General features: G+C 58.0%; 2 protein-coding genes across 13 annotated transcripts in view; both read left to right on the top strand.

Moving 5' to 3' along the window:
• The window catches only part of SPOCD1 (SPOC domain containing 1), a 23,565-nt gene extending 20,862 nt beyond the window's left edge, over positions 1-2,703 (top strand). For all 4 annotated transcript variants that reach the window (XM_045476487.1, XM_045476485.1, XM_045476486.1 and 1 more), the window contains 3 exons: positions 317-406; positions 693-879; positions 1,871-2,703. In XM_045476487.1, coding sequence (XP_045332443.1) covers positions 317-406; positions 693-879; positions 1,871-2,535 — 942 coding nt within the window. In that variant the 3' untranslated portion in view covers positions 2,536-2,703. The remainder of the gene's footprint in view (positions 1-316; positions 407-692; positions 880-1,870) is intronic.
• Positions 2,704-28,296: 25,593 nt separating this feature from the next.
• ADGRB2 (adhesion G protein-coupled receptor B2) lies at positions 28,297-64,696 on the top strand. 9 transcript variants are annotated; one of them, XM_045476482.1, is made up of 32 exons: positions 28,297-28,517; positions 28,663-28,726; positions 35,568-36,378; positions 47,063-47,146; positions 47,399-47,563; positions 48,760-48,924; positions 49,549-49,713; positions 49,797-49,964; positions 50,042-50,143; positions 50,303-50,409; positions 51,199-51,393; positions 51,554-51,622; positions 51,700-51,808; positions 52,129-52,459; positions 52,788-52,893; positions 53,077-53,120; positions 53,386-53,512; positions 54,020-54,123; positions 54,225-54,327; positions 55,049-55,199; positions 55,392-55,461; positions 55,853-55,919; positions 56,060-56,145; positions 56,438-56,536; positions 58,587-58,758; positions 59,047-59,142; positions 59,516-59,555; positions 60,194-60,813; positions 63,154-63,189; positions 63,560-63,655; positions 63,755-63,811; positions 64,222-64,696. In XM_045476482.1, the coding sequence occupies exons 3-32, from the start codon at positions 35,583-35,585 to the stop codon at positions 64,405-64,407; spliced, it is 4,716 nt and encodes a 1,571-aa protein (XP_045332438.1). In that variant the 5' UTR covers positions 28,297-28,517; positions 28,663-28,726; positions 35,568-35,582; the 3' UTR covers positions 64,408-64,696. The 9 variants fall into 9 exon arrangements, with proteins under 9 accessions (XP_045332438.1, XP_045332436.1, XP_045332439.1 ...); XM_045476480.1 differs by having other exon boundaries at positions 63,557-63,655; XM_045476483.1 differs by lacking the exon at positions 56,438-56,536.
• Positions 64,697-68,447: the final 3,751 nt, after the last annotated feature.

Raw genomic sequence — 68,447 nt, 5'->3', positions numbered from 1 at the left:
TGCCTCCCTGATCCAGGGGAGAGCTTTAGGAGTGATTGTTGAGTGACTGAATGATCAGCTGAACCACTGGATGTGGGTGGGAGGTTCAAGAAGGGAGGAAGGGGCTTCTGAGGAGCTGTAGGAGCCTGGCCAGGATAGGCTGTAGGCCTCCAGGGGCAATCGGGCTTCCTGGGCAGTCACTGACCTTCTTGGGGTCCTGGTGTACTGCCTGTCCGTCCTCTTCACTGAAGGCTGTGGCTTCGTGGTGGCTGGTGTTGAGTGCACTCTAAGTGGGTGGGAAGCTAGGGGGCTGACTGGCCATCCTACCTGCCCCCAGGCCCTGCCCGAAGTGATCCGTTCAGCAGGCTGCATTCCCTCCCATACTGTCTGGGATCTTTTGGCCAACATCTGCCCAGCCGAGGCCAAGGTAACTGCCATCCTTGGGCACCCCCTTGCCTTCTGGCCCGGGACCTTTAGCCCTGTGCTTCCCCTCTCTCCTCCTCTAGGGCAGGGGTCTGGTTTGGGGTGTCTGGGTCTAGTTCCCACTATAACTGTAGATGCTCTGTGACCCTGGGCAAGTCTCTCTGGCTCCTCCTCTGGAAAGTGGGGACACACATCCTCACGGGGTTCTCAGGGGCTTGGATGAGACCAGGGGTGTTCTCAGGGGGAAAAGATGGCAGCTGCAAAAGCCACTCCCCTTCCTTCAACTACAGGACATCTGCGTGGTCAGGCTGTGCCCACACGGGGCTCGGGACACCCAGAACTGCCGCCTGCTCTACTCCTACCTCAACAATAGGCAGCGCCATGGCCTGGCAGCCGTGGAACACGTGGGGATGGTCCTGCTGCCCTTGCCTGCCTTCCAGCCCCTGCCCGCCAGACTGCGCTCTCTGGGAGGCCCCGGTGAGTGCCCTGATGCCCGTGCCGGTCCCTGCCTCCCCTCATCTGGGACCAGATGGGGCATTGTTGACAGTCACCTCTGTGGCCATGGAGGCAGGGCACATCTCAGAAGGGAACTCCTGAGACGGGCACGCGGGGCAACAATGATAGGTATATATTGCTTACTGTGTGGCAAACAGTGTTCTAAAAGCTTTACTTACACTAGTTCATTTAGTCCTCAAAATAACCCCATCAGAACGGTAACTGTCAGTTTCTTGATTTCACACCTGAGGAAACTGAGGTAGGGAGAAAGCAAATGACTTGTCCAGAGTCACTCAGCCAGTCAGGAGCAGAGCCAGGCTTCACACCCAGGCAGCCTGGCTGCAGAAACAGGGCTCTTGAACACAACACATACTGACCCTTCAACTAGGCGTCCTGAATAGAAACTCATGGGACAGCCACTTTCATGCAGACACAGCGGGACAGAGGCAGGACCCACAAACAATCGACTGAAAGCATCGTCTAAGGACAGGAAGGAAGGATGTTTTCACCACCAAAACATCACCTAAGACTGGAAGGAGGGATGTTTTCACCACCACTACCCTAGGCCAAGGTTGGCCTTTGTGCCCAGGAGGGTATCTCCAGGGCATGGCTCCAGTAAAGCACCTCGGGTGGGGGTGGGGTGTCAATGGGTACGCTGTACCCATTCCCAGGCAGAGCACTTGGCCTTTCTGGGCTGCCTGTCCTGGTGACAGTGTGGTAGGTTCTGAATCCATACAGTCTTGAGGTCAAACCATTCACTGCCCCACTCTCAGGCAGGTGAGCCCTTTCCCGTGCTGAAAGTGACTCTCGTGAGACGGGCTCAGCCTCCTCCTCACTGGACCCCCATCTCGCTGCTGGAAAGCTCTTCCTGGCACCTAACCATAGACCTACTGCTGCACTCACAATGCAGCTTCTAGGGATGGTGTGTTCTCTCCTATCAGGCCTTGAGTCTCTCTGCTTCCTCTTTCCCCAGGCCTGGAAGCTGCTCACTCAAGCCTGGTGCTGGCTGTGCTGCTCCCCAAGGCAGGGCTTCCAGACACAGCAGAGTCCAGACCTCTGTGGCGGAAGGTTCAAAAGATGGTCTCCTTCAACAGGAAAGTGGAGATGAGATGCTACCAGTCCGAGCACAGGAGTCCCGATGTGGCCCCAAAGGGGTCCCATCCCCCAAGGGATACTCTGCAGCAGAACCAGGGCAATAGCAGCCTGGCTCCAAGGGGAATTTGTGCTTGGGAGAGGCCACCCAGAGGCAGGGGGAGACTGTGGGAAGAGCCTGAGACCTGGCAGAGTCCTGGGCGAGGGCAGTGGCCCCCCAAGCCAGGCCGGTGCCAATCCAGGCACCCCTATTCAGCAGTACCATCTGGCCGTGGCCGGCGCCTCCACAGAGCCTCCTGTCCCCACCAGGCCCTGCTCCAACATCTTGAATCCCTGGTGTCCATGAGCTGTCAGCTCCAAGCCTCACTGAGGTCCCCAGGCCAGGAGATCCTTCCCCCAACTCCTGCCCTGTCCCCTGCAGCCCCTGGAATTCTCGGCCTACTCGGTCAGCCCCCTGCAGCTCCAGAGCCCCGAAGCCCAGCTCCTGACTCTTTGGGTCCTACAGATGGAGCTGGCTCCGAGTGTTCCTTCCCCAGAGAGACCTGACCCTCATTACCCACCAGAAGAGAGTCTTTGATTCCTTCCCGGGTGCTGAATCCGGAGCTGTTCCAGGGAGAGGGGCAGAAGAAGGGGAGGGTCAGCTGTTTGGAGTTTTCTGTTCTGCAGTCCGCTTGGTGTTGATTTTTGGTTCAATAAAGAGTTTGGCAAAGGTCAGATTGTATCTTCTGGCTGGTCAGGAGGGACCCTGGGCCTGACCTGGTATGGGTCGGGGCAGGTGTGTCTGAGTTTCTGTACCCAGATGTAGCAGAGCTAAAGTGCTGGGGAGGGAGAGGGCAGCCTTGTTAGCTGCTTGAGATCCTGAACCATCACTGTGCCCCTGGGCACAGCGGTTGCCATGGTGGGTTCTGGGAAGTATCCCGAACTAGGAGGAAGAAGTGATGGGAGAGAAGGCAGGACTAGGATGGGGGAGAGAGAAATGAGGCTTTTGAAGGGGCATAGGCATTTAGAGATAGGAAGAAAAAGGAGAGCAAGTTGCAATGTAAATTTTGTAGTTACCAAAAAAAAAAAAAATATATTTTTTTCAGTTACCAGGATTTTTTTTCATTTGGATAGTCGGGTACCATCATATTCCCCATGTGTCTGTGTCTGTGTGCATCTGTGAGTGTCTCTATGTGTGCATGTGCCTGTGAGCATGTGGGTGCACCTGCGTGTATGTATGTCTGATTGCATGTCTGTGTGTCTCTGTTGGGTAAGTTGGGAGATCCATATACATATAGGATGACTCTTCTCTGTGCCTCTTGCCAACCCCCCCCCCCCCCCCCCGAGACTGGTACAGGAGAAAGAGGGTCTTGGCCTGGGGGTGGAGGGGGTTGGGCATTCAGGGTGGGGTTGGAAGCTGGTGTGAGGGCTGGATGGTGCTGCTTTGCCTGGGGCCTGGAATGAGCTCCTAACAGCAGCTACAATTGTAACGCATCTCTGGGAGAACAGAGTCTGGGGACCTATCTGGAAACTAGCTGCCCTCTGGCTGCTTAGCCCAGTGCAAAGAGGCAGGGCCTGGCTTTGGGGAGAGAACTTCTGGGAGGACCCCTCCGTCTTCCTCGACGCCTTCCCCAGTCCTTAAGGGGTGTACCCCGTCCATCCCTCTGAAAGTCTAGTCATGCATCAGCCTCGCTCAGGGCCGGGCTGGACTGGGAAGGATGGGGGCGTTGGTTGTTCGGGGCTCCCCTCTTCTCTGGCCCCATGAGCTCGCTGCTGCCCTACCCGCGGCCGACAGCAGAGGGGGCCCTCGGCCTAGGGATGGAGGTCGGGGCTAGCCGGACCGGAGGACGAGCTGGGGGCGGGGCGAGGTATGGAATTTTAGCCGGAGGGACTGGAAGAGGGTGCGGGGCAGGGGAGGAGAGGGAGGTGCGGAGAGAGGAGAGGAGACCGGACTTGTGAACCGGGGGAGGGGGCGGGGCTCCTTCGGTAACTTTACGGGCTCCGACGGGCTTGTGAGCGCCACAGCCTCCGGGCTATATGTAAATGACACAAATTACTATGCAACCTGCAGCTTGATTCTGAGTCGGGAACTTAGGTCATCTTCCTAACACAGTTGGGGCAGGTCAAGGGGAAGATGGCTGTGAACTCCTTCCCCCCAGGCCCACGGCTTCCTTCCAGGGGGACAGGAGAGCATTTGCTGCCTTCTCAGGTCACTCAGGGAAGAATAACCTCTGCACTGTCGGCTGGAACTTCCTTTCGGAGAGTCAGTTTTGCCCCCTGCAAATGGGCATGATGACGCGGCCCTACAGCACCTCACCCAGCGAAGAGGGCTAGAGGTGGACAGCGAAATCCTGCAGGCTGCTTTGAGGCCGGGGACCGGACAACACGACCTCCACCCACGTTTTGGCCCTAGTCCACAAGCCCCTTCCCTCGCCTTTCTTTTGGCCGAGGCGGCCAGGAGCAAGGATTAGGCTAGCTGTTGCTAGGGGGCGTGGTCGGCGGTTGCTGGGCTCAAGGGACGTTGCTGAGCAACGCTGGGCGGGGCTCACGTTGCTAGGCCCGAGTAGGAGTCCTCAGGGACCGGAATGGCCACCCAGCTCCCCTCGGCTTCAGTGGAGGGCGCCCCACGAAGCTGCTCTCTCGCGACTTTCTCCGGGTCTCAGCTTCCCTCAGGCTGGACGCAGTTTCTGAGGGTCCTTCCGGTTCACACCCTCCGAGACTCCGTGATCCTCTGGGCTATGGAGCGAGGAACCCTGGGTCTTTGTGCACGTGTCTGTACGCTCGCTTGTGCGGTAGGGGGGAGAGGGGGGTCGCATTTGGGTTTCCATAGCAACTGCTCCTGTGTCATCCCATTTCTTCCAAAGGTTTGAGCGGTAGCGTCTACAAATTTACATATATCTGCATGTCATTAACATAGAGGCGGGGCCGGAACTTGTTTGGGCAACTATCCCTGGACAGTTCCCTTTGCTTCCTCTCTCATCCCGCCTGAAGGGCACGTGGGCAGCGCATGCGTGAGTGTTTTTCTTGTTAATGTTCCCAGAATCGGGGTGGGTGGGTGAACTGTAATGCTGACTCCTGGTTCTGGCCCCCGGTCACCTTACCGAACCATTAGTATGAATTCATCCAGGTACTCTTGACCAAAGACCTGTACCAGCACCCCCAGGCAATGCCAGGCCCTGGTTGGAATCCCAGTCTGCCCTTTCCTGTCTGTGTGGCCTTGGGCAAGTTTAGTTCCCCTCTCTATGGCTCAGTTTCTTTCTTTGTAAATAGGATCTTAATCCCTAATTTATCAGGTGATGTGATTCTTCAATGAGATGTCACTTTTCACATACACTTATGCTGCTTCTGGCACACAGCAAGCCCTTAATGGTAGCTTCCACCCTCCTTCCATAGAGCCCAGCTCCTCTCAGGACCCAACCAAAGCAAATCAACATCCTCTGCAGCTCAAGACTTGACAACTAAACACCAGGAAGAACTTCCAGATGTCAGGATTCGAGGCAAAGGATGAGGACTATTGGTTTGCCTGTTTGTCCTTGGAGGCTGGAGGCCAGGTTAGTGAAGCATGGGACCCCTATCCCCCACCCATCACCAACACCACACACTCATGCACATCCTTACACCCCTTTCCCTCTCAGGGACCAGTTGTTTCCAGACACCTTGCATTTCTGTCTCAAAGGTGCTGGAGCCCAGGACCTCTGCAGCAGTGGCAGCTGAGTTTGAGAGGCTTAAAAACCGGAGCTAGGGAGGTGGTGACCAAGAAGGTCCCTTATAGGACTGAGATGTCTAGGGTGGATCAGGGTCTGGCCAGAGGCTGACGGCAGAAACTTTGGAGAGTCAAACATCTGAGCCTTTACAAGGGAGGACTGGGAAACCCTGGAGTCACTCCCTTGCCCTTTCTGGGGCTCAGGGTCCCCACTGTGGACAATTGGGACTCCTCTGCTGAGACATGGGGCAAAAAAAAAAAAAAAAAAAAAAAAAGGCAGAGGTCAGTTCAGGGTGAAGAACCCTCACTGCTGTAGTTGTGTAGTCGTGCCATGGAGGTAGTGAGTTCCTTGTTGTTGGGGCTTTGAAAGCAGGGGCTGAGCAGGACTGAGAGCATGGCTGGGAGGGAGCAGCAGATCTCCTTCTGGAATTTCTTGTTCTTGTTTGGACGCTAGTTGCTCCGTATAGCCTCTTCGAAAGCTGGAAAGTCCTCCCCGGGTCTATATTCAGCCTTTCCTCCTCTGGCCTTCTTGCCTTCCTTTCTCCCAGAGTCTCTGTGACCTTCACAGCCTCGACTGCCAGGGTCAGAGGGGAGGCAGAGGCGGTGTTAAAGGAGGAGAACCAGTTCCACTCTGTGTTGGTCTCTTAGTTCTCAATTAGGTTCGGATAATTAAGATAAATGAGGCTGGCTCCTCTCCTGGGTAGATGAAGTTTGTTGGTGTTGGAGAGGGAGTGTAGGAGTTGGATTCTGATTGGTTGTTTGGCTTTCTGGAGGAGTTAGGATTACATGGGGGCTAATACCCTACAGTTGTCACTCTGACCACTGTATACAAGACTGCTGTCCGCCTGCGCATGGCAGCGGGCCAACTCCTTCCCTTGTAGCCACCTGCGCTCCACAGGTAAGGGTTCCAGGGACGGGCTGAGAGCCTGGCAGTGCCCGGCTGGCCCGCTTGTGTCCCACTCTGGGGGCCAATTAAGTCTCCATCCCTAGCCGTGCCGATTAACAGTTAATAAGGCAGCAAACACCTGCAGCTACGGAGGCGAATTAAGAGCAACAGTCGGCATAATACACAACCCGATAAGTGAGCAATTAACAACCAGAGAAAGATTAATAGAACCAATTACGTCCTACTCGGAGCTCTGTAAATACGACTGTCAATGGCTGAGGGATTCAGAGCAGTCCTGCCCAGCCCCACCCCAGGCCACAGCTTCGGAAGGGAGGGGAGCCAGCCCAGCCAGCCTGTGAACTCCAGACCCCAGAGCCATATACACATGAGAAATGCACATATATGCAAACACGCACGCGGACATATACAGGTATACATCTGTGGAGAGATGGTCCACAAGATGCAGGCACATGATACACAAGTCCCCTACTGTCATCCACACTCACAAAAATGTGTACACAGAGGTACACATAAGTTCTGCCAGAAATACGCAGAGATCCAGAAAAATACCCGCAAAGGGACACTTGCGTGTTTTGCACAGAGCTAGAGCCACATAGACTACAAGACACACAGTGACACGTGTACAAATTTGCACACGTAGATACACACAGCTATCTACTCATGGAGTCCCCTATACATGTGGCCCTCCTTGGATGCCCACCTTGCAAAGGGTCATCTCCAAGAGAGCTGCAGCAGGGAATCGGAATGAGCACGGAACAAGGGCGGGAAGGGACAGAATGTGTGTGCACACACACATGCAAGCATGTCTGCAAGCATGTGTGTCCTTGCAGCTCACGGGCATGTTCTCGTGTGTAAATAGGCATGCACCTTACATCTGTGTGCCTGTGTGAATGTTTGTGTGTCAAAATGTACGCATGGGTGTATGTACATGTGCTTGTGTCCAGTGGATCTGTGACTATCATGTGGGCTTCTGGTTCACAAGTGACCCTGTGCCAGTGTTCATGTCTGGGTCGCCGTGTGTCACTACTTGAGAGTGGCTTTACGTGTGTCCTGCCTCTGTGCTGTGGCAGGTGAGGGGGGTCCCCATGGGATGCTCCCCAGGGAGCCTGGGAGCTCTGATGGCACCTGAAACTGGGGCCCACCTCTAGGAAACAGGGCTTTAGGACTCCTAGGGCCCACTTGGTTTTCCCGAGAGGGACTTCCAGCCCATCTAGTGGGATTCAGCACCACTGGGCCACCCAGGTCGAGGAAGAGAAATGAGAATCGTTTCTAAAGAAATGGACCTGGAGGTTAATTTCTCTGAACTGAAAGCTAAGAATGGGTACCTTTCTCTCAAGGCCATTGCGCCTGTCCCCACCAGACCTGACCCTCCCCTCTCCCATCTCTGCCTGGGAACTTCCAATGGAAAACCTACGGAGCCAAGACCCAAACGCTTTGCCCATATTCTGGGACATACGTCGTCATACACAGAAACCCCAGCCCCCAAGGATCCAATCATGTGGCCATACAAACATAGACAGTCACGAATGCAAACGTAAAATTCTACCCACGGTCAACCTAGCCGCCCACACACAGTGTCACCACACAGGAAATCACATACATACACACACACACGCACACACCTGCACTCCCACATGCCCCTATGCCCATTACTCTCTGCGATGAGCCCAGTGCCAAGCTGGAGGGCCCAGGGGGCGTCCTGTGACAGGTCCCCCCATCTCCTTCAATACCAGCCTGGCCAGATGGTGGAGGCTGCCGGGGGGCCCCAGGAGAGCTCTCTATCACTGCTAACCCGCCAGTTGACAGGCGGGCGCGCTGAGGCCTGGCCCGGCCAGAGAGGGGCAGGGGTGGAAATAAGGAGGTAATGAAGCTCGCCAGCACCCTCCACACCCCGCACCCCAGACCTGGATGGTGCCTGCCCCAGGGCCTTTCGTTGTTGGGCAGGGAGGAACTTCTGAGCAGGGACGCACAGACACAGAGATGCGTGGATTCATACAGAGCCACTCCCACACACTCAGGCTTCCACAGGGCACAGAAGGACCCGGACGCAGGCAGGCACCTCCTCTAGCACCCACAGGTACAGCTACCCCGTCCCCAGGCAGCAGCCACTCACCAACGCCAGGGCTGACTTTGCAGAAAGCCTGGCCAGGCCCCTAGCCCCCCTCTGCCTCCTACCATCTAATGAAAGCAAACAAGAAACGGATCTGTGGGCCCCCAAAGCCAAAACATCTGCTGTAGCTCTGTCCTTCTGTCAGTGAATCCAGCCTTCTTTTGACGATTAGTCATTCGATTTTTGTTTTTCATTCATTCACTCAACCAGTGTTCACTCATTCATTCGGCCCATAAGGACATTAAACAAACCATTATATTCAGTCCAGTGACCTGGCTGTCCTCCTAGCATCTGGCATCCTGGCATCCTGGCCTGGGGGTATGGTAGCTGGGGAGGGAAACAAGGGGGGAGTCTGGGCTCAGAGGGATGGGGGCGGGGAGTGGAAGGGATGTCCCCATCCCTTACTTTCTCAGTCTCTCAAAGTGAAAGAAAAGGTGCTTCTTTTGCAGCTGGAGGGAAAAAAGCCAAATCCCGGGATAATATAGATAATAATAGTGAACACTTACAAGCCCTTACTCTGTGCCAGGCGCTGCTCTAAGTGCTTTACATGAATTAACTCAGTTCTTCCTCCTAACAGCTGCATGAGGCAAGTACTATTATTAACCCCACTTGGGAGTGTAGGGAGGTTAAGTAACTTGCCCAAGATCAGACAGCTTCTCAGAGCCACCCCGAATGTTTACAAAGCCTAGGGCAAGAGTGTAACAGGAGACCCCTAGACCTCCATCCCCGCCCCCCTCCTCTTCCGTCTCTGGGCTCCAGGCAGCAGTGTGAGGGGCTTCGCATGCAGGCCTGCGGATGCCCCAACACTAGAGTCCCTGCTTGTTCCACGTTCCTGGTAAATAGCCACCCTTCGGGCTTGAGGAGACAGATGTGGAGAAGACGCCACCCAGGCCTTGGCAGCTGGCTTAGGGCTCTGGGGGCAGGGAATTCTAGGGTCCTGTGTCGGGGTATGGTCTAGCAGCGGGCTGGAGCACCAGGTGGGGACAACCCTGTGGGCCTTCGGACCTTGAAATTCTTCATCCCATGCAGAAGAGGGTCGTCCGAAGTAGAGGGGGAGGGCAGGGGCCTCCATTGCCCAGGTCTGAGAGTGTTGGAGCTGGTAAGTGGTGGTCCAGGGTACCATCCCAGGCACTCTGGCTAGTTCAGCTCTTAACTAGACTGGTAGGGGCTGAGGGGCCAGGGGGCTGACCGGAGGGGCAAAACTAGCTGAGTGTTAACTTCCCCGCCCCTACTCCCAGTTCAGGCCGTTTCCCCCAAGCGGACTGACTGCTCTGTGCCCAACTTTGAGATTGACTCAATCTTGTTGCCCCTCCAACCGCACTCCCACTGACATCCCCACCCCTCTGGCCCTGGCATTAAGGAAGATATGGAGGCTCCCAGATTAAATGTGGACCTGGACCAGCTACACCAGGGCACCCAGCTCCCTGCCTCTGTTTCCCTGGCCCCCAAATTACCGGCTCCCTCTCCAGAGGCTTTTTCACACAATTACTCAGGCTAGGAATTTTGATCTCCGGTGCCAGCTAGACCCTTGTTATGCAAATATAGGCAAATGAGATGCAAACAGAGCCGGCCCAGATTAACAGAGAAATCCCCAGCAGCTGGAGGAGTCACCGAAAAGTCAACTCGCTGGAGCAAGCTTTCCCCAAACCCCCTTATCCAGTCTCTGTCCACCTGGATCTGTCTGGTCCCTCCCTGTCCTTGCCACCGCTCTCCTGCCCTGCTCACGAGCTAACTGCTCAAACTTAGGGAGGGTCTGGAAAAGGGGGCACACCAAGGCACAGACTCTCTACCACCTTTCCAGTTTGAGATCTCTGTTCCCCCCCCCCCCATTTTTAAGAGATCCAGGCATGGGTGGAGGTTAGGGGTAGGGGTGGTGAGTGGGGCTGGGAGAGAGGGAGAACTCTGTTTTCCCTCTGTGGAAAGGGGAATATTCTCTCTCTCTCTCTCTCTCTCTCACACACACACACACACACACACACAGACACGCACACACGCACACAGAGTTGACCTGGGAGTTACCCCTAAGATGCACACACATATACCCCATATACCACCTCACGAATCTGGCCAAGGTCCACCCTCTCCTTCTTCCCTCAACACACTGTAAATTAAGCCACAGACATCAACACACTGCAGTGGGAGGGTAGGCTGTGTCCCCCATTCCTGGGCCCTGGAGGTTAGAGGGTACAGCAGGTGGGACCCCGGGTCTGTGTGAAGACAGAAGGGAGTAGAAGATCATATCCAGGGCATGACCCTGGGGAAGGAGGCTGGGGGTGTGTGGAAGAAGCCTGGCATGGGCAGTGCCCACCAGAACCCCCCGGGGGGGGGGGCTGAGGCTGGTGTCTATATCTTCAGGCCCTGCCCAAGGGAGCCAGGCCCGCTGGCCGGCCCAACCAGCCCAGGCCCAACTTCTAAAAATAAGAGCCGAGAATCTAAGCTCCTGGTTGGTTGTACAGGAGCCTGTTGCCTTGGCAACCCCTTCTCAGAGGCCTCCCTCCCGGCTGCCCCGTTTGGCTGCTGGTCCCTGTGCCAGTCCCCTCTGCTGGCCCCTCTGCCAGCCCTCTGTCTGTCCTCCTGGGGAGGGAGGACGGCTGTGGGGCGGGGGAGGTGGAGCGGTCGGAGGACCTGGGGACTCTAGCTGAGCCTGAAGGCCTGAGTGTGAGACCCGTCTGGGGCTGTGTCGGAGGCTTGTCTGATGGTGGGTGTGTGACTGTGTGTGCGACAGGCCTGCGTCTAACAGCCTGCGTCAGGCTGTCTCTGTGTACATCTCTGCCTGTGACTTGACTCTCAGAGTCCCCGTGGGTGACTGTGCTCTCTCTCTGTGGATCTGGGTCTATGTGTGTGACGGTATTATGTCCCAAGGGAAGATCTGGCTGTCTGCTCCTGCCTGTGCCCACCCCCACTCCCTGTGGGCTTTCCCTTCACCCTGCCCGCCTCCACTTTCTGGGGGTGCAGGCTGGGAGTACAGAGGCACATGGGTGCCCGGGGTGAGCCAGAGGTCAAGTGTGGTGACTGGGCCAAGTTCAGCCTCTTGTAGGGTCTGCAGGTAAATATCAAATAAGGCTCAAATCTGATCCTCTGGGCGGGGTGGGGGGCTGAGGGGGGGGGGGCTGGGGGTGCAATTCACTCCTGAAACCGTGTGATCTAAGTTTCTGAGTGTGTGCCTGTATGTGTGTGTGCTGTAGTCCCTGTCAGAGGCAGAGCCTCCCCTCCCCCACCCGGCCTCCCCTCTCCAATTAATCACCAAGTCCTGTCAAATCTCCTCATCATCACTGCTCTAGCTAGCTCTCGCTCCTCCTCTCTTCCTCTCTGCCACCCGCACCCAGCCCGGGCCAGACCCTTCCCTCACCCAGACAATGCAACAGCCTCCTATCAGCGCTCCCTACCTTCCAGACTCCAGGTCGAACCTCGCCCTCTCTCCTGTGCTCCTATCCCCTCCTCCATTCAGTGGCCACAATGACGATCCTTTAAAACACAACTCAGATTCTGTTACACCCCCTGCTTGGATCTTTGTTCTCAGGGCAAAGCACCAGCTCCTCAGCTCGGTCTTCTAGGCTTTCCGAAGTCTGGTCTCTGCTCACCACATGGGGTTTACCTGTTGCCCCTTCACCCAGCCCCACGAGCAACTAAGAGTTTCCAGAAGCGATCGGGATCTCTCTTGCCTTTATGCCTTTGCACATGGTTTCCTAGCCTAGAACCAGTCTTCTGACTCTTGGAATGATAAATCAAGGTTATGTGTTCTGAGAGTTAGTGCAGGCATCACCTCTACCAGGAAGCCTTCCCTGACTAGGATTAGGGACCTCTGTGTTCTCATGACATCCTGGGCTGCACCCGACCCCCCACATTGCTTGCATTTTTTGACTTTTCCCACAGATTTGGAGGAGACTTAGAAAAAACAAAAAAGTACCAACTGAAACAAAAAAAAAATCACCCCAAACCCTTTCAGATTAACTCTTGGTTTATTTCCTTCCAGACTTTATTTAAATGAATTGATTAATTTTTTTTTATGAAGTGAAGAGCATCCTATATGTATGGTTTTGTTTAACTTATTATAGAGTGAGCATTTTCCCAGGTTATTAAAAATTCTTCAAGAACATGACTTTGAATGGTTGCATAATATTCTTATATATGGACGTATTGTAACTTATTTAACCAACCCTCAACTGCTAGACATTTACGTTGGTTGTGATTTTTCAGTTATAGATAATGGCAATAAACATTCCTGATGCATGGTTCTTTTTCAGTATCTGGTTATTTCTTGGATTGGATTCCTAAAAGTAGATTAACAAGATCAAGGGGTGTGTTTTTAAAACTCCCGGCAGCATGGCCCAATGGCCTTCTAGAAACGCTGTTCTAGGGGAAGGCTGGCTGGCTCGGTTGGTAAGGCAGGTGACTCTTGATCTCAGGGTTGTGAGTTCGAGCCCCACGTTGAGTGTAGAGCCTACTTTTAAAAAAATGTAAGAAAAGTTGTTCTCATTTACTCTTCCATCAGCAGAGTCTGAGAGTGCCCCAGATTTCAGTTCACATCAACGCTGTCTTTAGAAAAAAAAAAAAAACTGTATTAATTTCAATAGGTAAAACCACATCATATTGTTGTCTTAATTTGCATGTCTTTGATTACTGTTGAGGATAAACCTTTTGTATTTTCTCTTTCGTGTCATGCACAGAACGCACTGAGCTATAATTATATTTTTACATCCTGCCTCTCCTTCACCAACCTCAGCTCTTGAGGGCAGAGCCTATTTGGGTCTGATTCTCTGGATCAGGAGCAGGGACCAACTGAGGACGTGTTCCGAGAGTACTAGATGGATCGAAGACCCTTGTCTTCAGCCTGAGCTTTGACATCGGGCAGACCTGGGGTCAAGCTTACCTCTGAGATGTGAACCTGGGCAAATCACTTTGCTTGTGTGGGCCTCAGTTTCCTCACATGTTAAGTGGATTTGAATGAGGATGAAACACAGTGAAGAGTGTGAAGAGGTGTGTAAAGGGCTGTGGGCAGTGGCTGTTGTTTGAGGTCTGCTCATGTTTAGGATGTTGGCTTTGCTGAGAGAGGAAGGAAGGCTCAAGAATAGTCAACTCCCCGCTCCCAGAGATGAGATGGTACCCAGATGCCCTGGTGGTCCAGAGATGGGTCAGAGTAAAGGTTCTGGGCAAGATTGGGATGGGCTATGACAGCAGGCAGGCCTAAGTTCAAGTTCGATTGGGACAAGGGGGTTTGTGCCCTTGTCTAATTCTGAGAAGGGAACTGCTGGCTTTGTTTGCATCTGGCAGGGTTTGTGTGTTGTGTGTTGTGACCCACGCCATTGCCAGTATGTGTAATCACCACCACTAGTGCCCACTAAACAGAGAGGGAGAGTGCCTTTGTCCTGGTGGCACAGCATCGCTTCCTGAGATTGGTCCTCTGCCCTAGGGAACGTCTTGGAGACAAACCCTAGCTGGGGGCGCCCTCACCCACTCTGGCTCAGGACATGTTCCAAGACAGACACGCACAATTTCTCTGCACATTACAAGCCTAATGATACTGTCATTCGGAGTCTGGAAATGAGGAGAAATCGGCTTTTTCTTGGTAATTAACGTGAGTGATGGGCCTTGAGATGGAGTGGCAGCCCCCCAAGGGAGAACCAAGCTCTCAGGAAAGTCAGCTGGGTCTTCCCCCTGCCTCCAGGAAGGTCTGCATTCCACCCTTGGCCTCCGCTCAGTCTCCTTTAGGTAGGCCAAGGCCCCCTCCCCCCTCCCCGTTGCCCATTCCTTTAGGGATGGGGCTGAGCCCTGGTGGTCAGGAGGTTCCTCCTTGAGTCTGCCCATCGTCCTTCGTGTTGCAGTTTCATTTGCTGTGCCATCGCCCTCGTGAGAGCTGCCTTTATTGGGGAGGGGCATCCTTAGCTTAGTGGGGATTTCTGTATCTCATTTGTTGAAAGCAGAGCTGAAAACAGCTGGGTAAGAATGGGTTGGAGGGGGTCCTCCAAGCTTTGTGAAGGTGTTCAGGAAGAAAACCTGGAGGGATGGGGTCTGGGCGTGGCTCCAGTGAACAGAGGGCTGAAATCTGACCCAGCTTTCCTTCCATAAGTGAAGCATCCACCAGATTCATAAATATTTCTCTGGGTCTCTGCCTCAGTTTCTCCACCATCCTCAGGGGAATTTTTTTTTTTTTTTTTTTAATCTCTTCCCTTTGTCTTCTCTATTCATGTGCTTTCTATGCCGGACGAAGATGACACAGAGTAAATCAGCTCCGGACCCTGCCCATGAGCAGCAGCAGGCAGGCACTGATACCACCAGCTCCAGTGTGGAGTGAACAGGGCCACGGAAGAAGGTGACAAAGGGAGCCCAGAGGAGAGAGAAGAATTGGGGCTTCCTGGAGGAATCTGGGAGGCAGAGGAGGGGGCCCTGGAAGGACCTTCCTGGGTAACAAGGAAAGGGTGTTGGGACAGCAATCCAGCCAGAGGGAAGAGCGTAGCCAAAGGCCGGGAGGTGGGAGAGAGGCTGGCACAGTCAGGAACCGGGGTCTAGTTCCCAGGACACCGGGTGGCTGTGCAGGCGGAAAGGGAGGGAAACCTGGGAGGTCCACAGTGGCCAGATGGTAACAGGCAGGGAATGCAGAGTGCTTGATCTTATCCCGAGAGCACTGGGGAACCATTGAGGGTTTAAACAAATGAGGAAACTGGTTTGCTTTGCTCGTTAGAGTGATCACTTGGGGAAAATATGGACAGGGGATGAGGGGCAGAGCTGGCAGCTCTGTGGTCCCGGACAAGGGCAGTGGCTTCTAGCCGTGTTCAGAGGGGAGACTGGAGGCGACCTCACGGGGGCGGCTGTAGGTGGGATGGGTGGTTGCTGGTGACCCAAGGTCAGGACCCAGGATGAGTCCAGGCACAGTCTCCTCCTCCCACCCTGAGGCCCCAGGGGCTCCCAGGCCTCCGGGAGCATGCCTCAGTTTGCTGTAATGGTGCTCTCTGCCTGGCCTTACCCACCTCTATGGCCTCAGCCCTCCTACCCCCCTACGTGCGCCTGTGCTCTAGCCTAACTGGTGTCTCCGTTGGTCCTGAGCTCACATGAACCACTCAAACATCCAAGCCTTTAGACGGTTAATTACTGTCCCCCAATCCTCCCGCCTCTTCAGTGAAGGCGGCCCCGCCTGCCTCAGCTCCCCTGTCCCCACTATCCACCTTTCCTCCCCTTCCTCTATATCCTTCGTTTAAAGGCCTGGACAGACCATGTCATCAGCACAAACAGCTAAACAGCGCTTAAAGATCCTTAAATTAGGGAACTGCAGACTTCGCCAGGTCAGGGCAGAGAGCTGGCGGCTCCCATCCTCTAGGGCCTCCGACAGGACCAGGCCCGGTGAACGGTCGGTCTCGTCTGCAGCTATCTTGCCTTGGCCAATGGAGCTGTCGTTATTGCTCCAAATTAGGCACCAATTTGCCCGTGTAATTGTTTGCTAATTGGCATGAAATCCTAATGTAATTAGTTGGGCCCCTTATCGGGGAGCCTGGGGAGCCAGAGGCGGTGGGGGGCCGCTGGAGCCAGGGGGGTCTAGGAGGCTGGGGAAATGTTCTGAGAAAGGAGGCCCTGGTTGCCACCAGGGCTGAGATAAGGACTGATAGAAATCGCAGGATCTCACCATTGAAAGGGCCTTTGGAGAGGCCAGCAGTTGCTGCCTATCTTACAGATGGGGAAACTGAGGACAGGTTGGGAGAGGAAACTCCTGGGAGCTGGTGGCAGAGCTGGACCAGATATCCAGGTCACCTGTCTACATTGACCACAGCTGTAGCCTGGCTGTGGGTCAGGATGGCATTGCCCATGCTGTCTGGCCTCTATTTCAAAAAAAAAAAAAAAAAAAAGTGCCCCTTTGCGGAGGGTGGGGGGTGGAAAGTGAGTGAGGCTGTGGATACCAGTCTACCTTTTGAGTAGGAGACCCAATGGGTAGAGGCCTAGGAAGGATGTCACATGGTTAAAGTCGGAGGAGCAATGGCAGACAAGAGGCTCTGGCCCCTCCCTGGGGAATGACCTGGGTGTTGAGAGGAAAGATGGGGGTGGCTACAAATCCTGACTTGTCTCCTACTAGCAGATCCCCCCCCAAAGTTCTCCCAGACTTTGTGCCTCTTTTCCATCTCTCCAGAAAGTGTCTGGCAAAGGTGCTGGAACCAGTTCATACCAGTTTATGAGAGCCAATTGTTACATGTTCAGGAATCTGCCAGCCAGTTGACTTCACGTTGGTTGTCTAAATTGGCCATCGCGGGAGGATTTACGCCAGCGAAATTGGTAACTGCTACAGATCAAGGCTATGCCTCCCCACTTCCTCCCCAGAGCCAGCTGTGAAACAGTTAATAACACACGAACAACATCATCGGAAACGTGATGAAAGAGCCTCAGAAATTCTGATCCTGTTAGGGCTGGAAAGGTCCTGCTAGGATGTTGTCCCTCCAGATCCCACACAGGGGGAAATGGAAGCTCAGAGGCCATCTAGGAAGTCTGTGGTCCTCCAGACTCTCAGTCCAGATTCCCCTGTTCCTCAGGACTAATTCCTGCTCTGGGGGCTGCAGAGTTACTTGAGGATTCATCCTCAAGTGAGAGAAAAGAAGCACTAAAGGGGGACAGGTTGGCTCTGATGGCCAGGACAGGGGCAGAGGCTGCTCAGGGGACTTCCTTGTGGAAAGGGGCTCCTGTCTGCAACCTAGCCTGTTACCCTGGCTCTCTCCTAGGCAGCAGGGTAGACTGGCAAGGGCGGAGAGGCTGTGGCCCCAGGGGGATGGGAATGAGGGGAAGTTAGGACCAGGACCATTCTAGGGGTGCCGTTTTGGTCACATGCTCCACATCCCTGCTCCCCACCCTAGCAGCCATTATCCCCAGAACTGACTCTCACACCTTGGGCTGCCTCCCCATTCTCCTCCCTGCCGGCTACACTTAATCTCTCCTACTGCAGCAGCACCCAAGCTTCCCTTCTCTCCAGTCTCGATCTTTACCCACATCTCTCCTGTTTCCTGGTCACTGTCCCTGGATGTCCTGAAGGCACCTCAATGCAGCACGTCCAAAATAGAAATCATCCACTTTCCCACAAGTCTTTCCCCATCTGAGTAAATGGCACACGCCCCCTCAGGACCTTTTGCACTTACACTTTCCCCCATTCGGGCTGCTCTTCTCCACGCATTCCTCCCCTCCTTCAGGTCTCTGCTCGGATGCTACCGTCTCAGAGAAGCGTTTACCTAAAATCGCCCCCTGTTCTCCTTTACCACTCCTGCCTCCTTACCCAACACTATTTTCCTTCTTTGGACTCCCCAACACTAACATTCCGCATATTTATGCTTTTGTGTCTGCCTCCCCTCCCCCACTAGAAGGTAAACTCCACATAAGCTCAGCAGTTATGTGGTCAGGTTCTAGAAATTCCTTGAGGTCCTAGACTGTATCCGTTTCACTCCCTCAGCACCACACACTTTTATGTATTTATTTTTAAGTAGGCTCCACCACCAACATGGGGCCTGAAGTCATGGCCCTGAGATCAAGAGTCGCAGGCTCGACCGACAGAGCCACCTGGGCACCCCACGGCTGGACCCTTATAGTAAGCTCTCAGTAAATACTTGTTGAATGAATAAATGAACACATGAATGAGCTTAGCCCCCTTCTCCAGTCCTGGCTTCCTCAAATCCACCTTCCAGTGGCCCAGCTATTTCTCCCAAACAAATTTGACTGTGATTTTTTTCCCGTCCAAAACCCTCCATAGGACTCTGTTGTTTTGAGAATAAAATCTACGTCTGGTTTAGCTTACCAGGCCCACGGTGATGTCTTTCCAGCCTAACCTCCAGCTTCCCATATTCTCCCCTGAAACATACACACACACACACACACACACACACACACACACACACATGGCCATGCAGAGAGCCATGCAGATACTATTTCTGCCTCTCTATGCTGCTCCCTCAGCCCTTAGGTGGTCCTCTACATTCTCTAACTCATTTATTTCTTTTCTTTATTCAGTCAGTAGTGTTTTTGGAGTAGCCCCTTGGTGCCAGGCCCCCGGCTGAGCCTTCCTGAGAGGAGTCAGTCCCTACCCCTTCTCAAAATGCTGTCATTCTTGCGGAGAAGGAGGACTGAAACCATCATCCCATCCCTAGTTCCTAATTTGTTGTCCTCTGGGTATCCTGACAGCGCCTGCCTGTTCCAGCCAGGACCCTGGGGGACCTCCCATGAGAAGGCAGCCCCTGGCTCTCACCTGCCTCTGGCTGCGGGCACCTTACAGCAATGACCAGGAATAACTGTATTTGGAGTCTTTGTGCCCCCACCTCCGCCCCAGCTTCTGGGAGATATGATGCAGGGTGAGGCATCCCTGTCAGGGTCCAACCCAGGGCCTGACAGAGTAAAGGCAACATGAAGTGACTCAGGCTACCCCTTTTCTCTAGGACTTCTGAGCTTTAGCCCTCTTCGCCCCACAGGGCCCGAAACCCAGGGAGGGGTGAGTTTGTTCCAGTGAGTGTGAGAACTTACCTGTGTCTCTGGATGTGTGTGTGTGTGTGCGTGTGTGTGCGCGCGTGTGTGCATGCGCACATGCTCAGTTCACATGCATGCATTCCCAGGTGCGCACCAGTGGGCCTGACCCCTGAGCTGGGTGACAGCAGCCTGGCCCACGCTCTTGTGTGTGTCAGGTGTGCCTGGGAATGTGCCCCGGTGTATCTGAGTTAGTGTCCATGGGTGCCTCTTAGGAGATGGTACCTTGTTGGGGCCCCGGCGGCCCTTCCTGCTCTGTAGCTTGAGTCCCCAGTGCAGCCACAAGGCGGTGGCGATCTCTCCGCGGCGCAGGCCCGTTTCCCTGAGACAGATGAGCTGCCCCCACGCCCTGGCCCTCAGAAGAGCGAGCGTGAAACGGGTGCCGCTCCGCCCCTCCGGCTAATGGCCCATCCTCTCCGGCCATTGCCTCCGGAGAGCCCGTTGAGTACCCGCGGGTCGGTGAGCGGGTCCCCCCTCCCCCCTTCCCCGCTGTGGGGGCGCGGCGGGGGGGGGGGCGCGCTGGCGGGGGAAGGGGCGCCCCGCTCTCCCCGGGCTCCCCTTCCCCGCTTCCCCCACCCCGGCGCCGGCCCCGCTGCGTGCTCGCGCAGACACCCACTCTCGCCGGCGCCGGCGCTTGCAGACGCACGGTGACACAGACCCCCGGCGCGCGGAAGCACGGGCACACTCGCAGACTCAACGCTGGGACGCGGGGACTCTCAGACACGCGTTCCTATAGACAGATGCCCACACGGACTCACAGGTGCAAACGCGCGTTCACACGTGGCACAGACACACGGACACACCCTCACACCCCTGCGGACGTCCACGCGGTGACACAGGCACCAGCGCCCAAAACTGCGGCCACCCTCGCAGCCACACGCAGGGCCCGGAGCACGGACACACACGCACACACGGTGGTGCCGACCCGTCCTAAAAATACACACTCCCAGATGCAAGCATCTGCCCACAAGCACACGCACAGACACGCGGACACGCTGCCGTGGCCGTTCTCACGGTGGCAGAGACCCCCGGAGGCTCAGGCACTCGCGCTCGCAGACCACGCGGGGCCTCGAACACGCCTTTCAGAGGCACACTCACTAAACACGCTCACCCAGACACACGCCGCACACGCAGGCGCGCCTTGGCGGACCCACCAGCGCCACACACACAATCGCACGACGCAGACGCACTTGGGCCCCAGCTGCCTTTGAAATTCAAATCCGCGCCTCCCTTCCTCAGCTGGCAACCCGAGCCCCCGCACCTCCGCCGCCGCCCTGCTGGTTCAAGCCTCATTACGGCCGCCTGCCCACAGCGGAAATTAAAATTCATTTCAGGGGAGACCTGGGCAGGGCGGGAGGGGGGGCATGCGGTGGCCTCACCCGTAGGGCCCTTTGTGAGTGAGGAGGGGAAAGGAGGGGGTCCTGGGGCGCCCTAGGAGAAAGAGCCCTGTGCTTCCTGACATGCGACCTTGACCCCTGGCCGGCAGTTTCAGGGTTCTCTTAGCACGCCCCGCCTACCCCCCCCCCCCCCCCCCGGGGCAAACACAGAGCCGGCCAAGATGCCTGGGAGCGCAGAGCATGGCTGAGATCTCAGCCTTTGGGAGAGGAGGAGACTTCCTGGGAAGCATTAGCTTGAAAAGTCCCCAAAGACAAGAATAACAATGTCACACCTACAGCTCTGCGGATACACACTACACAATAATCCACACCCCACATCTAGACACACGTATAGGACATCCAGGGTCACAACCACTGAGAGTCACACACCAAATAGTATTACACACAATGCCCACCCCCCCACCCCCCGAATTGAAGGCCTGCCCACAACCCCCAAGTACACACAGGGAAACACATGACAGGCTGGCACGGACACCTACCAAACACTGACACAGACACAGTCACATACAGGCCTGCACATGCCATATGCCCTGACTCACACTGAACCGAAAGACCCAGACACAGGCCTGGAAACACTTCCCCTACACACACACACACACACACACACACACGTGCGTGCACGCGCATGCACAGGCTCGGGCACGAACTACAAAGAAACCCCACACACTGGTGGCACACAGACTCCAGCAGTAAACCCAGCCCTGTCAACACGCCCCACATTCACCTAGACACTGAGTGGAGACACAAACCCCAGCGTCAGGCACTTGTGTGCATTATACGCCACACATGTACACAAACAGAAAAATAAATGCACGAGAAACACCACACAGCCTGCATACAAAGACACACACACACACGCACGCACACACAGCAGAGATCCCGGAGCCAGGCCCGGGCTTCTGACGTACAAGGCCTAGGCAGACACACACAAAACCTGCGCACAGGCACATCATATACACACACACAGACTCTCCCCCCACGCATTGACGCACACAGCCACCCACACGTGTACCCGAGCTCAGCCCCACTCACTCCCACTCTGACATGCAGAACGCTGGCTGGCGATGCACCCCGGGGCTCCTCCTCTCCAACCATGACACTCGGAGCCTTCTCCCCCACGGGCCCCCGGCCCCCAAGCCTGGGACCCAGAGAGGTCAGAGTTGTGCCAGGTTTGAATGAGATGGGAGGCCCACCCTCTCGCTCACTCGGCAGTGACAGCTTTACTGCTTTACGGCACGAGGCAGTGTGTGTTCCAGCAAGAGGGTTGTCCTCCTGGGGTGTGTCGGCGAGGAGTGTGGCTGTGCCTGCCAGCAAGGTGCGTCCGTCTCAGCAGATCCTGTGAGAGGTCCTTCCCAGCACCCTCAGCCACTCTGCTTGCCTCCCCCAAATCTGGGTGTCCGGCTTCAGCCTCTTATGGGCCCGGCCCCGGGCGTCAGGTCCCTTCACATCTCTCATCCTGAGAGAGCTAGTTCTCTCTGGGAGATCAGCTCTAGTCCTGAAAGAAGTTGTTTTCCACAGTTGGCACTTGGTCTGTCCTTTGGAGGGTGGCAAGGAGGACAAGGAGAGGCGAGACTAGGCAGGGCCCTACTGAATGAAGTGGGGGGGGGGGCTCTGGTTCTCTCTCTGCCTCCCTCTAAGCCATGTTCCTCATCTGGGAAATGGGGGTGACCTTGCCCGTGTAAGGGTTTGTTGTGACAATAAGTTAAAAGCAGCTGACACAGTGTTAGGCCCACAGAGGGGCTCGACAGGATGAGCTGGTCCCTCTAGACCTCTAGGTCACCCCCACCCCTGCCTGCTATGCTCAATGTGTCCTGCTTGGCACAAGCCCAGTCCAGCTGGATCCAGGTGGCAAAGAGCCCGGGGGAGAGAACATGGGGCATCCCAGATGGTGGGAACACACTGGCCCCCCACTGCTGGTGTGCCCCATGCCTGCCAAGTGCCCCGGACCCTCCTTGAGGGATTCCCCTTCCCTTTCCCCCCCGGGGCAGGAAGCTGGGAGCAGCTCTTCTCAGGCACCTCCACCCTCTACATGTCCCCCAGCCTGTGGGTGTGGGCACAAGGGATGGCGCTGTCCTTTCTGGGTGTCTGGAGTGGTTGCCAGGGTTCCCAGTCCTTAAGGTCTGCAGCAGGCGAGAGTGGGATTAGACCTCAAGGAGAACTTACCAAGGGGAGTACCCACGCTGCCTCCTGTTAACCTGCAGGGGTTGTGCCTAACCCCAGCCTAGAGCAGGAGGCAACAGGACTGATAGATGAGTCTGACAGGTCCCCAGTGGGTCAGAAAAGTGGAGGGGGGTTGTGTGTGTGTGGTTATGTATACACCTGTGTTTCCTAGTCAAGGGTATATGTCTGCTGGCCGGTGATTGTGTAAGTGCGTGGATATGGGTTTGTCTGTACATGCATCTGTGTGTGTGTGCATGTGTTTACACAGACAAGAAAGGCGGAAAACGAAGAGGGGCTGCGACATAAGGAGAGGAGGTACCGCGGAGAAATGGATCCAGACTCAGTTTCTCTGCAGCGATCACCCACTCACCGGTGCGACCGTCCTGATTACACAGGTGGCCTTTTTCACAGCAAGGATCTCAGCAGATAAGAACTCCTCTCTCCCTAGGTGGGAGGGAGGGGGCACGGGGAAGGCCTCAAGGTCAGGGCCCCATTCCGAGTCTCCTCCATGTCTTCAGAACGCAGAACAGTTGCAGCCCTGAATAAGTCTGAAAGATGTTCATCTGTATCATCTCATGGGGACTCACATCAGCTCTGCTAGGTTGTTTCCATTTTACAGAAGAGAAAACCAAGGCCTGGACAGCACGCATGACCTGTCCCAGGTCACACAGCCAGTGAGGGACAGAGGCAGAAGTCCTTTCTAGTCCATCACGTGGGAAACGGTGAAACAGTGTTTTATTGGACATTGATCAAGGACCGCACACTGGACGCTCTGGGAGGGCAGGGTCTTTACTTGCCCTTTCGCCATTCCTTCCCTTGACAAGTACCTATCACATGCCTGGCATGGTGCTTTGTGCCAGGGTTACAAACATGAATGGATGGACAAGGTCTCTGCCTTTATAGAATTCCTAGTCCAGTGAGGGAAGCCGATGACTTGTGTGTAAATAGAGAACATATTTTCAGGTAATGATGCTGTGAAGGAAGTGCAAAGCCGTGGGATGGAACAATCGGGGATGGGTGGGTAGGGCTGCTTTAGAAGCGTAATCAGGGGAGGCCTCCTAGAGGAGGTGATGGTGGTACTGAGACCTTCCTGGCAAGTGGAGTCAGCCACGGCAAGTACTAGTGGAAGAAGGATTTGGACTTTGTCAAAGTCCCCCACTGTGTTGGGATGGGGCGAAGGTGGGGGGTAGGAGAGATGGTTCTGGAGAGGTTGGTAAGTGCCGGGTCATGCAGGGCTTGGAAGATCATGGTGCTAAGCGCAGTAGGAAACCATTGGAGGGTTTAAGAAGAGGTGCTCTGATTTACAAGTTAGAGAGATGACTCAGTGGGCTCCGGGAGAATGGAGTGGGGCGGGGGAGGTAGATGTGGGAGCATGGAGGTCAAATAAGGGAGGTCCAGGCACCGGATGATGGTGGCTTGGATTCTGGTGTTGGCATTGGGGATGTCAAGAGGGAATCGATTTGGGATGTTTTGGAAGGTAGAAGCAACGGAACTTGCTGATGGCCTGGATCCCAGCGCCTAGAACATAGTAAACACTCAATAAAGATTCGTTGAATGGGTGAGCAAAGGCACCTTCTCGGTGCCAGGCTCTTGTGCGCATCCTCCAGTGTAAGACTTGTGTGAAGATCACCCAAGATCCTAAAGGTCTTCTCCACCCACTGCCCCAGGGGCCAGAGAATGCAGGCACTGCCCAGAGGGGTGCACGTAAACCCGGCACTGACCTTCTGGGAGGATTTGGCTCCAATGCTGCTACTCCTCCCTCCTCTCCTTGATCTATAGCACCGAGAAAATGACACACACCCGACCTGGGTTGCCCCAGGCTCCTAACCCATTTGGCATCTGCAGCAGGAAGGATGGAAATTAGACATGCAGGACTTCCCACAGACAGAGAGGGTCAGTCCGCCTTTTCCAGGATACCCCTCCTGAATCCATGACATCCAGAGCAATGAGGTATGTATCCCATGAGCTCTGGGACAGACCGTGATAGAAGACTGTCACATGGATTTGGGTGTCTTTGGGAACATGTTAGGAGCTCCTGATAGGTATCTGGGGTGGGGTTGGGGGACTCAACGGGGACCTTGGTACTCAGAGCTTTGGGCTGCTGTGGGCGCCTGGCTGAGTGTCAGTGGAGGGTAGGGGCTGAGGGAGGGGCACTCTTAGGTCCCACCGGCTAGAAGGAAACCTGACCAGGCTCTGGGCCAAATAAATCATTGGGAAGAGAAGAAGGAGCATTTTCTCATCTGTTTAAAGGGCAACGAAGCATAGCAGTGGCTGGCCCAGTGGGAGGCAGGGCTGAGGCCAGGCGGGTGAGGCCAGGCCTGTGAGGCCGGGGTTATGCGTGCCCTCATCACCCACTATCCTCTCCTAAGCTGCCCCACTGAGGGCTGTGCTGCTTCCGGAATGGGCCACTGGTGGTTGTTATTGTTAACCAAAAGATGAATTAATTGGTAATAAGACAATTATTTTAAAAGGCCCCTTTCAGGAGCCTAGCTCTTGCTATAATGCACATCTTTTATCTCATTGGAGCTGGGTGCCATCATTTGTACCATTTCACAGGTAAGGAAACAGAGGCTCAGAAAGCTGGAGGGACTTTCTCAAGGTCGCCTAGGGAGGCGGGATGAGAGGCTGGTAGAGAGCCTGACTTCTAGTTGTCCTTGTAGGATTGGTCCTCTCCATGCCATCAGAGATTCCAGAGGGAGCTCCAAAGGACTGGGGTCATTGTCTGTTGCCCAGTTTTTGTTTTGGGGAGAGGGGTAGGCGGGAAGTATCCATTTCTGCTGCTTAAACCCTCTGTGCTCAAGCTCTGACTGGTGCCCCTTCCCTTGCCCAGTCTCTGCCCTAGGCTCCCCAGAGGCCCCTCCTTGGGCTTAGACTTGTTCTTCCCACCCCCGCCTGGGCTGTCAGAGAAGTAATTTCTCTTCAACCAGCTGGATTTGAATATGGAAACGATTTGTAATTACTCCAAGTCCTCCCGGGCGGCATTATCACCAGAGTGAGTCTGGAAGGGCAGGGGCTCCTGGGAAAGGAGGTGGGGAAGCCCCGATGCCGGGAGGCACCTCCGGGAGAGCCTTCGGGAGGTTGGCCCTAATCTAGCCTGCTTCCGCACACCCCCTGGGAGGTCTGTTCTCTCCACCCAGCTCCCACAGCCCTTGCTGCCTTGCTGACCTCGCCACCCTGCGCCTTGAGCCCCCAGGTATGGGGTACCATCTCTATCAGTCTCTCCCTCAGTCTGAAAGACTTTCCACCCTGAAAGAACGGGGTTGAGAAGTCAGAGGGCTACCAAGGAACACGAAACAGACAAAATGCTGCTGTCTCTCCAGCCCCTCCCATTACCCTGTACCCAGCTGGATCCTGGGTGGGGGGGAAAGGGAGGGCCTCAGGGATCCAGCTGCGTTACATCTGCAAGAGACCTGCCTGTGTTTCTTTGGGCTCTGGGTCTCTAGTATGCTAATTCAGTGAATATTCATAAAGAGGGAGGCAGGCTCCCTGTGGGAGTGGAAGGGGCTGGAGCCCTGGAGTACAGGGTCCTGGGAGCTTCTGAGGACCTGTCCTTATAGCTTGTGCATACCTCATATCCGACCACTCACTCACTCTCTCCACCTTTGCCCACCTCCTTAAGGCATCCACTTTGGCCACGCCGTTGCCCTTCGAAATGCCCCACGTAGGGAGACCTGGGATCTCCCGCTGCCCTTGGGGTGGCTCTTGACACGCTCTGTAGATGGCAAGTTCTGCCTGGCTTGGCTTTCACAGTAGCGGCTGAGTCTCCAAACCCAGAGACCTGGGGTGTTTGAGAGTGCCCGGCAAGAACCCAGGAGCCCTGCCTGCCAGTGCTAAGTGTAAGGCGCAGGCCTCCCTGGGCTCCCGCTGGGAAAGGAAAGGTGCCAGCCTCCTCCCTGTCTCACACAGCCTCATAAATTCCCTTAAGGTGACGGGTGAGATTCCTTCATCGCCCCTTATTACCTCCTTCCATTAAAGTCGATAATCTCTCACAATCACTCACAACAAATGTCATCGAGACTGCTGGAGGGGGGAGAGAGAGACCGAGGGAGAGATCAGGGGTTTTTCTCTCTGCCTCTTCCTGGCAGGACGTTCCTGGGGGATGAGGCGTCTTCTTGTCCTAGTCCTCAGGGTGACACAACTCAAGGGGCTTCAGTGGAGAGGTGGGGTTGGGGTTGGACGGACTGGGGACTTCCTTGCCTCCCAGGCTCAGCCCCCTCCTGGCCAGGGCACCTTTAAAAAGTAGGGTTCCTGAAACCATCCAAATGCTCCCTGCAAAGCTGCCCCCTGCTGGCTCCTCCTCTGACCAGAGCCATCTGATTAACCTACTTGTCTCTGGCCGAAGTGGCGTGTCCCCGGTCTGCCCACCTTCCTGGTGGCAACATGCCCAGGCCACAAAACCACCAGACCAGGGCCCTGAGCCATGGGCATCTCCCTGGGAACCACCTTCACCATGTGGGCTCTGGCCCCACCCAACCGCACAGTGCCAGGATGGGGAGGGGGCAGGTCTGTACATTCCGGCTGCTTCTACACAAACAGATGCAACATGGGGGCGCCCCTGGCACAGGAAAAGGCACTTGTGGGAATAGACAGGCGCTCAGGAAAACATGTAACACACTGCACACGTGTAGCATCCCCGTGCCTAGGGACATGCAACATTGCAGTTCACACTAGAGTATGCACCAAACATGCCACACTGCAGCGTACATATGTGGCTCCTACATACAGGTGACCCACAGCACTCAGCACATATGTGGCACTTATAAGCTTGCACACATACAGCATCTCTACACACAGGAACAAGCAACATGCATTCAAGACCTGAACACATGTTAACACGCTGTGTATGTGTGTAGCAACTGCATGCACGGAGCCAGGCAACATTGCAGTGCACACGTAGGGCACCTGTGTGCATAAGCATACGCAAAGTTCAGCGCACAGGAGTGGCACCTGCATGCACAGGGATATGCGATTTGCAATGCATACGGGGGAGGGTGGGGCAAATGTTTCAGCCCCCAGGGCCCCAGAGACCCCGGCTGCGAGAGCTGCCTCCGGCCCCGGGGATCTCTGGAGGGGCGTCGCGGATCGCCGCATCCTGCGGTCCAGGAGGCCGCGGGCGGGGCGGGGGCTTACCCGGGGCTTCTCCCGCGCCGGCGCCTGGGGCCCAGGGCGGGGAGGAGGAGGGTGCGCTCGGCTCGGCTGGCGCTGCTCCCCCTTTAACAGGAGGCGGCGCGCGTCGCCCCCGCCCCCCGCCCCTTCTCCCGCGGCTCCTCGCGCCCGGCCTGGCGCGCGCCCCCTCCCGGGCCCAGCCCGCGCAGGCGCCGCGTCCCGCCTCGGCCGTCACTCGGCCCGGCGCGCTCTGCGGGCAGCGGCCGGAACGGCCGGAGGAACCGGGTTCGGCGGCGGCGGCGGCGGCGGCAGTGACGGCGGCGGCGGCGCTCTGAGACCGAGGATGCGGCGCCGGCTTTTGGAGCCCGGGGCTGCGGCCGCCACCCGCGAATAGGAGGCGGCGCGCGGCGCGGGCGGTGCTCGGGGCGGGGGAGCGGGGAGCGGGGGGGGCGGCGCGGCGAGGAGGCGGCGGCAGGAGCCCGCGCCCGGCCCGGCGCCCGCCCGCCCCGCGCTGCTCCGCGGCGCCTTTTCTGCACCCGCGGCTCCGCGGAGCGGGAGCCTCGGCCCTCCGCGCCGCTGCCGCGAGCTGCCCCGCGCCCGGCCAGGCCCCCACCTTAGGGATGGCAAACTTGCGCCCCGTGGCTGCCTCCGCCAGCGCCGGCCCCCGCTCCTGCTGCTGACGGCGCCCAGGTGAGTGTTCGGTCCCAGACCCTGACCCGGCCCCGCACCGAGAACCTCCCGGCGCGGTCCCGAGTTTCCGCACCGGTCCGGACTCGGGGCGCTCCCCTAGCTCATCTCGGTCGAATCTTCCCCCTCCCGAACTGTGTTCGTTCAGCATCTACCCATTCCTGTCTCTTTGGGAACTTCGAAGCCTGGGGCCGAGGCCCCCTTCATCACTGGTGAGTCCCTTTTCCACCCCCATCCCCTTCCCCATTTCTGCTAAAGCCCTCCCCCACAATCCTGACCCAGACCTTACCCCCATTGCTGTCTCGAGTCTCTCCGTATCTTAGCCTGGATCCTGGCAGTGCGCCCCCCACCTTGATTAGAGCCCCTTTCTCCAACCTGCAGCTCGACTGTGTCTTCCACCTTAATCCACCCCCCCCCCCCCACCTCGGCTGGATGCCGGACCCTGCTCCTCCACTCACTTCATTTCTGCCCAGAGTCCTACCCGTCCCTATCCCTGTCTGCCCACAGTTACTGCCTTTCCCCGCGCCAGTACCCCGACCATGCTTCCCTTCTTATTTCTGTCCCGATTGCCTCCTCCCCCATATCTGCCCGGAGTCTCTCTATCCCTCGCCAATCTCTGCTGCAAGTCTCCTCCCCCTCACCCAGGACTTGGGGCCGTGTCCCCCGTGTCTGATCTGAGCCCCCTCCTCTCCGGCCGGGATCTCGGCTGGCCCTGCATCCCTGACTCCTGTGTCCATCTTTGGTCAGAGTCTGTCCATCCCCCATCCCTCTCTTCCCACCCCTGGGGCATAGAGCCGGGCACCACACGCACCCTCCTGCAGCCCTGGGGGCTGGCGTGTTGGGGCGGCGGTGGGGGGGGGGGCGGGTTGTAGGTTGTGAAGTTGGCGGCCACTCCCGCAGTCAGCTCGGTCCGAGGGAAGTCCTCTGCGCCGCGGCGGGTGCAGAGGGGGCGAAGGGTCTGGTGCCCGCGGGGGGAGGGGCTCCCGGGCCAGAGATACTGCCCGCCTGCCCGCCTCGCCAGCTGCCGGCCGGGCCCCTGGGCGTCCTCTGGCGCCCCCTGCCCGCAGCCCTGGACCCGCCGCTCCTTTTCCTCCCGCGGGTAACCCCAGGTTTCCGCAGCCGGAGCAGCAGCGGTGGCTGCGGGACTGGCAGTGGGAAGTCCCTGGGGAAGAGGAGGTTGGCGGGCGAGGCCGGGTGCCCCCTTGTGCTAGCCTTGCGAGAACAGTCCTGGTTGTCAGGCCATATGCTCTGGGGGTGGGGTGGGGTGGGGTGGGGTGGGGTAGGGTGGGGTGGGGTGGAGGGCTCATCCCAGCGGTAATTCCGGAGCCCTTTGATCTATCAGGGACAGACTAGGAAGACTAGCCCCTGGATTTGAGATGGTCTGGATGGGTTTGTTTGGGCTAGGGCGGGTGTCCCCAGAGAGCCTCTGTGTACCCCATGGCAGTCTCCACTAGGTGAAGGGTGGGGGCAAAGGTGGGCTTGGTCTACTTTGGGCATGGTGTAGACGGTGGGGGAGAGTCCACCTGGCCCTGGGGCAGAACAGGCACCTGGGGAGTGTCTCCCTCGCTGCCACAGGGGTCAGTATGGATTCTGTACTGGGTATGCCCTGATGGTGGTGGTGGTGAGGCTTGAGGGAGGGTCTTCCCTGGACCAAGATTGACAGATTTTCCCTTCTCTTCTCTTCTCTTCTCTTCTCTTCTCTTCTCTTCTCTTCTCTTCTCTTCTCTTCTTTCTCCCCTCCCCTCCCCTCCCCTCTCTTCCCCTTCTCTCCTCTCTTCTCTTCTCTTCTCTTCTCTTCTCTTCTCTTCTCTTCTCTTCTCTTCTCTTCTCCCTTCCCCCATCACTCTTCAGAAAGGGATAGGTCTAGCCTGGGGTGGCTGTGTGTGGTAGGCATTTCTGTGTCCCCAAATAAGGTTCCAGCTGGTCTCTGCCCTCTTCTCTCCCTCCCAACCCCCAGGTAATAGAGCTGAGTAAGTAGTTAGTAACTCAGCTTTTGGTCAGATGACCTGGGTTCAAAAGATGTATGACCTGGGCAGGCTACATAACCCTTCTGAGCCTCAGTTGGCCCTCTATAAAATGGGTCAGTGATAAATGCCTCATATAGTTTCTGGGAGAATGAAATTAGATTGTATAGAGTGTCTGGCATCTAGTGGTGCTCAACAATGATTGGCTTATTGGGCGTTCGTCTTCAAGGCCAAGGTCAGGCCCCTTGCCACTCTACTATTCCCAGAGGAGAAGTGCAGAACAGGTTCTAGTGACTTCACTCTATCCCCCAGGATAATAAAGCCAGAAAACACCTTTAGCTCCCCAGAGTGGGTCCAGGGAGCCTGTGGCTATCAGTCTCTTCCCTCCCTCACCCATCTTTCACCATCCCACTGGACTGCTCTGGGATCAGCTCTGGCCAGAGGGGCATCAGTGAAAGCCAGGCCAAGGTCTCTGGGGTCCTGGCTCCAGTGTGGAGACTGGGGAGGTAGGAAAAATGCAGGGAAGAAACCCAGGTCAAGGTCCCCAAAGGCAGGCTTGCCTAATGGGGGGGGGGGGCACGTGGGAAATCAGCCACAGAGGAGAACATGGTGCACAGAGGAGCCTCTTACCTCTCCCCAGGAGGTCAGACGCCATCGGGAACTTTCCAGGACAGTTAGTGCTCCAGATTAGAGTTAGGGGGCGACCCAGGCTGAGGGCCCAAGAGTTTGAAGAAACGTGGCTTTGGCGTGAGTGGCTTGGTGAAGGGCAGGTAAGAGGGAGAGAAGAGAGAGGGCTTGAATCCACGGCGTTCTGCTGGGCCGGAAGTCCTCTGGGCAGTGTGGCTGGGCCTGGGTCCCACCGGGGAGTGGCAGCCTCTCAGCCTCCAGTCTGCCCGGGTAGCCCTGACATTGGGGAACAAAAGCTTTCGGTTCCTGTAGCAACGGCGGCTCCAGCTGCTGCAAAGTTCCGGGGAGGCGGGCGGAGGGCGGCTGAGTCACCGCCCCCTCCCCCCGCCGCCCTCGCGGCACCGCCCCCACCCCCCACCCCGGTCTTCCTTCTCTTGGTGGGCGGAAGGCCCCCTCCCCAGACCGAAAGGCCCTTGAGAAAGAGGAGGAGCGGCCGGCTCCGCCAGGTGGAGAAGGCGGGGCCGCACTGGGTGGGGGGGGAACCCCCTCCCTTCGGTCCTGCCCACCAGCTCCAGAGGCTGGATGGAAATGTGCGCCCTCCTGGGTACCAGAGCTCCGGGAGAGGGGTCCTTGGGGACCCTGCCAGCCGGCCAGTGCAGGGGCAGGGGACCCGAAGGCTCCGAGTGGGGGGTCCCCGCCCGCGTGTCGGCCTGGGCTCGGCCTGGCAGCGAGCGCCCGGGAGGCGGAGGGTGAGTGACGGGCGGGCGAATTGGAGCTGCCAGGTGGATAAACGCGACCGACGTGCGCACTGCTGCGCCCCCTCCCCCACCAGCCGCCCCTCCCCCGACCGCGGCCCTGGGCTCCGAGCGCCCGGTCACCCAGCGCCGCGCTGCTCCCAGCCGGCAGGGCGCAAGGGGGTCGATCCCCGGGATCCCCGAGACCCAGGCCTTGCCCTGAGGTGCCCCCCGCCCCCCTCCCCCTCAGCCCCAGTCTTTTCTCTTACAGCTGCTGCGAAAGCCTCCTATTCCCTCATTAGTGCAGAAGGGAAGCCCGAGGCTGAGCAGGCCTGCGGGGTCTGGGAGGAAGGGGGTCTCAGTGTGCTAGGACACAGGGTGGGTGGCATTCTCAAGTTTGCTGGCGGGCGGCAGGCATGCGGTGGAGGTAGCTGGAGGAGGGGGTCCCTAAGACTGAGATTATGCCAATGGGCAACTCACCCATCTCAGCCCAGTGAGGTCCTGAGGGAGGAGGCTTTTAGATTATCCTCTCCATTAACCTCCTGACGCGGGAAGTTCTTCCTCAGAGCTGAGCTCCATACCTATCGTCTCTAGCTCTTGTGCATGTATGTGATCTTGCTGTTTGGGTTTGGAGGTGGCCAAGCCATTCACATGGCTCAACCCAAAGGGCCTTCCCAGAGATAGCCGTGGAGCTCAGCAGGAAAGCCGGGAGAGTTTGTGAGGTTCCGTGGGAGGGGGGAAGGGAAGGTGTGCATACCCTGTCTGTGCCAGGCTCTGTGCTGGGAACTCACTGGGACGCTGAACAAGAAAGTGTGTGTAATCCTGGGGGCAGGGATCATGGTCTCCATTCCACAGAGCGGGGAACTTGCCTCCGTTCAGGGAGGTTGAACATGGCTAATAACCGCTTCGGCTGCCTGGGAGGCAAGGATCCTTCCAGGTCCCCTCCCACGAGAGGGTCTCTCTGACTTGGAATTGGGCTTTTTGCCTTATTTTGTGGATGTGGAGTGAGATTTAAAAAGGGCCCCCAAAGGTCTTATGTCACAGCAGGAACCACGAGGGTAATACATACCCAGGGTGAAATTCCCAAGTTGGTGTGAAGGGGCTGTCTGGAGGAGGGGGCTTGGTCAGGGTTTAGAGGTGGCTCAATTCTGGAGAAGCCAGGCTGTGGCTCTGAGGATGTGGACCTAGTGCTTCTTGATGGATTGGTGCTATGGAGGAGGGAGGAGCTGAGGCCCAGGAGGTGGGGTTGGGGGGGGGGTGGTCTGAGCCCCCAGCTTCAGGAACACACAAAGGAGGGAACAGCAAGTCAGACCCCACCTGCCACTTAGCTGTCATATGCTAAGCCTCAAAGAACCAAATGCCTGTGTATATTCACACTAGAGAGTATACTTCCATCTCTCTCCATGTGTACGAGTGTCTGGCTCTTTTATACCTTGTACACATGAGTGCCTGTACCCTAGTGTGCACGTGAATTCACTCATCTGTGGCTTCACTGATCTGTGTGCATGCTGAATGCCTGTGAACACCTGTCTATACATGCATCTGTGCATACATGCTTTTGTGTGCACGTCGCACGGCACAGCAATGTTCAAGCCTGTGTGTGTGTGTGTGTGTGTGTGTGTGTGTGTGTTCCTCACCTTGCTCTAAGTGGGGGAGGCGAGGCCAGTTATAATGAGCCCCCACCTCCCCTCTGCTGAGCTACAGCTATGGCCTGAATTTTGCAGCCTGCTTAAAAATAATTGGGGGCAGCGGGGGGATTGGATGTCAGTCATCATCAGCCACTGGCTTCGCTGGTGCCGCAGCAGGCTGGGCGGGCTGAACAGTTTGGGACAGGCATGATGTGGGGGCGGGGGAGGCCAGGGGTCTTGTGTCCCTTTTGCAGTTCTGGCAGGAGCAGTGGAGACACAGCCTGTTCTGACTTTTGTTGGATAACTCCAGGCGGGTGTTTGGGGGAGGGTGGGGCCGCTCCTCCCCAATAAATGAGCCTGCCTGGAGCTTGAGCCCCCACCCCTCCTTCCCCCTATGGCTGGGGAGGGGCAAGTGCGGGATCTGGGGGAGTGAGGAGTTCCATGGTTGCTGCACAGAGGCTGGAATTCTGGGGTTCTAATTCCTGCCCTCTCACCACCCCCACCTCCAACCACTATTGAGGCTCCTAAAAAGCTAAGAGGAAATCTGTGCCTGGGGAGCAGCTACGTCTTGGGAAAATCTAGCCACACCTGTGAGTTATCCTATGTTTGTGATTCAGTTCCCAGAGCCAATGGCTTCTCCATTGGGCTTGCAGCCTGAGCAAGGAAGGGGACAGAGCAAGAGGCTATTGGTGGATGAGAGGGAACCCCAGGCTGGGGCCTCAGGTCCCGGGCTCCAGTCCCAGCTGGACCACTCTGTGTGATCTTGAGCAGGTTGCCTCCCTTCTTGGAGCCTCATCCTTTCTCCTTTAATGTGGAGCGACCAGGCTCTAGGGGCCCATCCAGTGCTGTGAGCTATGCTGCCGGCATGGAGGAGGGAGGCAGCATGGATCACTTCGGGGGCAGGGCCGGGAGCAGGGTTGAGCCAGCCCAGGTGCCAGGCTCTGGTTTCCGGACAGCGCTGTGGACAGGCTGTGGGCAGTGGCTCTGTCCTGGCTTGGTGGGTGGGAAGGCACCTGCAGGTGCCCTGCCCGCCAGCTTCTGTCCACTCGGCCCTGACCGTCCTGAGTGTCTGTCGGGGCATGGCCTGGGTCCTGGTTGCCTGCCCACGCATGGAGAGTACATTCATACCTGCTGAATTTTGCAGCCTCTGGGAGTTTGGTTTAGTGTATGTAGCACTTTGCGGGGAGGGAGAAATCAGTGAACTCTGGTCTCCACTCCTGAGATGAGTGAGATAGCCCTGGGGAGACAGCAGGGAATAGAGGTGATGATTGGGGGGCATGGGCTTTCAGGAAAGGGCTGTGGGAGCTGAGAGCTGGGCGATGGCTTGGTGGCCTCCGGAGGTGGGGTGGGGGGGGGCCAGGTAGCAGACCCTGAGCCAGGCCTTGGAGGATAACCCATGGCAGGAAGGGAAAAGGGGTTAAGGGGAATACTGCACCCATTTTGCAGATACCTCTCCCCTTGTTTCCACCAGGAAATCCACAGCAGTGATACTCATGACGCTCATACTTGTGATGCCCTCCATGGGCATGGCTTGGGTTGTGCGCAGTCCCTGGCACCCCAGTGGTAACTCCTCCCCTTTCTCTCCCACTCAGCAAAGCAAGTGAGTGAGAATGACATTGTTCTGGGAATAACCTTGAATTGCTCTGATTTATAAAAAAGCAAATCGTTGTCAAACACTGCTCCTTTGACAATTACCGCTGGATTATGCGTGACATGGCTCACAACTGATCACGATACGCTGCGACTGAGAGCAACAGTTCTGGAGAATTTAAGTTGGGTGGTGGGGATGAGGCGAGATCCAAGTGTCAGGCCAAGATGCCGGTGGCTGATGAGATTGACTGAGGAATCATAGGATAACAGAGGCAACAACTGATGTTTCTTAAGGGCTTACAGACTTCCAGACACTCTCCCACGTGCCTTCATTTTACAGGTAAGGCGACTGAGGCTCCGAGAAGTCACGTCCCTTGTCTAAGATCACACAGGTGGACTTGGGCGACTCCAGAGCCTTAACCGCCAGGCCCGCTCCTGCAGCTTGCCACAGGAGACTCAGAGCCCACGCTGGCAGCTCCTGGGGCTGCTGACCACTGTCTCTCTCCACAGGGCAAGGGACATAGGATGACCCCAGCCTGTCCCCTCTTACTATCTGTGATTCTGTCCCTGCGCCTGGCCGCCGCCTTCGACCCTGCCCCCAGCGCCTGCTCCGCCCTGGCCTCGGGCGTGCTCTACGGGGCCTTCTCACTGCAGGACCTCTTTCCTACCATCGCCTCAGGCTGCTCCTGGACCCTGGAGAACCCTGACCCCACCAAGTACTCCCTCTACCTGCGCTTCAACCGCCAGGAGCAGGTGTGCGCCCACTTTGCCCCCCGTCTGCTGCCCCTGGACCACTACCTGGTCAACTTTACCTGCCTGCGGCCTAGCCCAGAGGAAGCCGTGGCCCAGGCGGAGGCAGAGGCGGGGCGGCCAGAAGAGGAGGAGGAGGCAGCGGGGCTGGAACTGTGTGGCGGCTCGGGCCCCTTTACCTTCCTGCACTTCGACAAGAACTTCGTGCAGCTGTGCCTGTCGGCAGAGCCCTCGGAGGCCCCGCGCCTGCTGGCGCCCGCTGCCCTGGCCTTCCGCTTCGTCGAGGTCTTGCTCATCAACAACAACAACTCCAGCCAGTTCACCTGTGGCGTGCTGTGCCGCTGGAGTGAGGAGTGCGGCCGCACTGCTGGCAGGGCCTGTGGCTTCGCCCAGCCAGGCTGCAGCTGCCCCGGGGAGGCGGGGGCTGGTTCGGCCACCACCGCGCCTCCGGGCCCGCCTGCTGCCCACACCCTGTCCAATGCCCTGGTGCCTGGGGGCCCGGCCCCACCTGCTGAGGCCGATTTGCATTCAGGGAGCAGCAATGACCTGTTCACAACCGAGATGAGATATGGTGAGTCAGAGCAGGGCCCCGGTGGGGTGGGCGTGCCCAGGGCTGAGGGTACGCTCTGGTCCCCGTCTTGGCAGATCCTCAGGCCATTTGCGTAGTTCTTCGCCCGTGTCCCCTCTGTGTCCAGCCTTCTCCGGGTGCTGGGGTCCCCGAAATGGATTGGGGTTAGACCCCACTAACCCCAAACTCTTGTTTGTAGTCTGGGTAGGTGAATGGGGGGCAGAGATGAGACAATGCAGTGTGGTGAACCCAGGGAGAGGACCCTCCCACTAGGCAATCAAGGAAGGCTTCCTGAAGGAAGTGATACAGGCGCAAGCAGAGATCTGAAGGACACGTGGAAGCCAGCCAAGCCAAAGAAGTGGTGAGGGCGCTCCGGGCAGAGGGAGCAGTGTGTGCCAAGTCGACAAGTTTGCCTGGAGGCTGGAGAGTAGGCAGGGAGCAGGGACATGTTCCTGCCCACACGGGTCGGCGATTTTTGGCAGTGGCCCCAGGGTCAGGGCAGAGGGAGGTGCAGAAGAATGTGCCTGGGTGAAGAGGACTGGGCTTCGAGGCTGCCTTGGAGGGCTGGGCTGGCTCCGCTCCCAGCATCCCCTGTCTCCCCCTCTGGGCCCATGTCTTCTGGGACCGAGGCTGCCACAGCTGCTAGAGCTTCCTGCTGACTGGGCAAAAGCTCTGCGAGCCCTTGAGCCCTGCCTGCTCCCGCTCCCACCCCGGCTCCCTCACCACAGCCACTTTCTGCCGACCCTCCTTCCTGCAGCTACAAAGCCCCCAGGCCCTCATCTGGATCCTGTGTGCCCGCCGAACAGTGCCGGGCCAGTGACTGGCCAGGGGGTGGGGGTGGGAGGGAGGCAGAGCTGGGATCTGGTCCCCAGCTCTGGGACTAAAAGGGAGTTCCCTTCCCTCTCCTGGCCTCAGTTTCCCCATTTGGGATAACAGGTGCTGGCCTCCCATCATGAGGATGTCACACAGGGATGGAAGTCAGAAGAGCCATGGAGATCGGCCTGAGAGGATTTACAGGGACACAGGGGGTCTTGTGTGAGGGCTGCTAGGAGTATTGGAGGAGTATGATCTGTCCCCACCCCTGCTTTGAAGGCCAGAGCCCGGGAGTTGAGCACTGCCTTTGACTATTATTACCTTGAGTGGATCCCATCTTTTTGGCATCAGTTTCTTCATCTGTAAAATGGGGAGATATCTCTGAGTTAATTAGAGGGCCAGTTATCATGACAGTGGCCTCTCCCAATGCAGTGGGGAGCACTTCTCAACCTCCCCTGTGAGACATCTGGCACCGTGCCTATCCGTGGCAAGTGCCCAGTGGCCTTGCTCTGGCCTCTCCCCCTGGCCAGCTTGGCCTCTAACATCGGTCGATGAAGCCGTCCGAGTGACAGCCAGGCCGTGGGCAGGTTACAGGCCCTGGAGGCTGGCCTGGGATTTAGTGCCTGCAGGAAGAAATTGAATTTCGCTTCTTTGTCGAACATTGGCGGAGAGTGCCAGGCGTATATCAGGAGGTTTATGACTCTTCCTGCCTGGCGGCCACTGCCCGTCACTCTGTGGGGGCCTCCCCCATCGCGCTCAGCAGAGGGCAGGCTCTTTTGTCTGGCTTTCCCTGCGGTCCATTGGCCCAGTGGTCTCCAGTGGACGGAGCAAGGCTCTGCCCTCATGGGCGGGCACCATCTGGGCAGGCTGCCATGTGGAGCACAGAGCCAGGAGCAGCCAGCTGGGCTTGGTGAAGCCGGAAACAGGAGTTGGTTGGTAGTCGGAGTGACTTTGGGGGTCAGAGAGGGCTGGTGATGGGAAGGCCACCATTGTCCCCATCATCACAGCCTCTGCTGGGGGCCTCTGGGACTGAGCATGGGTGGAGATTGGGTGCTGACTGTCCCTGGGCATGAGGCCTAGTATTATCTCTGAGCTGGGAGTCCCAGGCTCCCAGCTGTTCCACACCTGACCTCTGCTCATGCTCCTTGTCCTGCTTGGCATGTTTTCAGGCTGCTCCATGGGGTTGCCTGCAGGGAGGGCCCTTGTGGGGAGTTATAGGGGGTGATGTGGCATTGGTCATCCTAAGTGATCTTGTCCAGCACGCTGGTGCCCAGAGCCCCTTCCTCTCCCCTGGCGGGCAAGAGACTTTTACTTTTCCTCTCTGCCATCTCCTTCCTTCTGCCCAGTCTCTTAGGGGCAAGAGACAGTGGGCGTATGTCTCAATTTGTTCCATGTGGCAGTGGGCATCTGAGGGACAGGGCACTGTCAGGACTCAGGGCCCTTTGTGCCTGGTTGGCAGGACCCCCTCCTCCCCACTGGGCCAGCTGGACACATGTACCAGCTGTGGGAGAACCGGCTCACATGTGGAACTGCCAGATTGAGAACGAGATTGGTGGGCAAGGCGGTGAACAGGAAGAGTAAGACCCTCGTCCTAGCCCCTCTGCCAGGCCCTGTGGCAGGGGAGCTGTGTTCCCCTTCTCTGGGACACTCTGCATAGAATCAATCGAAGGCAAGGCCAGGTGGAGTGGGACTGGGTCCATGCTGGAAGAGTGGCACTGGGGGACAGTGCCTGGGTGGAGTGCCTGGGCCCGCCTCAGAGCCCAGTGCGTTTGACAAGAGGGTACAGGCGCCTGTTAATTTCACGCAAACTGCCTTTGATAGATCTCTTGTTATTTTTGGTGAGTTGAGCCATAAATTTGTGCCATCTTGCTGCCGCAATCTGTTAAGTGGGGAGAGAGGAAGAAAGGGAAGGCAGGCAGGAAGGAGCCCAGCGGATGCTGGCTGAGGCCGGGGTGGGGGGCAGGGAGCAGGAATTGCGGTGAAGACGTGGTGCTGCCACCCTGCGTTTCCTGCCTGCTGACCCCTCCCCGGTCCTGACGAGACACTGGCCAGTGGGGATGGCTGTGCAGACTGACACCTGGGGGAACCTCCTCTCTCCTCTCCCGCACTCCCTGCCTTCCTCAGAGGTGCTGTCCCATCCTTGGCTGGCTGGCTGCTGCTCACCCACCTCCCTATTACCCAGGCCCCATTCCGGAGGCCAGAGTTCAAATCCCCACTCTGCCACTGCTGCTGGGTGACTTGGACGATGGGCTGCCCCACGGGGGCCTCGGGGCCTCCAGTAATCTGTGCATCACTTCCCAGATCCAGCCCCCATACTCTCCATCGTGGCACAGACTCTTCAGCCTGGCATTCCAGCCCCACCCCAGACCCAGCTGCCACCTGCTATTCAGCCTTCCCTCTAATTCCATCCTACCCTTGACCAGGGCTTCTCACTGGCCCCTGAGCCCCTGCTTTCTGGACTCCCTGCTTTTGCTTGGGCCTTTCCCTCACCTGGAATGCCCTTTGGCCTTGGTTTTCCACAACTTCGCATTTTTCCCAGGGCTGCTCAACCCGTTTCCTCTAGGAAGCTCCTTGTACCTGCCCAACCTAGTCCTAGATTGGTCTTTCTCCTCCCGGTGCTCAGGCCCTGCTGTCCTCTTTCGGCCAGCCTGGTCCGCTGGTGGGAAGTGCAACCTTACCTGTCTGTTTGGTGCTCAGACACCGGGGAGGCCAGGCCTCTCTCATGGTAGGAGGAGGGGGCACCTCGCACATTCAGTACATTTCCTAGAAGGTCCTTCCAGCCGAGATCTGTGCTTCTGGAGCTCTGTGTGCTCTGTCACAGGATGGGGAGTGGGACCCAGTTTCCCCCAGATATCTCAGCAGGGACTGAGTCCCCACCCACCCATCACACACATCTCTGCGTCTTTATTGGAGCGGAGTTTGTGCCGGGCCTTGGGTTGGCTCTGGGTGAATGAGATCCCAGGTACACCAGATATACCTCCTGCCCTCTGATCGGGGAGAGTGACCACTAGGTATACAGTGGTGGTCAAAGCCACAGGCTGAAGTTTCCTGGCCCTGGATTCAATTCCCAGCCCCACCACCGACTAAGCTCTGCGACCGTGGGCAGGTTTCTTCACCTGCCATTTCATTACCTGTAAAGTCGGGATAGTTGGGCTATTCACAGAGTGATGATAAAGATGAAACAAGAGAATATAGGTCAGTGCTTAGTACAGTGCCTGGCACATGGTAAATCCCTGATAAATAGCTGCGTGTTGTCATAATTTAGTGCCATAGGTTTGATGTACCTGGGCCAGATGTCAAGGGAGGAGGAAGAGTGCGGGGTTCAACCACAGAGGGGTGGGAAGGCAGCCTAAAGAAGGTGATTCTGAGTTGGGTTTTGAGGAGTGAATAGGAATTCACTACCCATGGAATTTTTCTTTACATAGAATCACTTCTAAAATTTAATACATTAGGAAGAAATTTCACATCCTACCTGGAAAAAGAGTATCACTTATCTGAAGCAAAAGATAACAGAAGAAATAGCCCCAGTGAAAACAAAGCGATGTTAGCCAATTCTAGCTAGACGTTCGTCCTTCTTGTCGATTTGTTAGAAAGAGAAATGAGCACGTGCTGGCGGTGTGTGAAAGTCTCAGACTACACGGAGACTTTATCTTGCATGCATTTGCAAGGATTAAAAGTAAGGCAACCATGTAATTTATCATCTAAACTGGGACATTTTTGAGGTTTTTAAAGCAGGGGAAGGGGTCCTATTAATTATGTCATGGCAGCAGGCACAAACCCGGTGACCCCAGGCATATTGGCAGGAAGTCACCCTAATTAAAAGAGACCTAGAGGGGTAACTGCCCCAGTCCATGATGCAGGGTTTTTTAAGGGCACATTGGTGAGCCACCCCAACTCATTTCCTGCTGCACGCTTTGGGAAACCTGGCAGGAGGAAGCAGCCCGTGCAAGGACATGGAAGTGTGAGCCCCGGTGGTGGGAGATGGGCCCAAGGTTCTGACTGCCATCCCCAGACACTGGGACCCCCGCCTCCATTGACCAAAGGTCTCAAGCCAGCAAGAAGTTGGGCATCGTGGGGGAGGTGGGATGAGTCAGTTGTGGTCCCCGCTCTCGAGGAGCTCCTGGCTGTGTGGGGGGAGGTGGCAGGGACCCAGCTAGCTCTGTCGAGAGGCTGGGCAGATAGGCCAGCAGCTCGGGGGAGGGAGTCATTGGGGGGGAACTGGCATTCTGGCTGAGTATCTGGTCTCACAGGGATACCCAGTTGCATTGGACTGCAGAGGTTGAGCTTGGAATTTTCAAAAGCCATCTCTCTCTCTGCCCCTGCCCTCCCTCTCCTCCCCACCCCGGGTTTTTTTTTTTTTGTTTGTTTTTTTTAAGGCACTGTAGGGTTCACGAAGCACTGCTGGGGGTGGGAAGCCATGGAGGGACATGACAGAACCATGTTTCAAGGGGATCTGTTGGTGCCTACTCAGGGCTCCAGGGCCAGCCTCAGGGAGGATGTAGAGAGCCCTGGGAGGGCTGGCTGCTTTGTAAATCCGCACTGCTCTCCCCGTGGAAGTGATGATTATCGTGGTTATTTTTAACATATTCATGACAAAGGAGGCTGAGGGGGCTGGACTGTGTGGAGTTTGGGGGGCAGGGTCTGCAAAGCATGGTGGAGCAGGTGCCTACCGTCCTGCTCAGATGGCAGAGAGCCCCTGTGCCCACCCAGCCTGTCGGTGCAAGGGGGGAACAAGAGTGGCCCCTGGGTGATTGGGGTGGAGGAACCCTCAGGGATATCTGGCCTATGTCTGCTGAATGCTTGTCTTGTGTCTGGCTGCTCAGAGCTGGGCCCTCTGTGCAAGAGGAGTGAGGGAGATTGATACCCTCCCTTAGTGCCCACAAGAGGGATGAGCCTAGGTTACTCTCAGCCGCAGTGGAAGGCAATCTAGGGTCTCAGCCACAGGAGAAGGGGCCAGCATACCAAAACCCCTGTGTGGTCAGCCTGGGAAGGCTTCCTGGAGGAGGCGGTATTTGACACGTAGAAGATTTTGGCAGATGGAGGTAGAGGAGGGCATTGCAAGGGGGAGGGAACACCAATCTCAGGGAGGAAAGCAGGTGGATAACAAGAGAGGGGGGCAGTCCCTTTGCACAGAGAGCTTATTGTATTCCAGGCGGTCCATATCTCTTGTTTCATTTAATTCTGAACCTGTGGTAGGACGTGTCCTCTTTATTTTCAGTTGAAGATTTTTAAGCTCAGAGAGGTGAGGCGACTTGCCCAAGGGCACACAGCAAGACTGGCAGAATTGAGAATCAAATCTGCTTCTGTCTCTGGTTCTCTAATCCATGTCCTTCCCACTGGTCCACATGACCTTGCAGTGTGCTTGGCTGTCTGGTGGGGAGAGGAAAACAGGACTGGACAGGGCATCAGAGGCCGGCACATGCCAGGCTCAGAGGCTTACACTGGTAACAGTGGGGAGCCACTGAAGGTTCCTCAGCAGGGGAGTTCGTGCACTTTGCACGGGGCTCCCAGAGGATCACTTTGGAGGCTGCAGAAGAGAATCAGGCTCACCTGGGGGGGAGGGGGGGCAGTGGGGGAGTGGATGTGCAAAGGAACAATAAGAAGGTGGCGTGAAAACAGGATAACAGTAGCAAGTGTGAGGGGCTTTGGCGGAATGAGGGAGTGACTCAGGGTCCTATGGGAATTAAGAAAGCCATCTCTCAGGAGGCTCCAACTGCATTTTGTTAGAGCCAGCGCAGCTCAGTAGAAAGAGCACGGGCTCCAGAGGAGTCAGGCAAGCCTGGCTTCGAATGCCACGCAGCCTGTCTCCAGCGTGTGACCCTGGAGCCTCCTTCCTCATCAGTAACATGGGAGAACCCATCCTCATTAGGATTAAACGAGGTGCACAGTGACTGGCAATAGCGGGTTGTGTAGTGAGTGTTACCTCATTCAAAACAAAACGGAACAGAGCAGGGTAGCGTGTCCTGGGGAAGCGGGTCCATCCACACCAGGGCGGGCTCGCAGGTGGGAAGGCCTATAGATTGCAGAACTTGTGAGGATCCGGGTCCTACAAGCTGCCTTTTCCTGGACCCCTTTTTGTCCTGTTGGCTCAGCTGCCTCTTAGACTCCCCCAGCTGCGGGCCCAGAGCTGGCTGTGGCCTGCCTCAAGGCATATGCTGAAGTGGGGTGGGGGTACAAGGGAGGGCAGTCAGTGCAGGCCCCTGCTGGGTAGCCTCGGGCTTGTTCCCTCCCCTCTCTGGCCCAGCCCAGGAGGCCGGGAGAGGGACTCAAGAGCTGGGCCTGGGACACGTTCTGATTTTCAAATAGGGTGGATCCTAGAAACCACCTCCATCACCTCTGGTTGTGTCGTGGGGGCTGGCCCGCAAAGCCCTGGTGCACGGTTTGTAGAGGATGTGGGGGCCACGGGAAGCAGCGAGGGGGTCAGACTGCTGTCTCGCATGTCCGTGTTTCCGGACCTTACCGGACGCCAGCCTGGTGGATGCCACAGACACGATGATGGTCAAGACGCCAAAGCAGGAACCGGATGACGGGATCCTCAGCTGGATTTGTGATAGGTCGAACAGCATCTGCAGAATGTTTATTAAGAAATGGGTGTCAGGCCCGGGGCTGCTGTAGGTGGAGGGCTGCTGGGCAGAGCCGCTACTCAGGATGACAAGTGCTAATTCCCAGTGACCCCCGTGGGGTGGCAGGGAAAGCTAGGAGCAGTGTGTTCATTGCTGTTTGCTGCTGTTCCTCTGGGCCGGTGTTCACTGGGGTCGGGGAGATGGCGTGCACAGTCTGCCTTCAAAGGGCCAATGGGCGCGGGGAGGTTCAGATGGTCGGAAGTTGGCATCCTCTGGGACGACGGGGCACACAGAGGAGGGGACAGCCACTTCTGCCTGAGGAGTGGGGGATGAGGAAGACCTCCCAAATGAGAAGCCATGTGAGGTGGATTTTGAAAATCAGGTAGGAGTTTCCCAGGTGAAGGAGGTGATGAACGAGCAGGTGGAGATTCGAGAAGAAGGGGTAATCTTGTCTTAGGCGTGCTGAATTTGAGGGCCCCTCGTCAGTAGACCTGTCCAGAAGGCAGGAGCCCACCCAGGAGTGAAGCCCCGAGTGGGGCGCTGGGGGTGATGACTCTGGAGCAGCCACGGAGGGGCTACTTGAACCTTGGGGAGGGGAGTGTGGAGCGAAGCGTGGAGGCCCGATAGGGGAAGGGGCAGGAAGACAGACCAGTCAAGGAGACTGGGACAGAGGAGCCAGACAGGTAGGAGGAAACCTGGAGAGCCAGGGAGGGGAGTGTTTCAAGGCAGGGACAGTCAGCAGGGCCCCGTGCTACCCAGGGGTCAAGTGGGACAAAGCTGCGGAGTGTCCGTAGGATTTAGTGATAAGGAGGGCGTTGATGACTTTGTCAAGAACGGTTTCAGCAGTAAGATGTGGTCAGAAGCCAGACTGCAGTGGATTACCAGGCGAGGTGACATTTGAGCCAGGATGTGAGTGGCAGGTGAGAAACTAGAGCGCCAGCTGTGGACCACTTAGTGCTGGGGAGGAGGAGGCTGAGGGCAGTGGCTGGAGGAGGAAGGAGGTTCAAAGAGGGGCTCCCCCCAGAATGGAGGTCCATTCTCGGGCTGCCGTGAAAAGACAGTGCCGACCAAATGCTGAGCCAGAGGGTTAACGGATGGCTCAAATGGAGCCCTCCTGGAAGTGGCAGGGGGCAGGGGGGAGTAGATGTAGGGCTGGGCCTGGGAGTAGATGCAGGGAATTTGGGAGTTGGAGGGGTGGGGCAAGAAGTGTATGTGTGTGGGGGGGAATCCCACGCTGCTTTCTTTATAGAGGAGCTCATTGCAGAGAGAGAGGGGGGCAGAGATGAGCTCAAGGAGAGAGGTCAAGGTCTGGCACAGCCAGCCAAGGTGGGGAGTGGGGAAGGCGGGGAGCCGGGGAGTGCTGCCGAGAAGCCCCGGGCGCCCAGCGGATACGCAGCCCTGAGTCTGTCGTGGTGCCAGTTGGCACAGCTGTGGATTTCTTCAGCAGCCTGGGGGTGGGCGTGGAGAAGGCGGCTTGTCACAAGGCTCCGGGGCTGGGGACTGGCTGAGCGGGTGGGGTGGAGGGCTGGGTGAGGGGATTCAGGAGTCGGCAGGCACGGCACCAGCACCTTCTCTGCGGTCCGGTCCCGATAGAGTCAGGGACCTGACAGAGGCAGATGCTATTTGAAGGGAGGCCCAGGGGCCTGAAGGGTGGCAGGGGAGGGTGCGGAAGAGGTGCAGGTTGTGAGGGGAGGGGGGATGGTAAAAGTAAACCCACAGTTCCTGCCTTCTGAGCACTCACCACATGCCAAGCAGGGTGCCAAGGGCTTCGTGGCCTCCTGTCGGGGAGTCCGAGAGTCAGCCCTCAAGGTAGGGGGTGTTCGAGTCTTGTTCTACAGAGGCGAAAACAGGGGCAGAGAGGCAAAGACACTTGCCCAAGGTCACACAGCTGGTCAGTGGCCGTGTCCCAGTTGGGATCCAGGATTGGTGGGCTCCAACGCTCTCCTGGGGATCCAGGTTTGCGAGACGGTGGAGAAGTTTGGGGGAGAACATAGATTGAGCTCTGGGACCAGTGGTCGCAGTGGAGGGAAGGGCCCCGGAGTTGATGAGACCATAAGCTAGGCTGAGTGGCACTTCGGGGCCCCCTGTCCGGCGGGTTTGCTCCAGGTGGCCGTCTTCATGCCTGGTCAGAAAGAGCTTTCTCTTGGACGGACGCAGAGACCGGACTGGGCAGCAGGGGGCAGGAAGAGCACAGTCCTCTCCGGTTCCTTCAAACCCAGAGTGCCTGCTAGGTGCTGACCTGGCTTATCAGAAATAGGAGAGGGCCTGGGGTGGGGGGTGGGGGTGGGGGAGAGCAGTCCCTTCTAGTCCGGGGACAGCATGGGCTGAGCCGTGTCCCAGAGGCTATTCCCACCTGCCCAGCAGTCTCTCCACGGGCTGGGTCTTTCCCCTCACACTCGTGTCAGCCCCCATCTAGGCTACCCAGACTGTGGGAGAGGGCCTGGCTGAGCTCATGTCTGAGCAGCTTTGGAGAATGGGCGTTCCCCACCCCTCCTCCAGCACGGGTGGTGCTTCCAAGGCCTAGGCCAGACACATAAATCAGAGTGATGAGCTGAGAGCCCGGTGGGGCTGGGGCCGCAGCAGCAGCGGCCTCTGGGAGCATCAGCTGCTCTCCCAGCTGCAGGGGCAGCGGAGACGAGGGTCTGCAGGTTGTAGGCACCCACCCTAGGCCCCTGGGTCTCAGAGGCACCTCATTCTGACCTCCAGGCCACAGTCTAGTGCTGCATGGGGAGCAGATTTCTGGACCTGAGACTCAGCCCCTGGCTTGGCATGAATCGTGTCCCAGAGGCAGGCCTGGGGGGTGGTCTGTTCATCAGCCTTAGGAGTCCGTCCTGTGAAGGCAAAGAGCCTGGGCTTCAGGCTCACCAAGCTGTGTGGCCTTGGACAAGTCACTTTTCCTCTCTGGTCCTCAGTGTCTTCATCTTTAAACAGAGACGTTGGTCCCTACCTCCCAGAGGAGGATTAAAGGAGATAGGTATGGAGAGCACGTGGGCACAGAAGCCTCCCGGAGCTCGTTGATGTGAGCGGCCACTCCTCTTCAGTCTCCCCCAGGCTGGCTGAGGCAAGAGGAGGAAAAGGAAAAGACGGTTGTGAGGCCATGGGCAAGTCCTGTGTGGCCTCCTGAGCCTCAGTTTCCTGATCTGTGAAATGGTGGTGGTGGGGCAGGGGCAAGGACTTGAGCCTCACTCAGCATTGCCTGCAGTTGGTTCCAGGCCCTCAGGCTGAGGGCGAGCAAGGCTGCCCTCTCTGCGCCACTCTGGCAGGACAGAGCTGGCCTTGGCTGAGCCCCTGCCACCACCTCCGTGTTCCAGGTGAGGAGCCGGAAGAGGAACCGAAGGTGAAAACCCAGTGGCCAAGGTCTGCAGATGAGCCTGGGCTATACATGGCGCAGACAGGTAACCCGGGCCCGCCTCCCTTCCTCTGTGGCGGGGGCCCGACTGTGTGGCGTCTGGTGGCATGTGTGCTTGGCGTGTGCCCGTCTGTGTCTATGTCCTAGAGCTCAGTCACATCTCTGCCACGTGAGGCCTGTGGGCAGGGCTGGGTGGCCTCCTTAAGAGCCCGTCACTTGGGGTCAGGGTAGGAGGATCCCTATGAGGCTGAGTGCTTGGGAGGTGCCCCCTGCCGCCGACGCTGTCCCTCTCTCGTAGGCGACCCGGCGGCTGAGGAGTGGTCCCCGTGGAGCGTGTGTTCCCTGACGTGTGGGCAGGGTCTGCAGGTGCGGACCCGCTCCTGTGTGTCCTCCCCCTATGGGACCCTGTGCAGCGGGCCCCTGCGGGAGACCCGGCCCTGCAACAATTCAGCCACCTGCCCAGGTATGCCCACCCTCCCGCCTGGTCTGCCTGCAGGGTTAGGTCCTGCCTGGGACTCGGGCAGGTTCAGTTTCCAAAGACGGTTGGTTGCCTCCTTTTTTCATTCATCAAACTTGACTGTCCCCCACACTGTGCCTAGCCCCACACAGGGCATTGGGGACACAGATGAATCAGACCAGGGCCCACAGCAGCGGGCTCGGTTCTGGGCCCACCACTCCCCTGTTGCCTACGTCCTGGTAATCAAGGCTCATCTTTTTACCCTCACCGCCCTCTGTATTCCCTTTGCTCTGGCCATACCAGCGCCTCTTGCAGTTTCCCACCTCCCTGCATTTGCTTATTCTTATCCTGTCCACCCCCCGCCCCTCCACCTCGGCTGTTACAATTCAGTCTGACCTTCAAGGTCTAAGACTAATGCCAATGCCACTTTTTTTTTTTTCTTTTTTAAATGAAACCTTGCCTGACCGTCCCCTCCCTCCTCTGACTCCCCATCCCAGTCCCCAAAGAGCCTCCTCAGTCCAGCATGGAGTATTGAGAATGTGCATGTGCCTGCCTGGGACAGGTGGTCCACCATGGTGGGGGGCCAGCTTCAGCCAGTCCTGCTCCTCGTGCCCTGAGAGAGTGAAGTGGTGCCTAGGCCATAACCAGCTCCTGGCTGTGGATTTAGAGCAAGGCTACATGGGAAGGGGTCTTGGTACCTGGGGGTGTGGCAAGAGCTTGCACAGGGCTGGGGCAAAGCTGTGTTCCAGAGTGTGAGCTCTCTGTGTCAGTGTCCATGTAGAGGTTCGTGTCTCTTTGTGTGTCCATGCGCTTGGGGTGGGGAGGGGTGCTTCTCCTGCCCCAGGCCTGCCATGTTGGATTCTTGCTTCGGGTCTGGGGATGGGGAGGGCTGAAGGGAGGGGGGATGGGCTGGGGCAAATCTTGAGTCCTTTCCTGGGCTTTCCCTGTGCTCCCAGGAGAGGAGGAGCCCTGGCTCCCCTCCCGGGTGGGTCCTAGTCTCCCTATCCTGGTGGCCACAGGAGGCATCCCGTGCCAGTTGGGACTAGACTCCTGTGTCTTCCCCCAAGGGGTGGAGTCCTGGGGCCCAGTGCAGAGCCAATGAGGAGCGGTAGCAGAGCTGCCGGAGCTCCTGATTGGTGGGCGGATGGGCAGTGGGCGGGGCCAGGGTGCCGCCCTGCCACCGGCCACGTGCTTCCTTGCAGTGCACGGCGTGTGGGAGGAGTGGGGGTCCTGGAGCCTGTGCTCCCGCAGCTGCGGGCGGGGGTCCCGGAGCCGGATGCGGACCTGCGTGCCCCCCCAGCACGGCGGCAAAGCCTGCGAGGGTCCCGAGCTGCAGACTAAGCTCTGCAGTATGGCGGCCTGCCCGGGTCAGTAGCGCCCGTGGGCTTCCAGGCGGGCGCTGCCCAGCCGGGTGGGGGTTGGGAGACCCAGGGGAGGTAGTCAGGTCCAGTGCCCTGACCCTGGCGGCCCACGAACTTTAACCAAGCGTGGGGGGTGGGGGGACTGGCGAAGTGTACCTGCCGGCGTGGGAGGTGATGTGGCCCCGCCCAGACTTGGAGTTGGCACACTGCAGGTCCATCAAAAGAAGACTGCCCCTTCCCCTAAGCCCTGGGATACCCTTGCCGTCCATTGCCCTTGGGTGCTCATGGCCAGCTGGGCTGTGAGGGGACATAGATCTGGGCTTAAGCGTGGGCAAAAATCCAAAGGTGCCCCTGGGGCCCATTTCCCTGACCAAAAGAGAGCATGTGCCACCTCGGGGCTGAGTGTGGAGAGGTATCCTGTGTTCCTGGAGCTAGTGGCAGGCAGGCAGGCCCAGGCCCAGGCACCACCTGCTCGCTACAGCCCTCCCTTCATCCACCCCTCTCCAGTGGGTCTGGCCTGGCTCAAGTCTGAATGCCTGGCAGGCTCTGCCATCTCCCTGCGGTGCTCTGCCCCCACGAGACCTCACACCTCTTGCTCAATGGCCACCCCTGCTTGTGTCTCCCATGCAGTGGAAGGCCAGTGGCTAGAATGGGGTCCCTGGGGCCCGTGCTCCACATCCTGTGCCAACGGGACCCAGCAGCGCAGCCGGAAGTGCAGTGTGGCGGGGCCGGCCTGGGCCACGTGTACGGGTGCCCTCACGGACACCCGCGAGTGCAGCAACCTTGAGTGCCCGGGTGAGTGCTCGGCACACGGGTGGCAGGTGGCAGCCCTGGTCCTGGGGGCACTCGGGGCCGCTCACGCCCCGCTTCTCCTGCAGCCACAGATGGCAAGTGGGGGCCGTGGAACGCGTGGAGCCTGTGCTCCAAGACGTGTGACACGGGCTGGCAGCGCCGCTTCCGCATGTGCCAGGCCACGGGTGCGCAGGGCTACCCCTGCGAGGGCACTGGAGAGGAGGTGAAGCCTTGCAGCGAGAAGAGGTGTCCAGGTATCGGCGGCAGGACCCTGGGGGTTGAGGGACACGCCCGTGGGGACTGGCTGAACCCCTCCACTGTCCCCCCGCAGCCTTCCATGAGATGTGCAGGGACGAGTACGTGATGCTGATGACGTGGAAGAAGGCGGCTGCTGGCGAGATCATCTACAACAAGTGCCCCCCCAACGCCTCAGGTGAGGGGGGGAGGTGGCTCTCCCCTCGGGCCCCACCCCTGCCATTCTTGCCGTCTCCGTTCCGGGCCCCCAGCCTGTGGGAGCCTCCAGCCTGAGGCGCGGAGTGAAGTGGATGAGAGCCGGGCCCCACACCCAGCCCCGTGTCCCGTCTGCCTGCAGGGTCTGCCAGCCGCCGCTGTCTCCTCAGTGCCCAGGGCGTGGCATACTGGGGTCTGCCCAGCTTCGCCCGCTGCATCTCCCACGAGTACCGCTACCTGTACCTGTCAGTGAGTGTGCCCCGCTGGGCTGGGGCGACCCAGGATCTGTCCCAGACTCTGGGAGGGGGTGGGGGGAGCTCGTTTCTTGCTCTTGCCCATGTGCCTTGGCATACGTCTGCTGTGCCCACTTCTGCCTGGCTGCGCCTCTCTTTGTCTGGCAAGCTCCTATTCATACCTCAAGACCTGACTCTCAAGTGTCTCTCCTTATTCCTCGTGCCTATTTCTGTGCTCCTCTTGTCCCCTGAGCTTCCCAAAGTCATTAGGTGTTGTGGATGCTCATCGAGATGTCTGTGTCCTGTTAAGACTATGAGCTCCTTAAAGGCAGGGACAAAGTCGAATTGATTTCAGTGACCCCAGTGCCCCACCCAGGGCCTGTCATGGGGTAAGAATGTTGGCAGTGAACGTGGCCTGTGTTCGTCTGGCTGTAATTGGTACTTGCGTGTTTGCACTTGGAGCTTGTATTTGGAAGGGAGAGTGAGAGAGTGCGTTACGCTCCAGAGTGGGCATGACCCCTCTGGGATGGGGAGGTGCCTTGTCCCTGTGCCGTGCTTGTCATCTTTTATATGTACATCTGAGCACCTTCCTCCTCTAGCTGTTTCTATTTCAGTCTTTTTAAAGTATCTTTAGGTCTTTTTCTTGGACTCTGTCTCCTATGAGCCCCTTTGAGCATCTCTCTCTGACCTTTTCACCCTCCCTCTCCCTCTGGATGCAAGCAGAGGGTGGACTGGAGTGGGATGGGCCAGCGGCCGGTCCCAGCTCCTGACACTCTGGTGACAGCAGCCTGCCTGTCCCCTGCAGCTTCGGGAGCACCTGGCCAAGGGGCAGCGCATGCTGGCGGGCGAGGGCATGTCACAGGTCGTGCGCAGCCTGCAGGAGCTGCTGGCCCGGCGCACCTACTACAGCGGGGACCTGCTCTTCTCCGTGGACATTCTAAGGAATGTCACTGACACCTTCAAGAGGGCCACCTACGTGCCCTCGGCTGATGATGTGCAGGTACTGCCCTGCCCCGCCAGAAGGAAGGAGGGCACCCTAGAGTGAAGCAGGAGGTTGGGCCCCTGTGGCAGAGTCTGCTGGGGGTAGCACCTGTGGCTCTGATGGGGAAGCTTCCGTCCCTGGGGCTGGAACCTCCTGACATCCACTGCTCTTGCCCCAGCGCTTCTTCCAGGTGGTGAGCTTCATGGTGGATGCGGAGAACAAGGACAAGTGGGATGATGCTCAGCAGGTGAGGGGCTGGGCTTCCAGGCTTTGCCCCCCATGACCGATCCCTGCCTCGGACCCTTATACACTCTCTGTCTCCAGGTGTCCCCTGGCTCTGTGCACCTGCTTCGTGTCGTGGAGGACTTCATTCACCTGGTGGGCGATGCCCTCAAGGCCTTCCAGAGCTCTCTGATTGTCACAGACAACCTGGGTACGGGAGGCAGGCTAGGGAGGTGGGGCTGGACATGGCAGAACCCAGGCTGCTGTGGGAGTGGGGTGGTTTCTGAGGGCTCCTCCTATTTTTCTCTCTCTCTGGGGCCTGTAGTTCCCTCGTTTAACCCCTTCTTTGTATCTCTCTCCGTGTTTTCTTCTCCTCCACCTCTGTGTTGTTTCTGTGTGTATGTGTGCCCCACCTGTGTGTTTGTACCAACCTCGATATCTGCGTCCTGGTGTCTGTCTCTCCCGTATCGGCTTCTTCCCCTGTGACTCTCCCCTCTGCCTCTGTCCCTCTGTCTCGGGCACGGGTTGCAGTGATCAGCATTCAGCGGGAACCAGTCTCTGCCGTGTCCAGTGACATCACATTCCCCATGCGCGGCCGCAGGGGCATGAAGGACTGGGTGCGACATTCAGAGGACCGCCTCTTCCTACCCAAGGAGGTGCTCAGCCTCTCCTCCCCGGGGAAGCCAGGGGCATCTGGCACCTCGGGCAACCCTGGCAAGGGGAGGGGCCCGGGAACCGTGCCCCCTGGCCCAGGCCACTCCCACCAGCGCCTCCTGCCGGCAGACCCTGAGGAGTCCTCCTCCTACTTTGTGATCGGTGCTGTGCTCTACCGCACGCTCGGCCTCATCCTGCCACCTCCCAGGTGAGTCCCCAGGAGGGGTGCGTGGGGCCGCCCAGGTGAGACCAAGAGGACTGAGGCTGTGCTGGTCACAGGGAGCTCCCTCTGCAGCCTACTGCGGCCTTGGGCACCCTTGTCTGACCCTGGACATAGGTGCCTCTCAAAGATGTCTGTGCGGCTCCCAGAGGCTAAGCTGCGGATCTCACCTGAAGTCCTGGGCCCCATGGAACTCTTGGCCTTTAATTGGTCTTGGCTCCCTGGTAGCCCCCTACCACTGATCCAGAGCACCTTTGAGGTCCCAGACTGGGTCTGGGCAGCGGTGGTAGGAGCTGACCTCAGTACCCGTCCCCAGGCCCCCGCTGGCCGTCACATCCAGGGTGATGACAGTGACTGTGCGGCCCCCCACCCAGCCACCAGCTGAGCCCCTTATCACAGTGGAGCTCTCCTACATCATCAACGTGAGTTGGGGCCCAGACAGGAACCCTGGGGATACCCCATCATGAGCAACCAAAGGCTTGTCTGATGGGGAGGCGGTCTGCCCCGATAGCGGGTCCCGTGTGGGGCCTGCCACGGCAGGATGGGTAGCTGTCCTGGTGGTGAGCTCCCCACCCCACACCACACTCATGACTTCTGTTCCCCAGGGCACCACGGACCCCCACTGCGCCAGTTGGGACTACTCCAGAGCGTGAGTGGGGCAGGGGCGCAGTGTGGTGGGGGTACAGCCCTAGCACTTCTCTGTCAGGAAGGCTGTCTTAACCTGGAAGGCCAAAACGTTCCTCAGGGCCACCCTCGGGCTCGAGGCGTCAAGGGCACATCCCGGGGCGCCCCAAGCCACTTGCCTCTCGGGTGTGGTCTTGCTCTGATTTCACTCGTCCTGGGGCAGTGGCCAGCGCTGGGAGTGGGGCCGTGGAGTTGGGCTGGGTATCACTCCACCTCTTCCCTCACCCAAGAGATGCCAGCTCAGGGGACTGGGACACTGAGAGCTGCCAGACCCTGGAGACCCAGGCAGCCCACACCCGCTGCCAGTGCCAGCATCTGTCCACGTTTGCTGTGCTGGCCCAGCCGCCCAAGGACCTGGTGAGCGGGAGGGAAGCGCCTGGGCCTGGGGAGGGAGGGCTGCTCCCGGGTTGCCAGTGGCCATCTGTGACGGTGTTGGCAGAGACCTGGGTGATCCCGTACGTGCATCTGAGCAGGTGCACTCGTGCGATCGCGCCATGGAAGTCTGTGCCGCTGGGATGGTGCTCGCGGGGATGACGTACCTGGGGATGTGTGGTGGTGGCAGTCGTGTGCGTGTACACACACGTGCGTGTGTGGTTGTGTGTAGAGAAGCGTGGGTGACTGAGCATAAATACACACCCACGTGTGTGACTGGGTCTGCCCTGTGCACACGTGGATACAGCAGCGAGTTCCTTCCCTGTGAGTGTGAGGAAGGTGCAGGTGCCAGTTTGGGCTAGACAGGGAGTGGGGAGGGGGAGGGGGAGGGAGGGAGGGAGGGGGAGGGGGAGGGAGGGAGGGAGGGAGGGAGGGCCCCCCCGCAGCTGCCTCTCCTGGTGACCCGGTACACCACCGGCTCATCTTCCCTAGACCCTGGAGCTGGCAGGCTCCCCCTCGGTCCCCCTCGTGATCGGCTGTGCTGTGTCCTGCATGGCGCTGCTCACCCTTCTTGCCATCTACGCGGCCTTCTGGAGGTAGGTGGGACGCCGGGCAGGTTGGGGCGGGAGATGGCCGGCCACCCCGGGTTGGGTGGGGCCAGCTAGCGCCTCTGTTCCCGCCCGCCGTGCCCTCTCAGGTTCATAAAATCCGAGCGCTCCATCATCTTGTTGAACTTCTGCCTGTCCATCCTGGCGTCCAATGTCCTGATCCTCGTGGGCCAGTCACGGGTGCTGAGCAAGGCAGGTGCAGGTGGCGGGCGCCAGGGTGAGAGTGGAGTGAGCGAGCGTTTGCAGGTGCCAGCGCGCGTGTTTGCACATACCTGCCCAAGTGACGGGTGTTCGTATCCCTCAGAGCCGTGCGTTGGGGGTGTGTATGTGTGTGTGGGGGGGAAGTAGCGTGTGTGAGTGGAGTGGACGTGACGGCGTTGGAGAGGGGTGTGTGTACACTCGAGTGGTGAACATGTGCATCTGTGAACACGTACGTGAGCTGGGCACACGTGTCAGGCAGGTGGCATCTGTGGAGCCTGGGCCTCCCCGTGTCTGTGAGAGCCCAAGTGAGGCCTCTTGTGCCACCTGCCTACGGATGACCCGTGCCGGCTGTCCTTTAGGCCCCCTTGGCCTTCTCTGTGGTGCCAGCACTGCGAGTGCCAGGCGTGGGGCCCGCCGGACCATGATGTGGCAGGTGCTCCTGTCTTTCCCCCAGCCCCCACCCCTGCCAGCCCCGTCTGCACGTGGGTGGCCTGCCTGCCCGCCTCCCGGATGTCGAGTTCTGCGTGCGTGTCACTGGGCCTGTGTCGTGCCGTGTGTGGGTGCATCAAGGCGGGGGTGCCTGACAGGGCTCTGTGGGGGGCCGAGCTCGGGTGGGCGGCCATGGCCGCACCCAGCAGCGGGTGTGGGAAGCCTGGCCCCACCCACCCCGGTGCCTGCTCAGGGCCACTCCCTCCCATCCCTCTCTCTGCAGGGTGTATGCACCATGACTGCTGCCTTCTTGCACTTTTTCTTCCTCTCTTCCTTTTGCTGGGTGCTCACTGAGGCCTGGCAGTCCTACCTGGCTGTCATCGGACGGATGCGGACCCGCCTCGTTCGCAAACGCTTCCTCTGCCTGGGCTGGGGTGAGCAGGGCCCGTGCCGGACTCTGTCACTGGGCCTTGGGGGCAGGGGAAGGAGGATAGGGTCAGCTTTGGCCCTGGCCCCACTGTCTGGGCCAGGGGCCAGCCGCGCTGGGTCTGGGAGGAGAGGGGACATTGAGGACCGACAGCCGTCTCACTGTGTCCACCCCCCACCCCCCCACCCACCTCCTCCAGGTCTGCCAGCCCTGGTGGTGGCTGTGTCTGTCGGCTTTACTCGCACCAAAGGATACGGTACATCCAGCTAGTACGTTGGCCTCCCTTGGTGGGCAGCGGGGGTTACTGGACCTGTTAGGGCATCAGACTGGCCATTGGGCCTTCTCAGGCCCATGCCTGTAGTGCTTTGGGCAAATTCTTCCCTGTCTCCAAGCCTCTGTTTCCCTGACCGTAAAAGCACGTGCTGGGATTGGAGGTAATCTCTAAAAAACTATTTAGCTCACGGATCAGCCTTTGATCCCCACGGTGGGCTGGGGCTGGGTCTTTGTTAGAGGGGAAACTGAAGCTGAGCAGGAGCCCAGGGCTCACTGTAACCCAGCTGGAGGCCCTGCCCCATCGGCAGTCCAGGGGACACCGAGCGGTGGTGTTCAAGGGGCAGGCCTCCCGGGTGTCTGATGCCCCCTCTTTTCCCTCCACCCCAGCTGCTGGCTCTCCCTGGAGGGCGGCCTGCTCTATGCCTTTGTGGGCCCCGCAGCCGTCATTGTCCTGGTATGTGCCCCTTTAGCATCCTGGGAGGGATGTGGCCACAGGGGCTCTACCATCTCCCTGTACCCTAGCTCCCAGTTGGGGGTTTCCCTGCCAGGCGGGCGCCTGTTGATCCTGTGTCCCCCTGCCCGCTGGGCCCCCAGGTGAATATGCTCATTGGGATCATCGTCTTCAACAAGCTCATGGCACGTGATGGCATCTCGGACAAGTCCAAGAAGCAGAGGGCCGGGTAAGGGGGCTGTGACTTGGCCTTGTAGGAAGAGGTACAGGGAGGGAGGGCCGGGCCTCTTGGAGACTCAGGGCTTGACGATGCCAACCGGGGCTCCCTGACCTCGGTGCATCAAGGGTGCAGGCAAGGTGGGCACCCGGAGTGCTCTGCTGCAGCCCCTCGCCCACCCTAACCCACCTCTTTCTCTCTCGTCTGCCCTCCCCCTCCCACCCCACTTGGGGCTCATGCTGCCCCGTCTCCTCCCGCTTCCCATGTGTCTCCCCCCCTCTCCCGTGTCTGTGCCGCCCCCGAGGTCGGAGCGGTGCCCCTGGGCCAGCCTGCTCCTCCCCTGCTCAGCGTGCGGAGCGGTCCCCAGCCCCCTGCTCAGCTCAGCCTCGGCCAGGAACGCCATGTTAGTTGTGCCCCCCGGGGGGCGGGGTGGGGGCGGGCGGGGGCAAAAAAATGGGGGGCAGTGCCCATGGTTGGGGGGAGGAGGGAATCAGCCCAGCGCCCTGGAAAGCTTGCCCTGCCCTGCCGACTTCCACACACTCTCAAGGGCTTGGCATCGACGTTGGCAAAGGGCAACGGGGAGTGAATGTCTGTGCCTCTGGGAAAATGCTGGGTTCCTGTGCCCACCCCTTGCTCCCACCCCTGCCCCCACTCCCAGCTTATGTTTTATCCAGGCACAGCTGCGGAGCCCTCCTTACACTCCCAACCTACAGAGGCTCTTAGAATGTGAGGCCCTTAGAATTTGTGAGCCCATAGAACCTTAGAGCGATAGAATCTTAGAATAAGACAATCACAAGCTAAGAATGTTAGAATGAGTGAATCATAGTCTTATCATTTGTCATAGAAGCTGAGATTTAGAATTTCAGAGGCATTGAATCTCACAATCAATTGGGGGGCAGAGAATCTTAGAGAATTATTTCGAGGAGATACCTCTGGAAGGTGACAATCTTAAAATCGCAGCCATGCGCAAGTAGGATGAATGAATGAATCCACAGGAGCCTGGGGCCCAGCCTCCCACCCAGGGCCAGAAATCCATCTGAGCCTCCCTGACCAGTGGGGGTCCAGCTTTATCTTACATACCTCTAGGGTCAGGAGGCTCACCGCCTCTGGAGGCGGCTGGCACCATCTCTGGGAAGCTGTGCATCGTAGAAAGCTCCCTCTCGCTCAGGCTGCCATCTGCCTCTCTGACCCAGTCTCTCAGAACTAGCGGTTAAAAGCTGGGGCTCTAGAGGCAGCCAAGCTGGGTTTGCATCCCAGCTCTGTCTCTCTCTCCTAGTTGGGCACACTCCAGTTTCCTCATCTGTAAATTGGGATAATAATCCCCATGCCTGTTTATTGGAGTTGTTTTGATCACAGTGCGAACTAATGTATGTAAATTGTTCAGTGTAGGGCCTGGCAGAGGATCGGTGGCTAATCAATGGTAGCTCTTATGACTGTGATTAGGCCCTTTCGGAGTCTTGGCTCTGCCTCCGGGGGCTGTGGAGACCACTGGGTCCGCCCCCTGCCAGGCTGAATAGCCCTGAACTTCTCTTCCTAGGACAGGTCTTGGCCCCCTGCCCATCTTTCTGCCTGGTGCAGAGCTGTTCCCACCGCTGCCTGACTCTCCAACCCAGGTGTTCCCGAGGCAGAGTAGGCTGGGCGTGGCAAGCCTGCCCCACTGAGCCCATGTGGGCAGTAGCCAGGGAGGGCGGGCTGGCTCCTGTGCCTGGATGCCAGGACCCCATCTGCCTTTTCCCACCCTGGACAAGGAGGTGGCGGATGTGTGGGTTTGGTCATGACCCCAGCTTGTACGGCCAGCCCCAGCTGTAATCTTTCTGCCCAGGGCTCTGAGCAGCCTCTGGGAGCCTGGCACCGCCTCCTTGGGGACCTGAGAGGGAAGAGCCTGTGCTTCACTGGGCCGGACCCCATCCCCAAAGATCTGCGCTCTGACGTCCTCCATGCGCTCGCGCTGTTGAATCTTTCTGTGTGTCTGCTTATTCCACGCTCTCTCTCCCTGGCCGCTGTCTCTCCTCGTCCAGCCTCCTGCCTCCTGTCCTGGAATCTCTGGGGGGTGCAGCCCAGGCCCGTGATTCCGTGCAGACTGGGGCTGAAACTCACAGCGTCTGCGTCTGCCTCCCTCTTCCTTTTCTCTCCCACCGGCTCTTTCCACCTTCCCCGTCTCTGTCCCCTGATGCTGCCTCTGACTGTGGCTCAGGTCCACTGTGTCAGCCCCTTCCACCTCTCCTGGTCCCTGCTCTGGCCCCCACCGTTCTCTGCCTCTGTCTCTGTTCTCTGTTTCTCTGCCTCGGGCTCCTCAGCCTCTGTCTGCTTGGGGACATCGCTGAGGTCTTAGAGTTTGGGGCCCTGCCAGTCTTGGGCAGCTTAAGGACCCCAGGCCGGGTGGAGGCCTGGACTCAGCCCCCCACACCGCCCCTGGAGCGTCACCCTGATGGACCCTCTGCTGCTGTCCTCAGGGCCTCGCTCTGGAGCTCCTGCGTGGTGCTGCCCCTGCTGGCGCTCACCTGGATGTCAGCCGTCCTGGCCATGACAGACCGCCGCTCAGTCCTCTTCCAGGCTCTCTTCGCTGTCTTCAACTCGGCGCAGGGCTTTGTCATCACTGCTGTGCACTGCTTCCTGCGCCGAGAGGTGGGGCTGGGCGTCTCCTGCCCCCTCCCATCCACCTCACCTGTGCAGACTGGGAGGATCCAAGCCCCAACCGGGCCCCCAGCTGGGCTAACCCAGCTGGTAGCCTGGGACAGCCTTGTCCTTGGACTCCTGGCCTCCCAGGGCTCCTTCTCCCCTCTGACCTTCCCCTACACTGGATGCGCCTCTTTCCTTCCATACCTGCCTGGGCGCCTGGGGTGGGAGGCACAGCCAGCTGTGGCCGGGGGCCCTGTGGTGGCCTCAGGCCCAGCAGACACCCGCTGCCCCCAGGTCCAGGACGTGGTGAAGTGCCAGATGGGTGTGTGCCGGGCCGATGAGAGTGAAGACTCGCCTGACTCATGTAAGAATGGACAGCTGCAGATCCTGGTGAGTGAGGTGGCCTAGGCAGGGTGAAGGTGGGTTCTGAGTGTGCTCCCCACCCCTCCCCCGTCCCCCTGCCCCACGTTCATCTTCCCCATCCGTGGAGGGGATGGGAGACAGGGAGGGGACCGAGATTGGGTTTGATTCAGGCCCAGCCACTGACCGCTTGGTGGCATTGGGCAAGTCTTTTCCCCTTTCGGTTTTCCCACCTATCTGGCGAGGCTGGAGAAGACCATGTCTCAGGCTCTTCTGGGCTCTGTTGGGCAGTGTGCCAAGGGCAGCCCCTCTGGGTGGCTAGGGAGGGGCCTGAGCCCCGTCCCCCCACCCTGATACATGGATCCTCTCTCTGCCCATCTGCTCTGTCCCTCTCTGCCTATAGTCAGACTTTGAAAAGGATGTGGATCTGGCTTGTCAGACAGGTGAGTCTGCTGGTGCGGAGCCGAGAACGGCCCCCAGGGGTGGGTAAGAAGGGAGGGCCTCCGGCCCCATCGTGGGAGGCCCTGCTAGTGGTCTGGTCGTGCTGTTTAGCTGTAGAGTCAGACAGCCCTAAGTTGGAGTCAAGGTTGTGAACACCACTTAATGTGTGACTTTGGGCGAACAGCTTAGTTCTCTGAGCCTTAAATAAATGAGGGAACGTCAGATGCTTAGCAGGGTGCAGGGCATCTAGTGGCCATTACCTTATTATGTGATTTCCATGCCTCTTGCCAGAATCTCCAGTTCTGGCTCCTGGGGAGGAGCTGCCAGGGAACGGGGAGGAGCAAGGCCATTTTGACAGCCTCGTAGCTGTGGGGGGTCAGAGCTCAGGACCTGCACCGGGAACTGACCTGTGGGAGCTCCTGCCTTGCCCTGCCTTGCTGTGGGCCTCTGGGCCAGTCTGAACACTCTTCTTCTTAACATGCCCGGTGTGTGAGAGAGTATCTACCCCGTAGCCACCTCTCCAAGACTCAGTTTCCTCCTCCGTCCAAGCCCAGGGGCTTGGTATACCTCTCCAGCCTGGGCAAGGGCATCAGGGCCTCCTCCTCCCCAGGACTTACCTCTCTCCCACTCCCGCCCCCAGTTCTGTTCAAGGAGGTCAACACTTGCAACCCGTCTACCATCACGGGCACACTGTCCCGCCTGTCCCTGGATGAGGACGAGGAGCCCAAGTCCTGCCTCGTGGGTCCTGAGGGCGGCCTCAGCTTCTCACCGCTGCCTGGGAATATCCTGGTGCCCATGGCAGCCTCGCCAGGCCTGGGGGAGCCACCGCCCCCGCAGGAGGCCAACCCCGTGTACGTGTGTGGGGAAGGCGGCCTGCGGCAGCTGGACCTCACATGGCTGCGACCCGAGCCGGGCTCCGAGGGGGACTACATGGTGCTGCCCCGGCGGACTCTGAGCCTGCAGCCTGGCAGCGGGGGCGGAGGTGGTGAAGATCCCCCGAGGGCCCGGCCCGAGGGCACCCCTAGACGGGCTGCCAAGACAGTGCCCCATGCTGCCGAAGGCTACCCCAGCTTCCTGTCTGTGGACCACTCGGGCCTGGGGCTGGGCCCCGCCTATGGGTCTCTACAGAACCCCTATGGGATGACCTTCCAGCCACCACCACCGACACCCAGCGCCCGCCAGGTATCTGAGCCGGGGGAGCGCAGCCGGACCATGCCCCGCACTGTGCCGGGCTCCACCATGAAGCTGGGCTCCCTGGAGGTGAGGGGCTGGAGGGCATGGGGTGGGCGTGGGAGGCCCGCCCCTGTGTGCCCGAGACGGTGTCTGAGTCGCGGGCAGCCGCAGGGAAGGGACAGCCAGCAGCGCACCTCCCCCCTCCCCAGGGCGGCACCTTTGTATAAAGTGGCTGGGACCGTGGACACTGTGCATTTCTTCCTCCGCCTGTGCTTATGGACACAAGGGAACCCTGGCTTCTCTGAACCCCTGAAATGGGCTTGGACTTGGTGTGCTGAGAGCACACTTCTCGGTGCATTCCTGCTTGTTTCAGTGTCTCTTTGAGGTAACTGGTTAGGATGGGTCTTCCTTTGAGGGGCCTGTGGCTCAGGCTAAGTGTTGTGTTGTTAGGGAAGCCACACCAAGCCCTGGGAGCCTGGGTCTCTTGAGTCTGGCAGGTCGGAGTTTGGATCTGGGTGCTACTGATCAGCCGTGAGATCTTGAGCGAATCTCTCTCTGAGCCTCAGTTTCCTCACTTGTAAAGTGGGGAGACTCTTTGTAGAGTTGTTCTGAGGACGAATTGAGTGGTATAAAACGCTGGTCTCTGTGTGGAACCGGTAGTAAGTGCTAGATAATTGGGAGTTGCTGCTGTTAACATCCCTGGAATCAGCCTCAGAAACTGCCCATGGGCCTGTGGTCATTGGCCCTCTTTTCCTGAGAAAACACAAACCCCTTTCCCTCCCTACCTGTGTGTTTTCTGTGGAGGCTCCACCCTCCCTCTGGCCACGTCAGGGAATTGCTGAGAACAAGCAGGTGATAGCGGTCCACTGTAGAACTCCAGAACATTCTGGAACTCTGGGAAGAATGATGGAAATGTGGATAAGGACAGGGGCAGGAGTCACGGCTCAGACACTGTTGGCTGCTCTTGTTTGGCCTCAGAAACCTCTCCCCATCCTCCGCACAAAGGATATTAAGTTAGCAGCTAGAGGTTTGCAAGTTGAGTTTCTCTCCCAAAATGTTTCTTGAACATTTGGTGCCTGCTCCCGCTGCAGATGGCAAAAACCGGAAGGCATAACAAAGACAAAACGACACCGGCACTGGGGAGGAGTGCGTTCAGCATCATGGCAGGTTTTGTTCTGTGGACACCTGCCCAGGGTTGGGCCCACTGAGGTGGGGCCAGTTTCAGGCTCCTTGTGTGGGAGGTAGCAATAAATGTGGCAGTATCTTGAGGGGTCAAGGATGACGTCCAGAATTCTGGTGCAGGCAACCGCAATGGAGTGGAGGCGGAGGAGCGGGTTTGGGGCGGGGAATTCTGAGTTTTTTTAGTTGGGCACAGCTGTGTGTGTGGTGCCTGGGGACAGGAAGAGATGTCCCACTGCCTCCAGAAAGAGAGAGGTGGCCAGAACAGAGAGGACACCCATGTGTCACCCATGTGCATAGAGAAGGGCAGGAGAAGGTCCAGGGCACAGCGCGGAGGGCCCAGTGTTGGGGAAGCCAGGGTGGACGGTGGAGAAGGGGCAGGCAGAGAGGTGGAAGGACCAGGAGAGAGTGGTGTCATAGAGGCCAGTGGTGATGACCGTGTCTGCTGGGCCTGGGACTTGGGAAATCTTAGATGGCGGTCTTAGCATCATCCCTGAGGGCCTTGGGGTAAGTCCCTTCTCCTCTCTGGACCTCAGTTTCCCCAGTGTAACCTGGGACAGTTGACTTTGGTCTCATGAGTGCTCCTGGTGCCAACATTCTAAGATTCTAAGGCCTCCTCCTCGAATAGTTATGGATGCTGGGTAGGTCACCGGGGCCTTGAATGCTCTTGGGCAAGTGAGGGGCTGGAAAGGGCCTGGAGCAGTGCAGAGACCAGGAAAAGGGGCAAGGCAGGGTCAAAGGAAGGACTTGAAAACCTGAGTCCTCCTGTTTGTAGGAGAAGTGGAGAGCTCCAAGGAGAGGGGAGCTTGTAGCTGGCAGAGAGTAGGGAGAGATGGGGCAGAGGGGTAGAGTCCGGGGCACAGAGGAAGGAGTGTCTGCTCTGTGATCCCACGTGGGAACCCATGTCTGTGTGTGGTCGCACGTCTGTTGTGTGTCTGTGTATGCGGTCTCCCTGTGAGCGTCTGCCTGCAGGCTCAGTCATGTGTGGGAGCAGCAGGGGTGTGGGCCTGGGGCCTGAGCTGCAGCGCTGTGGCTGGGTCATGCCTCAGCTCCTCATCCCCCAGACCTCCGTCCTGTTCCCACAACCCCAAGGGCTGCCCTGAAGTATTCCTAGCTCCTGGGCCTGTGCTATAGGAAGGTTACAGGGGTAGGTGCAGATGTTGGGTGCCAGGTCTCTTGTCTCTAAAGCCACTGCATGTGGTAAAAAGCTTTCTTCTCCTTCACTGTTTCCTTGGTGCTCCCTCCCAGCGAAAGAAGTTACGATATTCAGACCTGGACTTTGAGGTAAGTGGGGTGTGTGTGTGTGTGTGTGTGTGTGTGTGTGTGTGTACACGCATATGTGCATGTATGCGCATGTGTGTTGGGGGGCATCCGTGGGTGGTGTCTGTCCCTGGAGGGCCCACTCCTAAAATTAGCCAAAGCCCCTTTGCAGAGTCTGACCCAAGGACCCTGAACCCGTGGTTTCCACGGGGGCTTCCTACCATCCCCCGATCCCAGCCCAAGCATCACTCCGGGGTAGAGGGAGACCCAGGCCTTGTCCCAGAGGACCAACAGCAGGCAGGGATGTGGGGAGCCAGGGGACAGGAGTGGGGGGTGGCTCACAGTGCCACCCCAGTGCGGAGCACCTCCTCTCACACCCTGTGGCTCCCAGAAGGTGATGCACACCCGGAAACGGCACTCGGAACTCTACCACGAGCTCAACCAGAAATTCCACACTTTCGACCGCTACCGCAGCCAGTCCGCAGCCAAGGTGAGGGCTACCCCCGCGGTTTTCCCTGCCCAAAGCTCGGGGCCCAACCTGACACAGGGCCCCCTGGGGTCAGACCCTGACCCGTGGCCCCCGTTGCAGAGGGAGAAGCGGTGGAGTGTGTCCTCGGGTGGGACGGCCGAACGGAGCGTGACCGGCGTAAGTGCCCCTGAGCTGGGTTGGGGTCAGGTGGGCTCCGAGGGGCTCATTCCCTCCCAGCCCTCCTCCCCTTCCTGGGCAACCTCAGCCTAGCTCACTGAGGGTCCACCCATGGCATAAGTGACTGTTGTGAGGCTGCTCTGGGGATGGGGAGCATTGCCGAGACTCCAGCAGGGTCTTGAAGAGGGGGGAGCACACAGAAGACATGATCCCAGGGGCCTCTCAGAGCATCGGGCTCAGGAACCCAACTACGGAACCAGGCGGATCTGGGTTTCAGTTCTGCTCAGGCACCTGGTTGCTGGGTGACTTTGGGCTTCACCAGCCCTCTCTGGGCGTCCTCAGTTTGTCCTGTACAACGAGTGAGAGGGTATTGGCCCATCTCCACGGGTTCCTTCCCACTGCCCCCACAGGAGAAGCCCAGCCCCGGGGAGCACCCCGGCTTGTCCCAACAGCGGAGACATCAGAGCTGGAGCACCTTCAAGTCTATGACATTGGGCTCGCTGCCCCCCAAGCCCCGAGAACGGCTGGCCCTGCACCGAGCAGCAGCCTGGGAGCCCACAGAACCACCTGATGGCGACTTCCAGACAGAGGTGTGAGTGCCACACCGGACTGCCCACTGCGTATAAATATATATATCTCTCTATTTTCACACTCCACTTTGGAACCACCCAGGAGCCGGCGCCCCCTCCCCTTTCCCGAGGGCTGGGCAGGGAGGCGCAGTGGACTCGGCCGGGCTGGGGAAGCCAGACACGGCATGGCCTGGGGGGCCAGGGCCCTTCCCTGTTTCTCAGAGGCCCCCCCATCTTCACCCCAGGCTGTCTGTCCCTGTCCTGGGCTGGGGAGGGGGGAGGGGAACTTTGTCGGGAATAAACTTCACTCTGTGGATTTTGCTGCTGAGCTGTTTGCTTCCCCCAGGTGAAGGCCCAGCCCTGGGACCCCAGCTTTGTTCCCCCGTCTCCTTGGTTCACCTCACTTGGTCTCAGCAAATTGCATAATGGGGTCAGGCCAGCCCTGACTGGGAGGGGACACCTGGGCTCTGACTCCATCTTTGCCCCCGATTTCCTGGATGACCTCGGACGCATCCTGTCTCCTGTCAGGGCCTGGGTGGGTAAGCAGACTGGGCGTGTGGTATGGGACCCCTTGCAGCTGGCCTTCCCCCGTGGCTATGATGGTCATGGCTGCTGTTCACTGGGACTCAGAGGCCAGGCTGCCTAGGCCGGAGCCAAGGCAGTGCTTAGTGACCTCAGTTTCTGTGAAATAGGGATGGTGATAGTACCTACCTCATAGGGTGGCTAAGAGGATGAGACATTAATATATGCAAAGGGCTTAGCGAGTGCCTGGCACAGAAGCCGCTTCTCAAGTCTTAGCTATCATCACTTGGCACTTGGTCTCATGCTGCGCTCTGTGCTAGGAGCTTTGCACACACAACCACTGATGCCTCCGAATAACCTTGCTGGAAGGTTTTAGGCTTGTGGATAGGAACACAAGGCCGGAAATGGGAAGTGACTTGTTCAAGGCCATTGTCAGAGTCAGAGCTGGGATTTCAAACCCAGGCTTGGTGGACAGTGGAGCCCACCCTCGTACACCTTTTATCAGCCTACCCCTGATAGGACAGGAAGCTTCAACTCACCTCTCGGCACCTGAGCTTCATGGCTGCAGGGGAGCAACAGGGTGCTGGGTGGCAGTGGAGCCTCGGGGTTCAGGGCTTAGTGTGGGTGTGGAGTGGGGGGACCAGGCTGCCTTGGTGCCAGAGGGCCGGGATGGGAGGCTCATTGCTGGGGTGTATGCTTCACATGCCTGAGTGGATGGACCCTTGCTCAGTTCCCAGGCACCCAGGAAAAGGGGGCACAGGCTCAGCATGTAAAAATAGCTTGCAGTCTGTGCAGTAGTGTGCTTCTGTGGTCAGGCAGCATTGGGAGCGGGGCCACAGGTGCAGCTGCTGGCCTGGCCATTCAGCAGTGTGGGCACCCCTGGCCCACTCCCCAGGGACTCAGTCTCCGGGGATGGCTGACACATCAGAGGGAGGGGTTAGGTGCTGAGGGAGCCTGGATGAGAGAGTGGGGGAAGGGACTGGCTGCTGCAGCAGGGGTGACAGCTAACAGCCTCCTAAAGGAGCTGGAAGAGGGATGGCCATGGAGGTACAGGCTCCCTCAGTCTTCTCTGAATTCTGCCTGCTGTGGGCCTGGTCAGGGGAGCGGGAGCAGAGTCCTCAGGCCTGTGCCCCTAGGCCCTGGGCTTTTCCAGGCCCCCTGAGTTCCTTTGAACCTTCCAGGCCGCCTCCCCTTGGGCACCCCGGGCACTTACTGTGTACGGTGCTCTCTCAGGCACGACTTCATTTGAGTCTTCAAGGTAGGTATTGTGACTCCCCCACTTTACAGATGAGAAAGTCAGGGCTCAGAGAGGGGACATGACTTTCCCAAACTCACACACCTTGTCAGTGGCTTTACTGGGACTTGGGGCTGTGAATGGCAGGATCTCGATACCAGCCAGCCCAGGTAAAAGGGAACTTTGTTCACTCAGGAGTTGCAAGCTGCAGCAAGGACAGTGGTGGGCATGTGTGGCTGGCCTTGGGTGAGGGGACCCAGGGTCAGAGTGCCACTGGGCATCCTGCTCCTCACAGCTGCTCTCTGTCAGCTTCATTCTTCCAGGCAAGCTTCCTCACCCCCCGCACTGGGTTTCCTTCTCCCAGCACCCAGCACTTGCTTTGCCCCCAGAGAGGAAGAAACTTTCTCCTGAATTCTAATCAGAAACTCCCCAAGGAGGGGTGTGATTAATCCCAGGCAGAGGTTGGGGTGCTGTGATGGACATTATTGGCACAAAAAAAAGCCTCTGGCCCTGACCTTGGGCCCCCACCATGGTGCAGGCCAGGCTTTTCTCTGAGCTACCACCTAAAGCCTTCTCTGTGCCTTTCCTGTATTCCTGTCTCCTTTCTTCCTGGCCCTGGGCTCCACTGGCCACCGCTGGGATCTCTGGGGCTGAGCTGCCATGTGCTTTCCCCTCCCCTCTTGTGGTTTCTTGCTGTGCATCTGGTTTGGGGCAGTTTAATATTCACCTTGTTGGTTCTGCTCAAACAGGCTGGAGGCTCACCGCTTCTGTGGCAGAGCTTTCCTGGGTTCAGGGCCCCATCCCTCTGCCCCTCAGTCCTCACTCCCCCAAGCCCTGACTTGGGGTGTGACTTTGGACAGGTTGCTGGGCCCTTGGCTTGGGTTTCCTTATCTGTAGGCCTGAGAGCTCTTCCATTAGGGCTAATAGCTAACTCGTCATTTCTTTCCTGGACTTGAATTTCTCACCTTGTTGTCTTCCTTATTCTCTCTGCCTCCTATCTCCAGTTCTTGGTCCACCTGGCCCAAGTGTGATCTTTTCAAAATGCAGACGTGGCCTGGCCACTGCCCTGCTCAGAAGCCTCCTAAGGATCCTAGAAGTAGCCTAGAATCTACGCCCTTGGTGATGTGACCCTTGCCTAACTCTTCTGGCTTGTCTCTCTGCCCTCTGTGCCTAGGCACATGTCATTTCTTCTGTTTGGGACTCCCTCCTGGCAACCCCCTTCATCCTTCTAGATCTAGCCCAAGTGGCCCCTCTGTGAAGTCATTCCTGAACTCCCTGTCTCAGGAGTTGGCACCCACTGGGCTCCCAAAGTCCTGGCACACACTTTCACTGTCAAACTGCTCACAGAATTGTTGTCATTTATGTTGATCTGGTCAGGTTTGTATGTTCAGTTGGCTCCACACAGAGCAGGCATCAGTGGATCTTTATTGAGTGGACAGACGGAATGCACAAAACAACATTGGTTTCCTCATCTGCAGAATGGGGATATGGATAATTCTTACCCAGCCCTCCTCACTGATATTATTATTCATGGGGAGCATTTTGCAGGTCATACCTGCCCCTGTCTCGGTTATTCCTTCCAGGGCCTTGGTGCGATCCAAGGACCCAAGGTGAAGGCAGCCCTGGATGCTGTCCAGGGTGCTGAAAGGGACCCACAGCCCTCCCAAGAGGTGAGACAGCCTTCGGGGCTCACCCAAGCTTGGTTGCAGCTTCCCTTGCCTTCCAGGCCATGGCAGGGTCATGCGTGAGCAGACCAGCCCTATGTGTGTAAGACCAGACCCTGGGAAAATGCCCAACAAAAAACCAAAAACTACATATGTAATTTTAAATGTCAAATTCTCTAGTAGCCATTTTTAAAAAGGAAATAAGGGTGCCTAGGTAGCTCAGTCAGTTACGCGTCCAACTCTTGATTTTGGCTCAGGTCATGATCTCACAGTTTGTGGGTTCAAGCCCTGTGTCAGGCTTTGTGCTGATGGCACGGAGCCTGTTTGGGATTCTCTCTCCCTGTCTCTTTCTGCCTCTCCCCTGCTCACATGCTCTCTCTCAAAATAAACAAATAAACTTTAAAAACAATAAAAAGAAAAATAGGTGAGATTTATTTTAATAATATATTTAGCCCGATATATCAAAAAATCATTTCAACACATAATCAGTAAAGGAAATTACCAACATTCTCTTTTCTTACTAAGTCTTGAAGTCTAGTGTTTGTTTTACACATACAGCACATCTCAGTTCAGCCTGGTGACATTCTAAGTGCTCAGTAGTCAAGTGTGGCTACAGACTACCATATCTAGGGCACAGCTCTAGATAG

Source organism: Leopardus geoffroyi, chromosome C1, assembly GCF_018350155.1.
Source record: "Leopardus geoffroyi isolate Oge1 chromosome C1, O.geoffroyi_Oge1_pat1.0, whole genome shotgun sequence".
NCBI lineage: Eukaryota > Metazoa > Chordata > Mammalia > Carnivora > Felidae > Leopardus > Leopardus geoffroyi.
This window is presented reverse-complemented; position numbering and strand designations above follow the sequence as displayed.

Coding starts and splice junctions, on each gene's coding strand:
- ADGRB2 (XM_045476480.1), top strand. CDS start 35,583: ATGACCCCAGCCTGTCCCCTCTTACTATCTGTGATTCTGTCCCTGCGC. Junction 47,564..48,759: donor CAATTCAGCCACCTGCCCAG/GTATGCCCACCC, acceptor GCTTCCTTGCAG/TGCACGGCGTGTGGGAGGAG. Junction 49,714..49,796: donor CAGCAACCTTGAGTGCCCGG/GTGAGTGCTCGG, acceptor CTTCTCCTGCAG/CCACAGATGGCAAGTGGGGG.